Source organism: Symphalangus syndactylus, chromosome 3 (genome assembly GCF_028878055.3).
Source record: "Symphalangus syndactylus isolate Jambi chromosome 3, NHGRI_mSymSyn1-v2.1_pri, whole genome shotgun sequence".
Taxonomy (NCBI): Eukaryota; Metazoa; Chordata; class Mammalia; order Primates; family Hylobatidae; genus Symphalangus; species Symphalangus syndactylus.
The window spans coordinates 119,314,214-119,368,621 of record NC_072425.2 but is presented as its reverse complement, the minus strand read 5'-3'; the positions used below and the strand labels follow the sequence as shown (position 1 = coordinate 119,368,621).

General features: G+C 39.8%; 1 protein-coding gene, 1 non-coding gene and 1 pseudogene across 8 annotated transcripts; all 3 read right to left on the bottom strand.

Annotated features, from left to right (window-relative positions):
* Positions 1 to 5,439: 5,439 nt before the first annotated feature.
* Positions 5,440 to 25,939, bottom strand: BIRC3 (baculoviral IAP repeat containing 3). 7 transcript variants are annotated; one of them, XM_063636456.1, is made up of 10 exons: positions 25,756 to 25,939; positions 23,400 to 23,447; positions 18,059 to 21,571; positions 17,855 to 17,954; positions 14,683 to 14,761; positions 13,857 to 13,905; positions 11,618 to 11,860; positions 6,965 to 7,219; positions 6,380 to 6,421; positions 5,440 to 6,272 (listed from the first exon to the last, which is right to left on the bottom strand). In XM_063636456.1, the coding sequence occupies exons 3-10, from the start codon at positions 18,906 to 18,908 to the stop codon at positions 6,079 to 6,081; spliced, it is 1,812 nt and encodes a 603-aa protein (XP_063492526.1). In that variant the 5' UTR covers positions 18,909 to 21,571; positions 23,400 to 23,447; positions 25,756 to 25,939; the 3' UTR covers positions 5,440 to 6,078. The 7 variants fall into 7 exon arrangements, with proteins under 7 accessions (XP_063492526.1, XP_063492527.1, XP_055128867.1 ...); XM_063636457.1 differs by having other exon boundaries at positions 23,400 to 23,529; positions 25,756 to 25,870; XM_055272892.2 differs by having other exon boundaries at positions 23,400 to 23,485; positions 25,756 to 25,856.
* A 3,573-nt stretch (positions 25,940 to 29,512) lies between these two features.
* On the bottom strand, positions 29,513 to 29,619 carry LOC129479923 (U6 spliceosomal RNA). The gene has a single exon (XR_008656850.1). It is a non-coding gene; the product is annotated as a U6 spliceosomal RNA (small nuclear RNA).
* A 17,727-nt stretch (positions 29,620 to 47,346) lies between these two features.
* On the bottom strand, positions 47,347 to 48,107 carry LOC129479558 (small ribosomal subunit protein eS6-like; annotated as a pseudogene).
* Positions 48,108 to 54,408: the final 6,301 nt, after the last annotated feature.

The window sequence follows — 54,408 nt, the reverse complement described above, 5'->3', positions numbered from 1 at the left end:
CATAAAACCCTTCATTAGGGTTTTGGACCTAGAGAGGATCCAATAGCTCCCTTGATTTAATCAAAATAAACTTTTGTATATGAGCACTCAGCCAAGGTAATTGCTAAAAAGATTTTTATAGATAATATTGAGACTCTTAAAATCCATGACAGCTTTAAAATGTTGGCGTCTATATCAAAAGTCAGGTTTTAAAAATTTACAGAAATATTATTTAAAGGCTTAATTAGTAAACCTTAATAATTTAATGTAAATTAGAATTTCAGCAACTCTAGTTTCAAAAATCAATGAATTAAAAGTTAGGAAAATAAAGGTGTTAAAGATGGCCTGAGTATATTGGGCACATATTGTTTGCTTCTTCATGTCAGGCTGGGACCATTAGCTCAAAACTTACCTTATCTAAGCTCAAAATTTTATCCATGTAATCGCTTAAATATAGCTCAGATGGGCCGAGTGCGGTGGCTTACGCCTGTAATCACAGCACTTTGGGAGGCCAAGGCAGGCAGATCGCCTGAGGTCAGGAGTTTGAGACCAGCCTGGCCAACATGGTGAAACCCCATCTCTACTAAAAATTACAAAATTATCTGGGCATGGTGATGCATGCCTGTAGTCCCAGCTACCTGGGAGGCTGAGGCAGGAGAATCTCTTCAACCCAGGAGGTGGAGGTTGCAGTGGGACATTGCACTGCAGCCTGGGATACAGAGCAAGACTCTATCTCAAAAAAAAAAAAAAAAGTATATATATGTATACACACACACACACACACACAGGCACACACATATATAGCTTAGATGGCCATGTTTTTAGCCATTTAGAGTCTGCCTGCTAGCCAAAGATAAAACTGTACCTGGCATCTGTTAACCAAAGATAAGACAAAGCATAGGGCTATAAAAGACCCCAAACCTCTGCTGCCCTTCCAAGTTTTCTGACTCAGAGACTCCCCATCTTGCAGCTGTACAACATCGCCTAGACAGATAAACCCCATTTCTGCTTCTCCCCTACCCCAGGAGTAGTTCCCTTGCCTTCTTCCCCTTCTGCAGGGTGCCCATACACCTCTGCCTCTGGAAGGTCTCCAGCTGTGAGGGATGTCCTCCTTACATGTAGTCTGTCAAGCACCACCCAAATAAAGCTTGTTGCATGCTACTGCCACCTTGTGGTCACATCTCTTCTTTGATCAGCCCCAAAATCCTTGAACTCAGAAAAACCTTATGTTTAGGGGGAAATAGTCACAAGAAATCATACTGACAAACACAAGGCAGAGAGGACCTTGTTCTTCCTATACATATTTCCTGTCAAGGAAGGAAAAAAGAATTCTAAGATCCCAAAAGCCGATGGAAGTCCAGGAAAAGCCTTTCCTACGGATTTCCAGAAGGCAATCATGCAAGGGACTAAGCACACAGAGGCACAGAGATGTTGAATAATTGCCCAAGCTTACTCTGCTGTGATTGGAATCCAAAGACTGAACTTCCAATTCCTGTGCTACTGCCTCTCCTAAGTTACAGTGTCTCAAATCAGATAATGAATATAGACGCTTAGTACATTTGAGTTCCATAAATGTCAAGCTGGGCGCAGTGGCTCACGCCTGTAATCCCAGCACTTTGGGAGGCTGAGGTGGGTGGATCACTTGAAGCCAGGATTTCAAGACCAGCCTGGCCAACGTGACGAAACCCCGTCTCTACTAAAAATACAAAAACCAGGTGTGGTGATGCACACCTGTAATCCCAGCTACTTGGGAGGCTGAGGCATGAGAATTACTTGAGCCTGGGAGGCAGATGTTGCAGTGAGCTGAGATCACACCATGCACTCCAGCCTGGGCAACAGAGTTAGACTCCATCTCAAAAACAAAAACAAAATACCAAAAATAAATAAATGTCAGTTAATTGTTGTTATTAAGATTCTAATGCCTATATCTGTACCTTATGCTCTTTCCAGAGTTGAAGTGCCATGCCTCCTCATCCGAAATCAGTTCCAATTCCCATCTCCTACATGAATCCTTTTAAACTAGGGTGATCTTTCCTCTCTAAAGATTCCTTTTGATATCTAAAGGCAGAATTTGGCCCATGATCTACTTTATCAATGATTCTGCCTTAGTACTTTATCAGCAGTGGTATTTAAAGAGGAAGAAGTCTCTCACATTCCATGTTCACTCACAGGAAGCCATTCATTCATTCATGCATTTACTGAATAAGGGTGTATTCTGTCAGGCCCTGTGCTCAGTGCTACACATACAATGGTGAACAGAACACATGATTATTGTCCTCATGGAAAATTTGACAACAGACTATGGCATTAAAAACTGTAAATATAAATTGTGTTAAGTGTTGTGAAGAAAAAGAACAAAGGGTCTACTAAAGAGACTATCAAAGGGATATAATCTAGATGGGAGAAGTCAGAGAAAGACAGTTTGAGAAAGTAACATGGAGGCGGACACCTGAAGAATGAGTAGGAATTTGCCAGGGAAAGAATGAATGAAAGAAGATTCCAGTCAAAGACCCTGAAGCAAAAGAGAGTTTGACATATTTAGAAACTGATGAAAACCAAGGTGGCTGAGAGACAGTGAGCAATGGGTAGAGTGGCAGAAAATAAAGTTGAAGACTATCAAGGGCCATGTTGACCTTAGGAGGAGCAACTTGAAAAAATACCTGTTATTTGCACAGTACAAACTCTGCAAATGAGACCTTGCCTAAATCTTGACTCAAGATTTAGAAGTGGGCATGGTTTTTTGGTTTTGTTCTGTTTTTTGGGTTTTTTTTTCTCATCTTCTTTTTTTATATACTTCAAGTTTTAGAGTACATGTGCACAATGTGCAGGTTTGTTACATATGTATACATGTGCCATGTTTGTTTTTTGAGATGGAGTTTCACCCTTGTTGCCCAGGCTGGAGTGCAATGGCGTGATCTCAGCTCACCATAACGTCCGCCTCCTGGGTTCAAGCAATTCTCCTGCCTCAGCCTCCCCAGTAGCGGGGATTACAGGCATGTGCCACCATGCCCAGCTAATTTTTTGTATTTTTAGTAGAGACGGGGTTTCTCCATGTTGGTCAGGCTGTCTTGAACTCCCGACCTCAGGTGATCTGCCCACCTTGGCCTCCCAAAGTTCTGGGATTACAGGCGTGAGTCACCACATCTGGCCAGGAGTGGGTGTAGTTTTTAAGAGACTGAGTAATACTGACCCACTGATCCTTTTTGTTTCAACGGTACTTGTATTGCTTTTAAAATAGTGAATCTCTTAAGCATCACATCTGTTTTGCCTGAAATTTTCTTTCTTTTTAATTATTTATTAAGACACGGTCTTACTATGTTGCCCAGACTGGTCTCGAGCTCCTAGACTCAAACGATCCACCTGCCTTGGCCTCCCAAAGTGCTGGGATTACAGGTGTGAACCACTGCATCTGGTCTTGAATTTTCTTAGTAACATACATAGTGTCTACTATGATGTGCAAGACAACAAAAGGAGGTGGCATCTTCACCAATAGGAGCTGAATATGGTTAAATTACATTGCCTGTGACCACAAAGGAACTTAATGGCTAATGGCCTCAAGTGATATAAGGAAATTAAGAGAAAGGTTAGATGGAAGCTATAATGAGCATGGCTGAAGTATGAAATTAAGCCTGCTGCAAAGTCCTGTATGATCACACTTAATATATTGAGGTTTAAACCCAATGACTGAAGACCAGGTTGGCTGGTAGGTGGGGTTGGAGGCAATCAAGTGGATCAATGCATGTCAAGCACCTGAAAACATCTGACATTTGGTGAGCAAATAGAGCTACCATTATTATCTATGGTGATTTATTTTTTCCAAAACAAAATGTCAGAATAACACTTAGGGAAATAACATATTTGAATAAATGGGTTGGTTATAATAGCTATTTATTACCAAAATGAGAATTAAAAGTTTTACAGTGAGATGACAAAGTTCAAATATTATCTGTAGTATACAAGAACTAGATACAAAAAAAACACACGTTGTAAAAAGGGTGCCTACTATTTAAACATCCTATACCTGAGTTACAAATCACCTAAGCACAATTACAAATAATTCAGCCTAGCACCCATGCAGGACACTAGCTAGCATGTGGGTAGCCAGCAGAGCCTCTAAGCAGAGGCAAAATCAATTGCATCTCAAGGAAATAGTCCCCCAGCATCAGAATGTGGAGATGGATTCTTTCCTCCCCTCACTTGGTCCCTAATTGTTCTCTTTACAACTCTAGCAGATGTTGGGGCTCAGAAAACCCAAAGTGAAGGCCTCAGAAGCAAAGTTTTTCTCTGATGTTATCCTGTCCTCCTGTCTTAGCCTCATTCTCCCTGAAGGCAAGCCATAGAAATTAGAATTCCTCTTCCCCAAGGTAGGTCATAGAAACCGGAACCACCTTTCCACAATGCCAGACTTACATCTTAAAGATAGTACTCTAACCTTTCCTCACCTAACTATGTAAGAGCTGGCCATAAATAAATTCTCTGACCTACCTTGTTTGATAGCAGGTTATAAGATCCCCATTCCCATACAGGCCCTGCCCTATATCCAGGCGGAAGGAATGCTGCACAGAGACCAAGAAGAATCTGAACAGAGAGGCCTTGCTGGGTCCCCAACCTGTGTCTATTCCCATTAGATCATATCCTTCTTTCCAATCACTATTCTTCAGGGCTGTCCATTCATTATTAAACCTAAGCGTAAAAATGCACAGTTTCCCCTGTAATTTTGGATCTTCATTATGAAGGCTCTCCGGTCATGTAAATCTGTGATTAAATAAATTTGTTAAGTTTTTCTCTTGTTAACCTGTCTTTTGTTATAGGATTGTCAGCTGTGACCCTTATGAAGGGGTCTTTCCCTTCTGCCCTTACAGAGCCATCTGCCTCTATACAGACATCTAGAACTGGTTTAGATGACTAGCCTTTGCCTGTCTTCCCCTGAGTATTCCCTATTACAGTCTTACTTCTGCTCTTAAAGACCTAATACCTCTATAAGAAACAAAGGAGAGAGTTATGACTTGGACGTGTTGAGTACCAATAACATAATGCAGAGGGGGACATTTTGTTGCACTGACAATATGAAACAGATTTATTTACCAGAACAACCTGTTGGTCCCAAGCGTTGCTAACCAGTGTACTTTCTAAGTTTCAGAATTAATACCAAAGAGATAAGAATAAAACTCAGACCTTCTTCCAATAGGTGGGTCTGGCATGAGACTTCTTGAATGAATCAATAGACAAATGAATAAACAAACTTACTAAAGGGACTGTTTGATTCTTGTCTCAGGCATTCCATAAAATCCTATAGATTTTATGATGTGTTGACCCCGTGTTCTACAAGTGTCAATGAAGAAGCATCTTATGGGAAGGAGTATAAACTGTAGTTCAATATTTGAGGGGCTTTAAGGAGGTATGGAAAGAGTCTGGGAGTGACTAAAGTATCCAATGTCATCGAAATAAAGCAATGAAGAATAAGAATAATTTTTGTTGCTTTATTAAATTTTTTCTCACAGAATTCTTTATAAAAACACCATGTCCCTAAAATGTCATTCAACATATATGCACACCTTCGATGTATAGGACACTGATCAAAAAAGACAGAGAAATATGTCCCTGGTGTTTTGTTTTTGTTCTGTTTGTTTTTAAAGGCAGGGTCTCAGTATGCTGCCCAGGATGGATTCAAACTCCTGGGCTCAAGTAATCCTCCTGCCTCAGCCTGGGACTACAGGCACATACAACCACACCTGGCTTCATGTTCCCGGTATTAATACAATGCCAAAATATTTAAAATTCTGAAAGGTAAACTCAAATATCTTAAGTTTTACTTCAGTTACAATTTCAATAATGCTGAAATTTTGATTGAATATTGTGTTTGTAGTGCTGTCTCTTTTTTGTTCATAAGAACAAAAGCCTATCATTCTCTTAGTTTCTAAAAAATATATGTTCATATGGTTTAGATACATATAGTCATATAAATATATTACACAAAACAATGTTTTTTTGAGTTGTAAATAAATAAAAATTTTAAGGAAACCAAATCAAGATAAAAGTTAAAGTTATAATACATTTAATAAATTAATTCTAAAGTTTAGACAATGTTTTCGTTCTTCTTCACGAAAGAAATGTACGAACTGTACCCTTGATTGTGCTCCTACAAATAGGACACTTTCTTAAAGAAGGAGCACAATCTTTGCATACTACTAGATGACCACAAGGAATAAACACTATGGACACTTCTTTGTCCATACACACTTTACATGTTCTTTCTTCTTGTAGTCTCCGCAATTGTTCTTCCACTGGTAGATCTAGAAAGAGAAAAGAATTTTTAATAAAAGGCAATTTGCTTCTTCAATGAAAAACTAAGATAATAAAGACAATGTTTTCTATTGATTTAAAATATTAATACTATTACCTGAAACATCTTCTGTGGGAATATATTTTATGTCCTGTTGCACTAAGGGAGAAAAAGAAAAAGCATTACTATGACAAGTAAGGTTAATATTTAGCTACAGAATATATTTTAAAAATGAACACTTTAGACTTTAGCCAAATACTCATGTCAAGGCAACAGAAGTCTTTAATCTTTTTGTGTAATTAATATCTATAAATTAGATTCGTTTTTTTTTTTTTTGAGACAGAGTCTGTCACCCAGGCTGGAATGCAGTGGCACAATCACAGCTCATGGCAGCCTCTACCTCTCAGGCTTAAGCCATCCTCCCACCTCACCCTCTTGAGTAGCTGGGATTACCAGGCATATACCATCACAAATAATTTTTTAAAAAAATTTTTGTAGTGATGGGGTCTTGCCATGTTGTCCAGTCTGGTTTCAAACTCCTGGGCTCAAGCAATCCACCTGCCTCAGCCTCCCAAGGTGTTAGGATTACAGGCATGAGTCACCACATTCAGCCTGAATTATTTTCAATAATCATAAGTTATTAATAAGAGCGTATTTTCAATTGACTTAGACAATTTAAAAAAATAATTTTCTACCACTCACCAAATAAATGCTCATATAACACAGCGTCAGCTTCTTGCAGAGAGTTTCTGAATACAGTGGCTGCAATATTTCCTTTTACTAAAATCGTATCAATCAATTCTCTTGCTTGTAAAGATGTCTGTGTCTTCTGTTTAATAACATCATGTTCTTGTTCATTAATAATTCTGGCAGTTAGTAGACTATCCAGGATTGGAATTACACAAGTCAAATGTTGAAAAAGTGCCTTTCTATTCTTCCGGATTAGTAATAAATCATCTTTATAAAAAAGAAAACAAGCATAAACATATTCAAACTCTGCTCACAAATTTCCTTCCAGTCCTATATATATAACAGAATAAAAACTATCTTTAATTCGTAATCATTAAGGCATTGATGTTGATTGCTAGGTTTAGGGGTGTCTCATCTCCTGTGCTTAATAATAATGTTGTTATAATTATAATGCAGGGTGCAGTGGCACATGCCTGTAGCACCAGCTACTCAGGAGGCTGAGGCAGGAGGATCCCTTGAGCCCTGGAGTCAGAGACGAGACTGGGCAACATAGCAATACCCTGTCTCAAAAAAATATAATAATAATAATAATAATAATAATAATAATAATGCTACTTATAGTAAGGACTAACATTTAGTGAGCACTCTGTTAAGAACTTTACATGCATTGATTCATTTCATCTTCACAACAGCTCTTTGAGGTAGGTCGTAATAGCCTCATTTAACAAATGAGAAAATGAAGCCACAGTGAGGCAAGTAAGTTGCCAAAGGACACCACAACTGGCAAAAATCAAACTGAGGTAGTCTGGTGTCATATACTGTGCTTTCAATCATTTGGCAATACTGCTAAGCCTTTAACCAAATGAAACTTAGAACCCATTAAAATTGATGTTTCAATTCAATCTAGTCAAATTGGGGAAAGACAAAATCAAGAGAATTAAAACAATTTTTTCTTAAAGTATCATTCTTCCATAAAATTTCTTTTATTATTTATTTATTCATTTTTAAAATGGAGTCTTGCTCTGTCACCCAGGCTGGAGTGCAGTGGTGCGATCTCAGCTCACTGCAACCTCTGCCTCCCAGGTTCAAGCTATTTTTGTGCCTGAGCCTCCTGAGTGGTTGGGATTACAGGCATGTGCCACTACACCCAGCTAATTTTTTGTAGTTTTAGTAGAGATGAGGTTTCACCATGTTGGCCAGCCTGGTCTTGAACTCCTGGCCTCAAGTGATCTGCCCACCCCAGTCTCCAAAAGTGCTGGGATTACAGGTGTGAGCCATTATGTCTGGCCATAAAATTTCTTTAAAATTCCATTTTAAGTTGAAATTTTAATTATTTCCAGAAATTAGACATATTGCCATTACCTAAATATTTTATAGTAAGCAGGGAAAGGCAGTAACAGCATTTTGAATAATAAACCCTATTTTTCAACGACTACCTTCTTGTCCTACAAGATATCATCTAATTCTCCTTCAAGACCTAGATTTTGTATCCATTGGTAAAACATTTTATATTTTAAAACTGCAATTTTTTTTATCTCTTTGAAATATAACTTATGAATCTAAGTTCATTAATTTTCATATAGCTTACCATAATCCATAAAGCTGTTTCTAAAAAATAACTAATGATAGAGGCTGAGCTATCTGAAGAATTGTTTTGGGAGAGAGGATTGTTAGATTTTAGATACACTGACTTTGTCAAGTGATAGGACTCATAAAAAGAACCATTTAAGAAAGAATAAAAAATGGAAAAAAGAAAACATCAAAAATCAAAAACAACAACCAGAAAATAAAGATGGTGCTTAGTCAAAAAGACAAGGCTAAAGACATATTTTGAAAATAATTGAAGCTCTGAGAATAAATGAGATAAAGGGTCAGGAGCTAGAATAGTGTCTGGCACAAAGTTAATGCTCCAGAAATATCTGTTGAACAAATGAACAACCAAGCCGTAGTTCTATAATTTAAAGACTAGGAATGAAAAGTAATAGTGAGAGGGGTAGAAGACATAAAACTTAATATATTTTGTTAAATTATCTATATTAGCAAAGTAGGGATATATTAGAAAATAAAAATACAAACTTGGTGTTGAAGTATACTAGTTTTTCAATCTAAGATTTACTTTTGTAATTATACGTAACCTAATATAATGCATTCTCTGAAATTCTTAAGATTTCTAAAATTTAATTGCTAGTAACTGAGAAAAAGTCTCATTTCAAAGTTGTAGACTATATTCTGGTTTGTAAGTTCAGAAGACTTGAGTATACCTTTGAAGCATATTATTATTTTTCTTTTTGCTTTTATTTATTTATTTATTTTTTTAGACAGAGTCTCACTCTGTCACCCAGGCTGGAGTGCAGTGGCATATGACCATAGCTCATTGCAGCCTCAACCTCCCTGGGCTCAAGTGGTCCTCCCACCTCAGCCTCCTAAGTAGCTGGGACTACAGACACATGCCACCACACCCTGCTAATTTTTATATTTTTTTATATAGACAGGGTTTTGCTATGTTGCCCAGACTGGTCTCGAACTCCTGGGCTTAAGCAATCTGCCTGCTTCAGCCTCCCAAAGTGCTGTGATTACAGGTGTGAGCCACCACACTCAGCCATATTATTATTTTATTCTGGGAAAAAAAATATCTTAAATTGCCTCTTTATTTATATCCCTACTGTTCTTGGGAAACTATAACATAATCATTAACCTAAATGTGTTTTCATTCACTCACTCAGAACACAGACTACATGCAGGCACCATACTATGTAGCAGAGATACATATAATGGTGAGGCAGAAACGCTAAGGGCTCTTTTTGACAACGTAAATTATTATATATTGTTGACTTGAAGTCATTTCTGGAGACTTTTCTGATCGTCTTTGAAAGAAATATAAATATTTTATAAGTGGATAGTTTTAGATTTTATGGAGCCTCTCAACGGTTGTGGAGATAAGTGTTCTCTTCTTTGAGCAATTGTTGGCTGATGACAAATGGCTACCACTAAGAAGGCTACAGGAAGGACATACTCGCCTAATCTTCACAGAGAAAAGAGAACTTGATGAGCAGAGAAAAGAGAACTTGAAGCTGGGCAAAGGTTAACTGTGACTGTATTGCTGCTACACTAGTGGTTTATAGACTGAGTAATTCACACTTTGGTGAATGTATGATGCTATATCACTATGGTCTGATAGGTTTGTCTGGGTTGGGTCAGAAAACAAATCCATCCTCATGGGCAGGGTTGGATTTTTCCCTAAATGAAGTGGACAATCTGACTGTCAATCATCCTGTGAAGAAATAGATCCCAGATGGCCTTGGACAAGGATAAGGAGAAATCTTTGTTCTCCTTCTGAGCTTTATGAATATTTTGGGGCCTGAGTTTTGATAAAGGAAAACATTACTGGGACATTCCTAGTGACTTGTGTAAACTTGCCAAAGCTACACAGAGATGAACCAGAAGCTAGGCAGAGAGATTTATGAGGATGAGCCTGGGGGCACTAAGAGAGGCCACATCTAGTTGCAGCTGTAAATCGACATTTGTGATATAATTCCCTTCTGTTTTCCTTAAGTCTCCAGTAAGAGATTGTTAAAAGTTGCAGTCTGTTTTCAGCTGTGTTGAAGGGACTTATAGGTCTGGTCCATGCTTGGGAAAGGAGAGATCAGCATTTCTTTTTGTCTAGGACAGAATGATGATAGCAGTCAAAACAGCCAGATGAGAATGGATGTGCCCAGAAGAGTTTTTGTGAAGGGCAATAGAGAGCATAGTAGTGGATAAGGTTAGTATGGAAGGACATGAGCAACTTATCCTAAGAAATTGTGAAACAGTATCCTAGGACTTGCCTAAATAATCGACAGATGCTCTGAAAGACTCAGTTCTTGTGTGGACAGGTAGGGGACTTAATAGTAATTTGTGGATTAATGTATAGTCACAGGCTAAGACATGCTTTTATGCTACTGTTAAAATTAATAACTGTCCAGCCGGGCACGGTGGCTCATGCCTGTAATCCCAGCACTTCGGGAGGCCGAGGCGGGCTGATCACTTGAGGTCAGGAGTTCGAGACCAGTGTGGCCAACATGGAGAAATCTCTTCTCTACTAAAAATACAAAAATCAGCCTGGCATGGTGGCAGGTGCCTGTAGTCCCAGCTAAGGGAAGGAGGCACGAGAATTGCTTGAACCCAGGAGGCAGAAGTTGCAGTGAGTTGAGATCATGCCACTGCCCTCCAGCGTGGGTGACAGAGTAAGACTCTGTCTCAAAAAAAAAAAAAATTAATAATTGTCGCTGATCCCACCCTGATTTACTCCAAAGGGGAGTGAGCAACTAGCCTGGGATTAAAAATGTGCCATGATGCAACAAGGATTCCATTTTTAAAGCGTTAAGAAAAAAAAACATGCCATGAATGCATAATTGGACACAACGTCAGCTATCCACAGAAAAAAATATGAGTTAAGGAAAAACAGGAAAAATACTTTTGTACATCATATATTTTTGACTTGTGAGCAACTCAAATATATTTGAATATGAATAAATTTTTCAGTATTTGAATTCAGAATACTAAACATGAAAAAAATCCGACTGGATTGAGTATATTTTCAGATATACTAGATGAGTATATTTTCCATAACGTATAGACTGATATCAAATGCTTATGAAAATGGACTGTATTAATAAATCTACATACTTGATTCTTTTTCCTCAGTTGCTCTTTCTCTCTCCTCTTCCCTTATTTCATCTTCTGCATTGAGTAAATCTAACACAAGATCATTGACGAGTCTATAATTCTCTCCGGTTGCTAGGATTTTTCTCTGAACTGTCTGTTTTACCAGGCTTCTACTAAAGCCCATTTCTACGGCAGCATTAACCACAGGAGTATTCATCATGATTGCATCTTCTGAATGGTCTTCTCCAGGTTCAAAACGAATAACTATATGGAACAAAGAATTTAACACATATCAGGATAGCCTGTATATTTCTTAAAAATCGAAATTTGAAATGAAATAAAAAATTGAAAGTTTTTATAATATTAAAAATGTAAAACCAACAAAATGTATAGGCATTATTTTATATGAACATTGTTAAACTTAAAATGATATACACATTCAGTCATCAAAATAACAACTTGGAATATTGTACTTAGATGCAAAATACACATTACCTGTCATAACTGGATATACATATGTGAGCAGGAGAAGGAAACAGAATGGCAGGGATTACCTCCCAGTAGAATTGAGATTATTTTTCCCTATGTTGAATGAACAAATGAGCTTTCAATCAAGAATAATTCACATATTTTTCAGAGAGGCTATTGTTATACAATATTGCTTCCTTGGAGTTCATTCTCAACAGTGCAATCAGAGTGACTTTTTAAAAACACAAATATGATGTGTCACACTTCTTAAATTCCATCAACAATTCCATTGCTCTTAGGATAAAATCCAAAATATAAGTGTCTTACAAAGTCTCATACAATCTGAACCCTGTTCACCTCTTCAGCCTCATCTCTTGCCACTGAATCATTCACATTCTGCACTCTAGCCCAGAAGTCACAAACTGATGGCTCTATTGCTGACCACTCATACAGCTGGCCTGCTTCCCTCATTTATCTCTTAGCAACTCCTACTTCTGGCCATATAGAAATTTGTTCAGTTCTTCAAAGGTGCCTATTCTCCTTTGTCACTTCGGTCTTTCACATGCTGTTCCCTCTGCCTGGAATCCTCTTTTCTTCCATTTGTCACTCGGTTAACTCCTCCTCTTCCCTTGGATTTCCTGCTAAGACAAATACTTCCTTGGGAAAGCCTTTTCTGACCCTCCAAGTCTGGGTTAATTGTCCTATATGCACTCTCATATTACACTTTACTTTTGCTGCCATATCCCTTTCTCCTGTCTGTGTATTTGTCTGTTTCCCATAGATACATGAGACCAGGAGTTATGTTTATCCTGTTCTCTATTCTTTTTTTTTCTTTTTTATTATTTTACAATGTGCAGGTTTGTTACGTATGTATACATGTGCCATGTTGGTGTGCTGCACACATTAACTCATCATTTACATTAGGTGTATCTCCTAATGCTATCCCTCCCCACTCTCCCCACCCCACAACAGGCCCTGGTGTGTGATGTTCCCCTTCCTGTGTCCAAGTGTTCTCATTGTTCAATTTCCACCTATGAGTGAGAACATGCGGTGCTTGGTTTTCTGTCCTTGCGATAGTTTGCTCAGAATGATGGTTTTCAGCTTCATCCATGTCCCTATAAAGGACAGGAACTCATCCTTTTCTATGGCTGCATAGTATTCCATGGTGTATATGTGCCACATTTTCTTAATCTAGTCTATCATTGATGGACATTTGGGTTGGTTCTATCCGGTTCTCTGTGCTTTCCTCAGAACAGGCGATATACAATATACAATAAATATATACTGAATTGAATTGAACGTGAGATAATGGAGTAGAGGAGCTTGTACAAATATTAGCTCTATTGCATTTTAGGTGTAAGGTGATGTACAAGTCATTTAACCTTTCTGAGCCTCAGGGTCCCTATTTAAAAACGCGACTAACATGTTCTATCCTTTCCCTTTCACAGAAAGAATATGTGAGCAATCTAATATCCTAGTACATCTGTTCCCACACTGGCCCAAGAACAAGGGTTAGGCTGGATGTATGCAGTTTGTTAAAACTATACATGCCTGAGCCCCACCTTTAGATACTCAGATTTAATTCAGTAGGTCTGAAGTAGAAACTGGAAATCTGTCATATTTTTTAAAGTTCTCTAGGCAACTCTGATATGCATTGAAGTTTGGAAATATCAACACAGTATATTTGAAAATGCATTCATTGTAAATTATAAATCAATATAAAGGTACATCACTATTATCAACTTTCAAATGACTCTATTTACATGCATTCATTATTATCCATTGTACTTACTTGATGACTCTGCATTTTCATCTCCTGGGCTGTCTGATGTGGATAGCAGCTGCAGAAAAAAAAAAAATATATATATATATATATATAAAAATTAAAATATAAATCTTATCTTACCCATTGCAATGAAAATGACCCAACAGACATATTTTATTCAATTTGTTGCAAACTACTTGCTTACTGGCAAAATAATTTTTTAACCAAAAACAATATTTCATTTATATTTGATAGTTATTCCCTAGGCTATAAAATAATAGAGTTTCAGTGTGTGTATATAATAACAAATAAAACCCATTTTCATTAAGGCAGGAAAAGGACTATACCTTTTCAATAATCCATGTGACAATCAATTTTCCTTTCATCCACAGGTCTTACCTACCCTGGGTCATCCTTTGGGATAAGTTGGACCCTATAACAGTTTCACTGCTCATGGCTAGGATGGGTTTGACCATCAAACTATTACTTAAATTATTTGCTTTCCCAAGAGGGTTAGAAAAAGCAATAAAATTCTCTTTCTCAGATCTTTTGAAGGAAAATTTATATAGTAAAACTGTTAAATACTACTATCCTAGTCATTTTTTCTCAAACAGTTTGATTTATTGCAACTTGATTGAAAGACATCACAAGTGTCATTATCAGGAGACTACCATTTATGGATCTATTTTTCTCCAAAGAATAATACTTTCTAAAATCATGTCAGGTTTGATAAGAAAAAGAAAATGTATTTCTAAAACAACTCTTGTCTTTTCACTAAAATAGCACTCTCTGTAATTATCAGAAAGCAATTTCTCTGATGGCAACCAATATTTAAAAAAAGAACTTTCCCTACCTGTTCAAGTAGATGAGGGTAACTGGCTTGAACTTGACGGATGAACTCCTGTCCTTTAATTCTTATCAAGTACTCACACCTAAAATGTAAAGAAAATAATTTTTGAGGGTTTATTTATACAGGTGAAATGAAAATGTAATAACATAAATTTCTCATCTCTAGGTGTTTATTCCATTTCAAATCTGGTTGTTTGCACCAAATCACAGAATCATTTAAGACCATTTATTCTAAACTTAATGTTAGAAGAATAAATATATCCTAGCCCACTGGGAACTGATTCTATTGCATTGCTTTCAAAAAAAAATTTTTTTTCTAAAACTCACCCATAAGTATCCTATGATAGGATTCAAATTTTTTGTGTGAATTTTTAATTGTTTTGTAAGATGCTTCTCATGACAGTTAACATTTTTCATACAGGTTGAATGTTTTACAAAATTAATATTTTTATATTTGCCAAGATACATTATGCTTCTGCTAATTTTTTTTTTTTAGACAGAGTCTTGCTCTGTCACCCAGGCTGGAGTGCAGTGGGATGATCTCAGTTCACTGTAACCTCCGCCTCCTAGGTTCAAGTGGTTCTGGTGCCTCAGCCTCCTGAGTAGCTGAGCTTGCAGGTGCCTGCCACTATGCCCGGCTAATTTTTGCATTTTTAGTGGAGATGGGGCTTTACCATGTTGCCATACTGGTCTCGAACTCCTGACCTCAAGTGATCCTCCTGCCTCAGCCTCCCAAAGTGCTGGGATTACAGGCATGAGCCACTGCACCCGACCACTTCAGCTAATTTTGAAAAGCACTAAAGGTTTATCTTAATTTGGGCAGGACTAATTCAGCCATTTGTAGACTGGATATTTCAAGTGAGTATAAACATACATATAATCAATTTACTCTTAATATATTGTGAAGTATAAATATTTCAAATGAGTATAAACATACATATAACCAATTTACTATTCATTTAACATATAGGGAATGGTCAGAGATATTGCAGTGAAAGGCAGGTTGATATAAGCAAGAGGAAGGCGATTACTAGTAATTCTATGAAGGCTCAAGTGAACAAGGGTCAAGAGCCTCTCAGTCTACTGAGGTCAAGTAAGGCCATCTCTCCTCAGAGCTCTTAGCTACTCTCTTCAACTCTTCTAAGATTCCTAAAAACACACTGATGTTGGCCGGGCATGGTAGCACCTCAAACTCTTGAGGTCAGGAGTTTGAGACCAGCCTGGACAACATGGTGAAACTCCATCTCTACTAAAAATACAAAAATTAGCTGGGCATGCTAGCGTGCACCTGTAGTCCCAGCTACTAGCGAGGCTGAGGCATGAGAATTGCCTGAACCCAAGAGGCGGAGGTTGCAGTGAGCTGAGATCACACCACTGCACTCCAACCTGGGCAACAGAGCCAGGCTCCATCTCAAAAAGAAAAAAAGAAAAAAAAGCAATCAAAATAAGTTAAGATGCCACATTTATTAATCAATATTAACCCATTTCCCATTTAGAAAAAAAACAGTGCAGCTTGTTGCCAGTGCAGTATTCTCAGGGCAAATGGGAAATGGGTTGAATAATAGCAAAAGTTTTGACCATGAAAAAATGTAATTGTAGGCCACATGATTTCGATGAAAAAGGAAAATGTAAAAAAATGTCTTTTTGAAGCTGATATTTTAGTTAGTACATTAAGTTTCTTACCCACAAGATAAAAACCCACACTGGCAAGCTGATCAGGATTAACTAGAACACTAGGTGGCCGTTAAACAATCAAAAGGGTAACACATCACATTAAAATGCTGCATGGCAATTAAAACAGATGAGATGAGTCTATACTTACCCTGACCACCCAATTTAATATTGTAACCTGCCTGGCATTTCTAAACTCCTCTTCGTTCTTTTTATTGATTGTACTTATTTTCCAACATGCTATAGAACTTTTTTTTTTTTTGAGATGGAGTCTTGCTCTGTCGCCCAGGCTGGAGTGCAGTGGCGCTATCTCGGCTCACTGCAAGCTCCGCCTCCCGGGTTCACGCCATTCTCCTGCCTCAGCCTCTCTGAGTAGCTGGGACTACAGGCGCCCGCCACCACGCCCGGCTAATTTTTTGTATTTTTAGTAGAGATGGGGTTTCACCGTGGTCTTGATCTCCTGACCTCGTGATCCGCCCGCCTCAGCCTCCCAAAGTGCTGGGATTACAAGCGTGAGCCACCGCGCCCGGCTTCTCATGCTATAGAACTTATTCAAGTTTTTTTTTTTTTTTTTTTTTGAGACAGAGTCTCGCTCTGTCACCCAGGCTGGAGTTCAGTGGCGCAATCTCGGCTCACTGCAAGTTCCGCCTCCCGGGTTCACGCCATTCTCCTGCCTCAGCCTCTCTGAGTAGCTGGGACTACAGGCACCCGCCACCACGCCCGGCTAATTTTTTATATTTTTTAGTAGAGACGGGGTTTCACCGTGGTCTCGATCTCCTGACCTCCTGATTCGCCCGCCTCGGCCTCCCAAAGTGCTGGGATTACAAGCGTGAGCCACCGCGCCCGGCCTTATTCAAGTTTTTATTAGTTGTCTGTTCTCTCCTGCTGTAATACAAACTTAGGAGACCAGGGGTCTTTGTTTTGTTCAACTGATTTTATGCACCCAGAACAATGCCTGGCAATAGGTAATCAATTATTATTGAATACTGAATGAATGGAAATATATCCAAGACATATATTGACTGAAAAAACTTCAGAACTAAATATAATATTTAATTTCTGTAAAATTGTGTACATTTATTTCTATATGTATATGTATTTATTTCTACATGTATATGTATTATATACATTTATTTCTATATGTCTGGAGGGATGTTCACTAAAATGGTAACCATGCTCATCCTTAGGTGGTAAGATTTCTGGACATTTTAATTTTCCTTCTCTGTGCTTTTCTACAATGTGTGACTTTGTTTTTATAATGAGCATGTATTATTTAAATATATATATTTCTTTAAAAATTAAACAAAAATCCCCAAATCTATTTCTTCGTTGTATTAAGTCCATCAAAACTTTTGAAGTAAGTATTTTGCTGAGTAATCCATCCTAAACTTATTCACAAATACATATTTGGAACAGAGTAAAGTAACAACTGATTTCAGGTAAACACATATAAGCAATCTCATGATAATCACAAGAATTTGCAAAGAGAATTTCAAAACAATTACCTTGGAAACCACTTGGCATGTTCCACCCATGGATCATCTCCAGATTCCCAACACCTGAGTCCACCATCACAGCAAAAGCATTTGACATCATCACTGTTACCTAAAATTAATTGTAGACCAAAACTTATGAATACACAGAATTTGCCCACTAAAATGTATAAAATAAAATATATTTTTTTTTAATTAGCAGATTCAGTTTCTTACCGACATAATAAAAACCCGCACTTGCAAGCTGCTCAGGATTAACTAGAACACTAGAGGGCCAGTTAAAGAATGTTTTAAAGCGGGCTGCATGTGTCTGCATGCTCAGATTAGAAACTGTGTATCTTGAAGTGTCTTGAAGCTGATTTTCTATAAATGGGCATTTGGGAAAATGTCTCAGGTGTTCTGACATAGCATTATCCTTCGGTTCCCAATTGCTCAATTTTCCACCACAGGCAAAGCAAGCCACTCTGTCTCCAGGTCCTATGTAGTAAAAGCCTGCTTTTGCCAGATCTGTTGGCGACAGAAAAGTCAATGGCCACATCTGAAAAGTAAGTAATCTGGCATTTTCGTTATTCATTGCACAGTTGTAGGAACTTCTCATCAAGGCAGAAAAATCTTGATTTGCTCTGGAGTTTATGGGATTTGATGGAAAGCTTGAATAAGAGCCACCGAAATATCCACTGTTTTCTGTACCCGGAAATACTGAGTGTGTGGAATTTGTTACTGAAGAAGGAAAAGGCTGAGAGGTAGCTTCCAAGTTGTTAACTGAATTTAGACTCTGAACGAATCTGCAGCTAGGATACAACTTTTTATGCTTTTCAATAGGACTGTCTCCTCTTTTCCAGTTATCCAGCATCAGGCCACAACAGAAGCATTTGACCTTGTCATTCACACCAGTGTAATAGAAACCAGCACGAGCGAGACTCCTTTCTGAGACGGGAACCCCAGCAGGAAAAGTGGAATACGTAGACATTCGGTACAGTTCACATGACAAGTCGTATTTCAGTTCAAACGTGTTGGCGCTTTTCATCAAATTTGATAAGAATATGCTATTTTCTACTATGTTCATAATGAAATGAATGGGGAAGAAAAGGGACTAGCCTTTCTCTGGGGAGGTAGTTTTGTGCATGGCTTTGCTTTTATTAGTTTTAATACTAGGCTGAAAAGCCAAAATGAAAAATTTTTTATCATTTTTATTTCTATGCATTTAGAGTTTCAACATGGAGATTCTAAATCCTATACTGATACATTTTAAGGAAGAAATACACAATTGCACCTTTGTATAATCTTTATACATACAATGTAAACATGATGCTACAGAGTAAGCTGTGTTGAAAATTAAAACCCTTCACAGAAGAGTAATGTGTATTAAGCCATCAGGATGCCATTTAATGGCAGGCATCTCCACAGGTAGGTCAACTTCTCTAGGCTACTAGAATGTTTCAGTTGCATTCAATCAACCTGAAGATGTAATGTGTGACTCATGAAGCTTCTTTTCATGGTGGAAAGCTCTGCTCTCAAGTGTTTCACAGCAAAAATATTCAGAATATGTTTATTTTGCTTTTTGGAAATTGTGAAATTTAGTGGCCAGGAAAAAAAAAGCGCAAGACCTATCTCAAAGGTGGAAAAGAATACATTACCATATTTCACTGATTCTAAGATGGCTATTTTAAAACTTCTGTTATCAAGAAGTATTTTATAATTAATGGCATATCATATTTTAGTTAGCAGCACTTTTATTTCTTAGAGGTATATAAAATAATGGTACGGTTTACAATTGAAGACATTTTGAATTCAGTGAAATATGATATATCCCCAATTTTTCTCCAATTAGTCATTTTTTTCTTTCTACAATCCTTCTAATAAGGAGAACAAAACAATCTAAAAGTTTTCTCCAAATAAAGAGCTTTACTAATAACAGGACTGGCTAACACATCTTAAAACCTGGTTTCGATATTAATTAAATAATAGTTATTTCCCATAGATCATCAGGAATATGATTGCTTAAGCATAATGATACTATTAGATCTTACACAATTAAATATTCTATTTAAAATAAATCATCAAAGATTAACATGTTTGTTCATTTGGTCCTTTGGACTCAGCTTCATGCTGTTGAAGCAACTCAATGTTGACTTTTTTTATTCTAATAGTATACTTGGCTAGAACATGGAAATGTCCTCTGTAATTACGGTAGACAACAGGTGCTGCAAACAGAGACTCTGCCCAAACTACCAATAACAAAACTGAACTTCATTGCTATATTCAGTTTACTTCTGGAAAAACAGAATCATGATATATATTTCATTCCCTTGGTTAAAAATGTTCTTAAGATAATTTAGATATGGCTGTAAACTAAGACCTTTCAAAGATTTTAAATTTTTTGTCCCCCTCAAAGAACTAACATTGTAGAATTATTCAACTTATCGCCTACTGAAAACATTTTTGAACTTTTGTTTTTCTAAATGTTTCTGAAGCCAACATCAAATCTACTCTGATAGTGGATTTATTTTTTAAAACAGTCAAAAGTTACCAAATGCCATCTATAGGTTAAGATGGATAATCAAATTACATCAATGTAGTTTTGGTCAGAAATCATTTCAGGGATAGCATACTTTGAACCAGAATTTATCGTGACAAAAATATATAATAAATTTACCATTTCAACAGCGGACACCTTGTCCAAATTCAGAATGTCTCAATTATGACTTACTAGCCATTAGTAAAGAAGTTCTGAGTCAATAATACTAGCAATGACCAATAAGCAAGTCATTGTGGCTTTTTTTTTTTTTTTAACCAGTGATTTGCAACCATGGTTTCCTGGATCTCACAGATGTTGGGCTTTTCGACTGCAGACTTCAATGCTTTGTTTCCAGGTGGCAGGAGAAACGTCACATCTCATTACCAATAATTATTTCCCTCAAAAGTAAGTAATTGTATCTAACGTCAATATTCCTTTCCCTGGCCAAAAATTTTACACATTGTTAAAAAAATCTTCTTTGTATTCATCACTATCTTTATATTAATTTTCTAAGTTTCTTCATTTCCTAAAATGTAACCTTCAACCATCATTCTTATCCTCATTATTCTCAGAGATAACAGCCCATTTAAACAAACTTTTGGACTTTTAAAATATCAATGGCCTTGTAAAAAACTGGATAATTTCTTGACCAATCATCACATTTATCTTTTTACTTCCTCTAAATTTGTTGCACCTATCAAAAAGCTTTGTTCTTGATTTTTCTTTGTCACTGTAGAAGTATTTTAATGTGTCAAAGCTTTCATCTGCATGTTTCTTTAATTTGCAGTGGATTGATTATTAGCTCTTTGTTCGAAATAACTCATTTTAAAATCTTTCCCAAACACAGGTACTGTTTCTATTCTATATAATGGGAGAATACGCCAGTAGGAGATTGCCTGGCCAACTCTGAAAAAAATGCTTTAACAATATGCCCCAGCTAGAATCACTTCTCCTTTACTTCCACAAATCAAATTCAGAATCTAACTCATTAGAGTTATACCTTATATAACTTGATCATGTTTATAAAATTAACATTCTTTGGATAGTAAAACACCAGTTAATACTTAATTTGTTTACCCATGCACAAAACTACCTCCCGAGATTAGACTAAGTCCCTTTAAGGATTTTAGGTCTCCATTTTGGGATGTTTTGATTTACAGAAGAAACTGAAAAAAAACGTCTAGAAGAAGTCGTTTTTCTCCTTTGTAAACCTGTTCAAAAACAAACAAACAAAAAGACAGTTTTAAAAGTCAAACAATTCATGGATGGAACACAATGACTTTTTAAAAAAACATTTTCTCCAAAATAGAGCACTAGTAATTACTGATTGTTTACCATGTATCAGGTGCTTTACTGGGCACTGTAGAGGCCAAAAAGAGATAAAAAACAGAGGTCTCTGCCTGATGCAGTGGCTCACGCCTGTAATCCCAGCACTTTGGGAGGCCAAGGCAAGTGGATCACTTGAGGTCAGGAGTTCGAAACCAGCCTGGCCAACATGGTGAAACCCCATCTCTACTAAAAATACAAAAATTAGCTGGGTGTGGTGATGCGCGCCTGTAATCCCAGCTACTCAGGAGGCTGAGGCAGGAGAATCGTTTGAGCCTGGGAGGTGGAGGTTGCAGTGGGCCGAAATAGCGCCACCGCACTGCAACCTGGGTGACACAGCAAGACTCCGTCTCAAAAATAAAATAAAATAAAACCCAGAGGTTTCAAACTGGAAGACATATTATGTTTGGCTTACATAGAATTGCATTATAGTACTTTACTAATTTCTTATTTTTATTTTGAAATTTATTTATACTTAGAGAAAACTTACAAAAATAATAGTTTCTGCATACTCTGCACTTAGCTTCCCCAAAGCTAACATCTTACTTAATTACACTGCAATTAAAGAAACCAGAAAATTCACATTGCACCATGCTGTGGATTAATCTGCATGCCTCATCTGAATTTAATCCGGTTTCCAAATCCATTTTTTTCTTGGACCACAGTATTTTAAAATCTTACCATTAATTGCCAACATGTTGAAATGTAAGAGACTTCCCATCACATTCTAGATTCCAAGCTTCTCTTGAAAAATCAAAAGATCTAGCAACACTGGGCCTATAGTCCTGCAGGGCAGCAATCAGCTAGAGCTGAGTAGCAGCTGTGCCCTTTAGAGAGGGAACGTGTTCTCTTTGATTCCCTGACACTGGGACTGACTGTTCTGGTAGTCTCCGCTAACAATAACAGTCTAGCAATAACAGACTGTTGCTATTTGTCATTGAACTGGCACTACTGTTTTTCTTACAGCAGAATTATGAGGAAAGTGAAATCAGTGTAACACATGTGTCTATCAACAGTAACAAAAATGAAAAGTAGAGGAAAAGGACATGTTTCGAGAAAAATAGGAGAACTTTTGTCTTTGTGGAAAGGAAGGATATTCCTTCATATCAAATATGTAAACAGAGTATGCTTTCATTTAAAAGAGACACCCCACAAGGCCTCATGCCACCGCTCACTCCTGTAATCCCAGCACTTTGGGAGGCCGAGGTAGATGGATTACTTGAGCCTAGGTGTTTGAGACCAGCCTCAAACTGGGTGACTTGGCAAAACACCATCTCTACAAAAAAACTCAAAAATTAGCCAGACATGTTGGCACATGCCTGTGGTCCCAGCTACTTGGGAGGCTGAGGCAGGAGGTTCACTTGAGCCCATGAGGCAGAGCTTGCAGTGTGAGACTGCATCACTGCACTCCAAACTGGGTGACAGAGCAAGACCCTGTCTCAAAAAAAAAAAAAAAAAAAGAGAGAGAGAGACACTCAGATTTTTTCGCATTTATATCACCTCCATTTCAGTTTGCAAACCCCTTACACAAATCTTATCCTAAAGAAGCTTTAGGTCATGCGTGGTGGCTCACGCCTGTAATCCCAGCACTTTGGGAGGCCAAAGAAAGCAGATGACTTGAGATCAGGAGTTCGAGATCAGGCTGGCCAACATGGTGAAACCCTGTCTCTACTAAAAACACACAAAAAAAGCATCAGGCATGGTGGCACGCACCTGTAGTTCCAGCTACTCAGGAGACTGAAGCAGGAGAATCACATGAACCTGGGAGGTAGAGGTTGCAGTGAGCCAAGATCACGCCACTGCACTCCAGCAAGGGATATATATGTGGAAATTTAGGCAACAACTATACAATAAATATACAAAAATATGCCAAGATGTCAACCCTAGATCACTTCAACCTCTGTCCTAATCATTTCCAACACCTAGATGCAACCCTGCAGACTGGGACCAGCATCACTTAAGACTCCTTCGCCATCCCTTAGCAATTCCTTTTAGACCCGTTCAGCTCCCTAGCCCATCACCCTTCTAAACCTTCAACACCTTCCTCAGATTTCTCCACTGCACTCATATCCAAGCCGTTTTGGCTCACAACCTACTTGCTGCCTCAGTTAAAGACTTGCCCCCTTATGGGATCCTACACTCTCCTACTGCCTCAGAAATCTTGTTCTTAATCCCATCCCCTCACTGCTTCAACTCTCATTCCTCTCACTCTCGAGTGGCCCTTTTCCTTTCACATAAATGTGCTTAAATCTATCTCAACTTTCAAATGAAAGAAATTTTTATAATTCTCTTTCGGCCGGGTGTGGTGGCTCATGCCTGTAATCCCAGCACTTCAGGAGGCTGAGGCGAGTGGATCACGAGGTCAGGAGATCAAGACCATCCTGGCTAACATGGTGAAACCCCATCTCTACTAAAAAAAAAAAAAAATTAGCCGGGCATGGTGGCAGGCACTTGTAGTCCCAGCTACTCAGGAGGCTGAGGCAGGAGAATCGCTTGAACCCAGGAGGTGGAGGTTGCAGTAAGCCGAGACTGCGCCACTGCACTCCAGCCTGGGTGACAGAGTGAGACTCCGTCTCAAAAAAAAAAAAAAAAAATCCTCTTTCAACCCCACTTTCCACTCTAGCAACTACTCTGTATCGCCACTTCCCTTCACAGCCAAGCAAACTGGAGATGTGTGTATGGTTAATGTCTCCATTTTCCCTCTCCCATTTACTCATTAAGTCAGCATCACTTAAAACTGCTTTCGGTACCAATAACACCAATGGCTTTTTGCTAAAACCAATGGAAATGTTTGCATCTGACACTGGGACACACTTCCTCTTAGAAATGTCCCATTCCCTGGGCTTCTCTGATACCAAGCTGTTGGGATTTGTCTTTCATTTCTAGTGGTTCCTTCTCAGATTGGCTCAGTCCCCAGCCTCTCCTCTTCTGACTCTTTCGTTTAACCTACCAAGAAGGCAACCTCCCCAGTCCCAGGGCTGTTGGGCATCCCTACCCTTTGGGCATGCAGCACATCCATTTCTCTGACGCTGGAGAGCAAGTGTACTTTTTCTTTCTGCCTCCGCCTAGACAGTAAGCTCTTTTAGAATGGCAACTATTAATATGTATCGTCTCTGTACCTGCCCTCCCACTCATAGCATCTGCAGAGCTTGGCATATAGGGTAGACACGAAGACTTCCCGTTGAAGAAGTAAATGTTAGCAAACGTGACTGAGCCCCGAGTGACCACAGTACTTCTATCGATTTTACATTAATGACCACAGAGTCAGCTCAGTGATTGATTAGTATCAGGCTTTGGAGTCAGACATCTGGGGTGCCCAATACCAAACAGTCTGGTAACCAGAAGCATGACCTTGCACAAGTAAATCTCCAAGAGCCTCAGTTTCCTCATTGTCAAATGGAGATAATTATGGTACCTGCTTCTTAAGATTATGATAATTAAACATGAAAAATACATGTAAAGTCTTCAGAGAGAAACCTAGCATATAGCAGGCAGCAGTACTTAATGTTAGCAATAAATAATAGTAAATAAAGTCAATATTTAATATTATTGTTACGTTAGCATCAGGTACATGCCTTCGACAATGTATTGATCAGAGTAGGAGCACCACTAGGTTTCCATGCTGATCACCAGGAAGACAACCAAAAACTGCAGTCTTCCTACCACCGCTTGGAAACATGCCTCCATTTGCTCATTAAACATTTTACTTCCTTCCTGTGCCAGAGCTCTGCGTTAGGCTCTGTCCTGAAATTTATTTGGCACCTGCAAAGGCCCAGTGAAAACTCTTGGCAACCGAATCAAAATGCCACAGCTTCACAATTCCACTGGCTCACTCCAAACGTAAAATAGAAATTGAGCACCTGGAACCTATCTAGAGCCTGCCTTTGGTCCCTGGTGTTTGATAACTGCGCCCCACCCACTGACTCTTAACCTCTGCAGCGCCCCGGGCTCTAGCCCTAAGCTCCCCTCGGCCAGCCGCTGGCACACCTCTTACCCCAGGGGAGTGGCGCGCGCGCGCGCACACACACACACACACACACACACACGCACACCAGCCTTCCTTGCCCACCTGCTGCACAGAGGCCGACGACGCATGCACCAGCAAGGACAAGCACAGTCTTTTCAAGCGACACCTGTCGCCCGGCCTGTTCCGTGCCAGAGGGCGCGAGTCTCACGCTGTCTTTTAAATGCGTCACCCAAATCCCCACCCCTATCCGTACCAGGCGTTCCGCACTCCTCCCAGTGGTTTGCATGTGCACTGGTGCTTTCCTTTTAGGACTTAGGGGAACTCCAGCGGTAATAACCACACACACTTCCTCTTAATCAGTGGCCTGGCAAACCCACTCGGGGATTTCCATGACCCAAAAGCATGACTCTTAACCGTGGCATATCTGCTTGGCATTTACTGAAAGACATTTGCTTCACTGCTCGTGGGTCAGAGGAAATCTTGATAACAACCCATATAGAGAGGACGATCATTGCTCAGCCTGCCTGGAAAAGGTCAATATGCCCTGTTCTGCACCCTCCATCCGCCATACACTTTACACGTAAAAAAGGTTAGGTTTTTCAATCTTCTGCTATAGCTGCAGAAGTCCAGCATTTAAAAAAAAGATCGAAACTTTGTGAAATCTATTTATTTTTACTTTTTGTTCTGATCAAGAAAGTAAGAGGTGAAAGGAAATGTAGGGGTATGTGAAAAAAAAATCATGCAGTTCTCCTTTGCAGTTTATTTTTACCATTTTAAAGATTGAAATTGCTTTATTAATTTTCTGTATTGAAATCCTTTTTGTTTGGTTTGGTGAGTTTTTTTTTTTTTTAATAAGTAGGGTGGAGTTGGCTACCTAAAAAAATCCCTCCTTTATAGCCTTTGATCTCACAGGGCAGGTTTCTGAGTTGCAGTGCCATTCTCGTGGAAACCTGACATCTTTGAGTCTAACTGCACTGCCATATTTTCCTCAACGTTCTCTAAGTCGTAAATTTAAGCAACTTTATCTGAGAGCCATCCATACCAGGGTAACAGATGGATTTAGAGAGCTCATCTGATTTTCTATCTTCCAGTAGATCAAAGACAATTAGCAACCAGAGGTAGAGCCCATAAAGATTATTTGGGACTTCATCATTCTGTGGAAACAGCATCCAGTGCATTCTGCACACAATTGGACTGAGCTGAGGCATCTTCTGATTTAGGTGGACTTGGCTGTCCATAGCAGCTGAAGTTCCAGCTGGAATTATTTCAGAAAGACTAAGTGTATTTATCATATGGAGATTTTAATCCACATTTGAGTCTGCTTCAATCAAGACTTTCTAAGCCATTTTCAACTCACTCCTGAGATTATTGAAAATAATCTGTGGGCCTTACACATTTTTGATTATGTACTCACCAGAAGAATTTCGAAAAGCTCTGCATTCCCTTGCCCATTTTTAACTTAACATTAAAACATAAAGCTCTTGTACATGTCAAGAATCTACAAAATGTAAACATAGATATTTTCGGAAAAAATTGATAGATCACTCTTTTAAATGTATTTGATGGATCCTAATACCATAGTAATTTGACATACATGATCATCCATGAAGCAATTATCAGGTCATCTTTAATAACTGAAAATATTTTATCATTGCCTTTTGTCATTGAACATTCCAATTCCCCTACAGAATGTTAATACATGTTTATACTGAACATCTTTTATGATTTCTCTGTCACATATCTCTGAAACAAATACATATTATAACTTGAAATCTATTTTTTTCTCTGGGATCATAAGGATCTAAATGTTAAAAAAAAAAAAATTCCTCTTTGACCAGGCATGGTGGCTCATGCCTATAATACCAGCACTTTGGGAGGTGAAGGTGGGTGGATCATCTGAGGTCAGGAGTTCGAGACCAGCCTGGCCAACATGGTGAAATCTCATCTCTCCTAAAAATACAAAAATGAGCCAGGTGTGCTGGTGCACGCCTGTAGTCCCAGCTACTTGGGAGGCTGAGGCACAAGAATCACTTGAACCTGGGAGGCAGAGGTTGCAATGAGTCAAGATAGTGCCACTGCACTCCAGCCTGGAACAGAGCGAGACCCTATCTCAAAAAAAAAAAAAAAAAAAATCCTCTTTGATTACATTATCATCAATCTTGTTTTCATTACTTTTAAAGCATAATTGGTCAAGATAATATAAAAATATTGTAAATGTTAATAACTGTATTACAAATACAATTTAAGGGGGTGGCAGCTTGTATTTTAAGCAAGTTTTTCAAGTGTGCAGTCATGAATATTACCTATAGCTATAACATGTTAGGGTTCAGCACAGATTCTGTTCCTTTTTTTTGTTTCTACAGATATAAGTGTTGTAAACCCTATTTCACAGAAATAAGTAGATAAGTAGATAGGCCCAGAAGAAACATTATTATGGCAATTTTTTCACAATTTAAAAAATATATTTTATATTCCAAAAATCATTTAGTGATCTCTAATCGAAATATGCAATTATTTATCAGTAGACAACTCAATTTTGTTGAAATTGGTGGTTTAGAAACCATTGAACTTTTGGTACCCAGATAGAGTTGACAGAGTTAGCAAATTAAAACAGAGAACAACCAGTTAAATTTTGATTTAATATAAACAATGAATGCATTTCTAGTATAAGAATGTATTGTGCAATATTTGGTACCTAGCTATACTAATAAATTATTCATTAGTTATCTGAAATTTAGATTCAATTTGGTGTTCTGTATTTTACCTGGCAACCCTATACCCAGATATTAGAGTCACTCATTTTCTCGACACTAATACCGATCGATTATTTCAAATCATCCAGGAGGTTTCTACACCCAGAGAAATACACCATTTTAAAACTCATGATAGGTGAGAGGTGAGCCTGTCTTTTAAGAGAAGACAGAGAACCATTGTGAAAAGGGAGATGAGAAGACAAAACAACCCTGGCAACCTTCACAGTTCTTGCTTTCAAGCAGATCAGTTTTAGGAGAAGCTACATATGGAAGTTGAGGGTCAGACTATTAATTCCTTAAAACTATATGAGCTCCCCCCTCCTTGTTGGTAAGTCTTTGTAAACACCCAGGGGCACACTTACCCCAGTTTAAAGACTATGGCTGGCCAGGCACATTGGCTCACACCTGTAATCCCAGCACTTTGGGAGGCCGAGGTGTGTGGATCACCAGAGGTCAGGAGTTCGAGACCAGCCTGGTCAACGTGGCAAAACCCCATCTCTACTAAAAATACAAAGATTAGCGGGGTGGGGTGGCGGATGCCTGTAATCCCAGCTACTCAGGAGGCTGAGGCAGGAGAATTGCTTGAACCCGGGAAGGCAGACGTTACAGTGAGCTGAGATCTCACTACTGCACTCCAGCCTGGGAGACAGAGCAAGAATCCATTGCCAAAAAATAAAAATAAATAAAAACCATGGCTTAAGAAATCCCTGAATTGACTGAGTCCCACGTTTTTCAAATTGGTCATGAGAGCTAGGGTCAGGCCTACTAGGTTGGAAGCAAATTAACATGTCTCCTTTGCAACATTTTGCACAATTTAAAAAAAAATGGTTTCCCTAGATAAATGTGTATGGGCAAGCACTGTATGTATTTGTTTTTTTTTTTTTTTTTTTTTTTTTATTGTTCACTGCATTATTCTAGTACTAGTAGAGTGTCTGCTCAAAGGTGCTCAGTAAACCTTTGTTTACTGACTAACAAAAATGGAGCCAATCTATCCAAACTATCCACTTGGGCTTTCTCTATTCTAAACCTGCATCCACATCTTTAATGGTGTAACGTACCTTGCATTTTCTTTCTAACTCTTTGTATATCTCACATACTTTGTAACAAAAACTCCTCTTTTCCTTTCAGAATCCAGCTGTTATCCTTGCCAGGGACCATGCTAATCTTCTTGGTATGGTTCCAATTTTAGTATATGTGCTGCCAAAGCAAGCACAGCCTAAATATATTTTCTTCCAAATACTCTTTTATTTTCTTCCAAGCCAGTGAACTCCAAGCTCCAAATACTCTTTTCACGACAGAAATACATAAGGAAACCTTTGAGGAAAGTGACAAGGTAGACACATACTGTATAGCCATTACTATTTTCAGTTTTCTAGGTTGGTTTGTTTGTTTGTGGTTTTGTTTTTTTGTTTTGTTTTTTCATTTTTATTTTTTTGAGACACAGCCTTGTTCTATCACCCAGGCTGAAATGCAGCGGCACAATCTCAGCTCACTGTAACTTCAACCTACTGGGCTCAATAGATCCTCCCACCTCAGCCTCCTGAGTAGCTGTGACTACAGTCATGGGCTACCATGCTTGGCTAATTTTTGTATTTTTCATAGAGACAGAGCCTTGCAATGTTGCCCCGGCTGGTCTTAAACTCTTGGGCTCAAGTAATCTATCTGCCTTGACCTCCCAAAGTGCTGGTATTACAGACATGAGCCACCACACTTGGCCTCTCGGTTTTCCAGTTTTTTTCTACTGTCAGTGTATGAGCAAGGTATGAATGACAGAGTTTTTCACCCCATTCCTGGCTTGGAACTCTGACAATTCCTGAGAGTGGTATGCTCTCAATATCCTATTATTAAATAATCAATTTAAAAGTATTTTTCCCTTGGGGGGAATTATTATTAAAAATATTTTTTCTCTGGAGGGAATTTCACATAATGTTGTAACAACTTTAGTTGTAGCCTAATGCTTTTTCACTGTAAGTTTTTAGATTTTTATGTATAAAGAAACCCAGGAATCTAGAACTGAAAGTGAAAGTGAAATCTTACAGGGAACATGCTGTTCTAATTCCAAAGCAAATCTGAGAATCCTTGTAAATGTTGACAATTTCCTGGTCTGTTGATAACTTTATAACATCTTGCAAATAAAATACAATTAGACCAGCCTTGAGTAAGTGCTAATGAAGATCAAATTTACAAAGAAACCTCCTCTAATGTAAAGATTTAGTCAAGATGATGAAGTTTACCCCTCATAAATCGTGGCTTACTTTATTTTATACTGATAGTATTCTAATAAAATATAATTGATATCATGTAAAGTACACAGATATTAAAAGTGTATAGCTTTATGATTTTGACAAATGAACATACTCAGTTAACTATCAACCAGATCAAGATCCAGAACACCTTCCATTACCTCAGAAAATTCTTTCATGCCCTTTTCCAGTCAGTACCAAGCTATAATGCCCCCACCACCCTTCCCCCCCACAATCACTATTATGATTTATCACCCTAGATCTCATTTGTTTGTCCTTGAACTTCATACAAATGAAATCATATGATGTATACTCATACTGGCTTCCTTCACTCAACATATTTCTTAGTTTCATCAATATTGTAATATGTATCAGTAATTTGTTCTTTTTATTGCATAGTAGTATTCCACTGTATAAATATACCACAGTTTCTTTTTTTTTTTTGAGACGGAGTTTTGCTCTTGTTGCCCAGGCTGAAGTGCAGTGGCAAGATCTCGGCTCACTGCAACTTCCACCTCCCGGGTTCAAGCGATTCTCCTGCCTCAGCCTCTTGAGTAGCTGGGATTACAGGTGCACACCACCACGCCCAGCTAATTTTTTGTATTTTTAATAGAGACGGGGTTTCATCATGTTGGCCAGGTTAGTCTCGAACTCCTGACCCCAGGTGATCCACCCGCCTTGGCCTCCCAAAGTGCAGGGATTACAGGCATGAGCCACCGCGCCTGGCCTACTATAGTTTCTTTTTCTATTTTCCTGCTATTGTACATTTGTGTTGTTACCTGGTTCAATCCCTTGTGAAAATAACCTATAAACTTTTTTTTTTGAGACAAAGTCTCACTTTTTTGCCCAAGGTAGAGTGCAGTGGTGCCGTCTCAGCTCACTGCATCCTCCACCTCCCAGGTTCAAGTGATTCTCGTGCCTCAGCCTCCTGGGTAGCTGGGACTACAGGCTCCTGCCACCACACCCAGCTAATTTTTTGTACTTTTAGTAGAGATGTGGTTTCACCATGTTGCCCAGGCTGGTCTTAAAGTCCTGAGCTCAGGGACCTCCTGCCTTGGCCTCCCAAAGTGATAGGATTACGGGCATGAGCCACCATGCCCAGCCCAGAGCCTATAAACATTTTAGATTTTTTTTTCTTTAATAATATAAATGAGGTCTCACTATGTTGTCCAGGCTGGTCTCAAACTTCGGAGCTCAAGCTCAAGTGATCCGCCCACCTCAGCCTCCCAAAGTACTAGGATTACAGGTGTGAGCCATTGTGCCCAGCCCATTTTAGTTTTTCTTTTGGTGAACCCATGAATTCTTCCTGTTGGCTAAATACCTGGATATGGAATTGCATTGGGTAGGTGTATGTTTTATTTTTATTAGAAACTGCCAAAAGTTTTACAAAGTCTTTGCACGATGTTACACTCCCACCAGCAGTGTATAAGAGTTCTAGTTGCTACACATCTTTCCCAAGGCTTAGTATTGTGAGCCTTTTTAAGTTTAGCTCTTCTCTTGGGTATGTGGTGGCATCCCATTATGCTTTTAATTTTTCTATCCCTGTTGATTAATGATGTTGACTATATTTTCATATGCTTCTCGACACTTTAGATATCATCTTTTGTGAGGTGCCTGTTCAAATCTTCCTCCAATTTTTAAATTGAATTGATTGACTTAAGAGAATTCCTTATATACCCTGGGTTGAGTCCTGTCATTGACATGTGCACTGTGAACAGTTTCTCCCCATTTGTAGCTTGTCTTTACCCTTTATTAATAGTTTCTTTTGATAAGTAGAATATTTTAATTCTATGAAGTCCAACTTGTAATATTTTTATGTTCAGTGCGTTTTATATCCTGTTTAAGAAACCTTTGCCTATCCCAAGATTATGAAGATTTTCTTCTGTATTTTCTTTTAGAAGCCTTGTGATATTCACCTTTCTATTTAGGACTATTGAAATGTAAAAAGGGCCGGTCGCGGTGGTTCATGCCTGTAATCCCAGCACTTTGGGAGGCCAAGGCAGGCGGATCTCGAGGTCAGGAGTTCGAGACCAGCCTGGCCAATATGGTGAAACCCCGTCTCTACTAAAAATACAAAAATTAGCCAGACGTGGTTGCATGCGCCTGTAGTCCCAGCTGCTCGGGAGGCTGAGGCAGAATTGCTTGAACCCGGGAGGTGGAGGTTGCAGTGAGCTGAGATCACCCCACTGCACTCCAGCCTGGGTGACAGAGCAAGATTCCGTCTCAAAAATAAATAAATAAATAAATAAATAAATAAATAAATAAATAAATAAATAAATAAATAAAATGGAAAAAGTTCCCTTGTCCCCCTCGCCGGGCTTGCGACAGAAGGAATGGCTCACTTCTTCAGTGCCCCGCTGCTGAAGCCTCTAGGGGGAGCATGCAGACGGGCAGGCTGTGGGGCTTCGACCCCACGGCAGTGTCTAAAGGTGAATGTTTACAGCTGAAGGCCCAGTGGGCGTGTGTTACAGGGTGCTCTTTTAGTTTAGCCATCCGTAGGTGGTTTACGTTAGCTCAATTAGACCCCTGCCTTATCGCAAAGACAGAGGGCTTTCTGTATCTCAGGGTTCTTGCCTTGGTGTATCAGAAGAATAGGATTACACGTGGGTTTGGAGAATGAGTGCAAGGGTTTACTGAACGGAAGTAGCTCTCAGCAGATGGGGGAGCCAGAAGAGAAACGGTTTTCCCGTGGAGTCGGCCCGCTCGGCGGACTTGGGCTCTCCTCTGACTGTCCCAGACAACTGTGTTGTTCAGCGGTCAATGGCCTGCCAGCCTGCTAGTGTGCTCCTACGCCAGTGCGTTCCTCTTGACGTCCGGCCGCCTGTGTGTCTGCCTGCTAGGGTCTTGGGCAAACATTGGAAAACAACACAAGATCATTCAAGTCAGTGTCTTCTACTTCTTTCCACAATTCCGTAAACTGGCACCGATCCATAGCATTTGCATGTATATGTCGCACAACTTTCATAACTGTATCCACTATACTTTCCATGAGCCTGATTCAGAACACGGAGCACAGATGTTTTCTGTATGTATGATGAAAGAAAGAGACACATCAATCTCTTGTTTTAAAATTTCCTAAATTCATATCTAGCTGAAACTCTTCTTTGACAATATTAAAGGTTCAAATATTTCTATACCATGAGTTTGACCTTTTAGTTTACAAGTTGGCAACATTTCATAAATTTGGAAGTTCTTTGAGATGAAACATATCCAAGATATTAATTGGGCGTGACTTATCTAAAGGTAAAGGAAGGCACTTGCAATTTTTCAAAATTTTAATCAATTGTCTTTGATATTCTTAAAAAGGGCTTGTAGGCTATGGGCAATTGTTTGGTGGCATAATTTAAAATATTTTACTTTTTGTAAATATCATTTTTACTGTTTTCCTAATAATTTTCTAATGAAATTTCCATAACTATAATAATAATGTATTTTACCATGTCACCATGGTTTTCTTTTGTATGCCAGAATCCAAGCCATTTAATCACTGCCCAAAGTTACAAGCCCAGATCCTGTTAAGCATAATTTTAAAAAAATTGGGGGGGCTGGGCATGGTGGCTCATGCCTGTAATCCCAGCACTTCGGGAGGCCAAGGCGGATGGATCACCTGAGATCAGGAGATGGAGACCATCCTGGCCAACATGGTAGAAACCCCGTCTCTACTAGAAATACAAAAATTAGCCGGGCATGGTGGCGTACGCCTGTAATCCCAGCTACTCAGGAGGCTGAGGCAGGAGAACTGCTTGAACCCAGAAGGTGGAGGTTACAGTGAGCCGAGATAGCCCCACTGCACTCAAGCCTGGGCAACAGAGTGAGACTCCATCTCAGGAGAAAAAAAAAAAAATTGAAACAAGGGTATGTGAAGCGAAGTTGCACCAAACCAGCAACTGCAGTTGCCACTGTTCTAGCTTCAGTTTTGCGATGTTTCCCTTGGCCAAAAACACACTAAGTCATTTTCAAGTTTGAGGCATTTAGCAAATAACAACAAAGCATAGCCACCAGAAACATACACCTGATTGCGATGACAAATACAATAATGCTGTGTTAGCTAGTGGAGCTAATTTCTGTATCACTGTGTGGACATAACAGCAACATAAATTAGAAGATAGTGGAACCTGCCCCCCTGTTGGTAGAATCTCACTCCAAATGAATGGAGAGATAAATAATCATCCCAGCTGGTAATACTGAATTGTTTCAAAACCAACTCAATTTATGCCAAGTAAAAGCACTGTGAACCCATTAAAATATGGCAGTATTGAAAAAATAAAGTACATTTGAAACCTTCAAAAATATTGTGTTAGAGATTTATTTCAGATTTCAGGTGGCTAAATCTATTCTTTTCAATTATTTTTTGACTGTTGAGAGGAAACATCAAATTTGCTATGTAGTGTCTGAAAATATCTCTAATATTGTCTACTTTAATATCTTTTAAAAGTTTGTATACAACAGGCAAACAGCTTTTTTGTTTCGCTCTGCCACAATAAAGTGCAATTCCCATTCATTGCAAAATTCAAGACATATCTTCTTCCAGTCTTTTTTTTTCTTTACTGTTCTGGTTGTAGTACTGATAGGCTCTGCATCACTATTTGATTCTACATCACTAGTATGTCTTAGCTTTAAACTTAAATTTTTTCCCATACTTGCTTTTAAAATTAGAACAAAATATAATTCTGTTATAATAATAAGCATTTTTATTTAATTACCAATTACAAGGTATATAGGTATCAATTTAACTTGTGCAACCTGCATAAAACATTCAAATAATCATGTTACAATGTTACATGGGTGCATAGGAAAAATCGCTTAAATAATTTTGTGGACACCAACTAGACTGGTAAGTGTTTACATGACACGACACACGTGTGCACAATGCACAGAACGATGTCACAATGACATTTTACATGATGCAACAGTAAAAGTGAAATGTAGCCCTATCAAACCAATGGAGTTGTATTAATGCAAAAATATCTTCCATTGGTTCAATTTTAATTTAAATATAGATTAAACTGAAATTAAAAATTTATTTTCTCAGTGGTGCTAGCCACATTTCAAGTGCTCAAACACCCATATTTAACACAACAGCTTTGTACCATACATGACTGGTCCTGGCTTGCTTTTGAATCCTGACTTTTATCTTCTCACTGTTTGCTGTGCATTGACTCTTGACCCTTCTGGTGGACGTTAGCTCAGACTCGTTGACCCTCACTGTTCTCAGTTAAATCAGACTATCGTGTTTGGTTTCAGCTTTTTTGGTTCCTTCCTCTAGCAGCAGCTACTTGGTTAGTGCTTGTCCTAGACCAGCATGACTCCTCTGCAAGGTTGGGGGAGTAGGATGGGGCAAACATTAGTAAGAAGGAAACAGAGGTCAAGATTAAGGAGGAGGCTATTACAAAGCAAATGGCAGTTCTAAATAATTCTTTCTTGTCTTGGACAAAGACTTTCGAAAACATTGCAGAAGATATTACTTAAGCACAGACGTAATTATTTTTGAAAATCTGATTTTGAAAATCAGATTTCAAATTATTTTTGAAATCTGAGGACTTTGTATCCTCAGAACAGAAAATAGTGCCTGCCACTTAGTAGATGCTTAATACATATTTAATGAAAATAGTGGAAGAACTGAAAATGAGCCAATATTCTAATTTTTAAAAAGGAGAAGAAAGAAGATTCTGCAGACAATTTAGACTGAATGCATTTAATAACTATCTTAAGCAAGATCCTAGTATGAATTTGTCAGAGTGCCATGTGAACTTTTAGATAATGAAGTAGTGATTGCCAGGTGATAACTTGCATTCATATGAAACAATTTGGGCCTGACACACCCACTTCCTGTTTTGATAAGCCGATGAGACTGGTGGTAAGGCTGCAGATGTTTGAATTTCATTAAAACACTTGGCAAGTCTCTCACAATATTTTTGTGGTAAAATAGACACAAACAGGTTGAATGATAGTATCACATTGCATCTGATGTTCAATCCAACTTGATATTTGTTAAACAGATTCTTTTCTCCCTGCGGAAGATTTGGACAATGTCTCTGGAGAGATGATGCCTCAGGGCCTGATATCAAATCTCTCCTTAATATTTAATGAATATGATTAAGAGTAGATTGGCTGAAGACACTGGGCATCATTTTTATAGGTAGCAGAAATCTGGGCTTAATAGCCAGTAAATTGGATAATAGTCTCAGAATTCAAGCAGATCCCAACAGTTGAGATTTGTGATTTAAATGCATCTCATCAGGACATCAAATAGCTCAAGAATAGAATTGCAGAGATGTGATTCATAGTATAATTTGTGTTTACCTGAAGTCATACCAGCTTGGGTTGGGGCAGGGTACACGGAGTACAGAGTACATACAGTTCCATTACTGGCCATCTACCTCTTCCCACTTCCTCCGCTCACTCCTCCTCCCCGCTTTCCCCAGGGCACACTGAGTGGCTCTCAGTCAACAGTTTGAGTTGGATTTGAAACAATTGTTTCAGCATTCAAACAATTCAGTGTTATACCAGCTGGGATGATTACTAATTTCACCATTCATTTGGGGTGGGACTCAGCCAACAGGGGGCAGGTTCCATTCTCTTCTAACTTCTGTGGCTGTTTATGTCCACACAGTGATACAGAAATTAGCGCCAGTAGCTAATACAGCATTACAATGTTTGTCATGGCAATCGGGTGTATGTTTCTGGTCTCATCTGCTGCTAGCGCTGATCTGGCATTGCTGCCTTGTAGCCTCTGCCCTGCCAGTGTGTGCAGGTTGTTGCTGTTGCTGCCACTTCTACCTGGGCAAGCTCCAGCAGATCCTCAGTCCCACTGCCACTTTATCACACTTAAGTTGTAAGAAGGAAGTGCTTAACTGATCCCACCACAGTTAAGAAGTGCTCAGTTTCCACTATGCAGTGCAGAATGGTGATCTTCAAAGGTAAAAACTGATTTTTTGCTGAAGAAGCATTTCTACTCTAGAGGACAGAAATGGAAGTTGGAATTTGCAGCTGTCTGGCTGCTTTTCTAGTCCCCCTACATTGCCCCGAATATTGATAGTGGAGTGCCCTGGGGTTTTTCTCATTGCCATTTATACTCATCATCTGAAGAAAATTATAAGCTGGATGCTTATAAATTTATATCTGTAGTCCATATTTCTACACTGAGATTTATTTATTTTCCTTCTTAGTATTTGCTGGTACAGTATATCTAGGTGTATTTCAGTGTAACCATCTGGCATCATAGTTATCTTTTATTCGTCTAGAATTTGTACCCACTAGAAGATACATCTGATAAGAGCAAGGACTTTGTATCCTCAGAACATAAAATAGTGCCTAGTAGACACTTAATACATATTTAATGAAAAGTTTAGTTCAATGTGAAGAACTTCCTAACCACAGAAGTATTCAAAAATGGAAAGAACTTTCCCCCAATGGCATTGAGTTTCCTATAACTGAATGTTACTTGCCAGGGATATTGAGCAGTACATGCAACTACTAACCAGAAGCAGGGAGGGAATTAAAAGAGATTCTATATTTTATTTTCATGAAATGTGACTATTATAGGATTAAAGGTAAAAATGTAGTTGAATTTTTCATAAGCATAACTGATTCTCCATCCTCCAATTCTTTTTCTTCCCCATATGTGCTCTTTCTCCCCAACACACACACACACACACACATTTTTATATAACTTGGATGCTGCTGCTTGGAGACCATCCTGCCCCTTGAGATCTTGGTTGCCTTGGGGTCAAGTTGCATGACCTGGAATGCCCAAGATTTCTATGAATTACTGAAAATTTATGTGGTCCATAATCCCCTGCGCCTCAAGAATCTTCATCTATGCCATTGCTGACCAACCAGCATCAACATAGATGTGAAATTCAGCCTTTGCATAATTTTCCACCAGCCAAAGTATGTAGATTCTACAGAATCTTGGGGTCAACCATATCACTTACTGCTCACAATAACTTGCACATTTCTAGGAAGTCCTTTGTAGACTCTCTTCCTCCAGTGCTCCATACAACTTCTTTCTTCTCCCTCTTCCCCCCCTCCCTTCTCACCTCCTCTACTGTCCCCTTTTGTCCCCCCTCCTCCTCTTTTATCCTCTTATCTTTTCCTCCCCTTCCCTTACCTCAACTCTCTCCTTTTCTCATCTTTAAATCACATTGATGAACACTAACTTTTTTTTCTGCTGTAAAGCACTGTCCCAATCTACACCCAGGCTTTGGTATCTACCATTTATCTGACACTTACCTATCAAATGCCTCTGTTCCAAACAAAGATTATTCTTTACCCACAAACAACTGTGGTGCAAAGTATCAGTATGATTTTTTAATTGCCGTTTGTTACATCAATAACACATTTTGACTTCAGTACATATATGTCAGTCTTTACTCTTGTTTAATTGTTACTATTTAGCCTGAATTAACACTAAGAAACCTAATACCGGAATTAATCCATATATGGTGATGTGGTTTAGATGTTTGTTGCCTCCAATCTCATGTTGAAATGTAATCCCCAATGTTGGAGGTGGAACCTAATGGGAGGTATTGGATCATGGGACAGATCCTTCATGAATGGCTTAGCACCATCTACTTCATAATGAATAGGTTCTCACTCTGTCAGTCACCTGAGATCTATGACTGTTTAAACAACCATCTGAGATCTGGTTGTTTAAAAGAGCATGGAACTTCCTCCCGGTCTCTCTGGCTCCTCTTCTCTCCATGTGACATGCTGGCTTCCATCACCTTCTGCCATGATTGTAAGCTTCTTGAGGCCTCATCAGAAGCAGATGCCAGTGCCATGCTTCTGGTAAAGCCTGCAGGACTGTGAGCCAATTAAACCTTTTTTTCTTTATAAATTACCCAGCCTTGGGTATTTCTATATAGCAATGCAAGAATGGACTAACACAGAAAATTGGTACTGAGGAGGAAGGCATTGCTATAAAGATACCTGAAAATGTGAAATTGGCTTTGCAACTGAGTAACAAATAGAGGCTGAAAGAGTTTGGAGGAGTCAGAAGAAGACAGGAAGATGAGGGAAAGTTTGAATGGTTGTGACCAAAATGCTGATAGAAATATGGAAAGTGAGAGCAAGGCTGACAAGATCTCAGATGGAAATGAGGAAGTTATTGGGAACTGGAGCAAAGGCCACCCTTGTTACACCCTAGCAAAAAAAACTTGGCTGTATTGTGTCCATGCTCGAGGAAATTGCGGATGTTTGAACTTAAGAATGACAACTTAAGGTATCTGACAGAAGAAATTTCTAAGCAGCAAATTATTCAAGATGTAGCGTGGCTGCTTCTAACAGCCTATATCAGATGTGGGAGCAAAGAAACGACTTAAATATAAGTTGAAACATATTTAAAAGGGAAGCAGAGCATAAAAGTTTGGAAAATTTTCAGTCTGGCTCTGTGGTAGAGAAAGAATCCAAGCAGGCTGTGGACCAACCACTTGCTAAAGAGACTGGCATAACTAAAAGGGAGCCAGGTGCTAATATCCATGACAATGGGAAGAAGGCCTTAAAGACATTTCAGAAATCTTTGAGGCAGCCCCTCTCATTATAGATCAGAGGCCTAGGAGGCAAGAATTATTTCAGGGGCCAGGCACAGGGCATTGCTGCCCTGCTGAGCCTTAGGACACTACTCGCTGCATCCTGGCCACTCCAGCTCCACCCATGGCTCACAGGGCCATAGGTACAACTCAAGCTGCCACTTCGGAAAGCACAAACCACTGTAAGCCTTGGCAGCTTCCACATGGTGTTAAGGCTGCAGGTGTACAAAATGCAAGAGTAAAGGAGGCTTGGCAACTCCCACCTAGATTCCAGAGGATATATGGGAAAGCCTAGGTGCCCAGGCAGAAGTCTGCAGCAGGGACAGAGTCCCTACAGAGAAACTCTACTAGGGCAGTACTGAGAGGAAATGTGAGGTTTGAGACCCTATAGAGTCTCCAGCAGGACACTGCCTAGTGGAGCCATAGGAAGACGGCCACTACCCTCCAGACCTGAGAATGGTAAAGCCACCAGCAGCTTGCAAGCTCAGCATGAAAAAGCCACAGGAACTTAACTCCAGCGCATTAGAGCAGCCACAAATTGCATTCTGTAAAGCCATAAGGGCAAAGCTGCCCAAGGCTTTGGGAACCCACATCTTGCACCAGTATGCCCAGGATACAGGACGTGGAGGCAGGGGAAATTATTTGGCAATTTAAAGTTTAATGCCTACCCTGCTGGGTTTCAGACTTGCATGGGGCCAATTGCCTCTTTCTTTCAGCTGATTTCTCCCTTTTGGAATAGAATGTCTACCCAATGCCTGTACTACCATTGTATCTTGGGTGTAAATAACTTGTTTTGATTTCACAGGCTTGTAGGTAAAAGGAACTCAACTTGAGACTCAGATGTGACTTTGAACTTTTGATTGAATTAATGCTGGAATGAGGTAAGGCTTTGGGGGACTGTTGGAAGGGAGGACTGTATTTTATAATGTGAGAAGGACATGAGATTTGAGGGGCCAGAAGGGGAACAATATGGTTTGGGTGTTTGACTCCTCCTAATCTCATGTTGAAATGTAATCCTCAATCTTGGAGGTGAGGCTAAGTGGGAGATATTGGATCATGGGGGCAGATCTTTCATGAATGGCTCAGCACCATCACCTTCATGATGAGTGGGTTCTCACTCTGTTAGTTCACCTGAGATCTGGTTATTTTAAAAAGGGCATGGCATTTCCTCCCTCTCTCTCTTGCTCCTCTTCTTTCCATGTGACATGCAGGATCCCAACTGCCTTCCAACACAATTGTAACCTTCCTGAGGCCTCACCAGAAGCAGATGCCAGCACTATGCTTCCTTAAAGCCTGCTGAACCATGAGACAATTAAATCTCTTTTTATTATAAGTCACCCAGCCTCAGGCATTTCTTTACAGCAATGCAAGAATAGACTAATGCATATGTTAAGTGAATTCTTATTTAGAATATTTATTAAAATTAGACATTAAAACCATCGATTGAGACTTGTTTTCCAAGATGGCTGAACAGGAACGGCTCCGGTCTGCAGCTCCCAGCATGATCGATGCAGAAATGGGTGATTTCTGCATTTCCAACTGAGGTACCTGGTTCATCTAATTGGGACTGGTTGGACAGTGGGTGCAGCCCACAGAGGGTGAGCCAAAGCAGGGCGAGGCATCGCCTCACCTGGGAAGTGCAAGGGGTCAGGGGATTTCCTTTTCCCAGCCAAGGGAAGCCCGGACAGACTGTACCTGGAAAAACAGGACACTCCCACCCAAATACTGCACTTTTCCCAAGGTCTTAGCAACTGGCAGACAAGGAGATTCTCTCCTGTGCCTGGCTCAGTGGATCTTACGCCCACAGAGCCTTGCTCACTGCTAGCACAGCAGACTGAGATCAAACTGCGAGGTGGCAACCTGGCTGGAGGAGGGGCATCTGCCATTGCTGAGGCTTGAGTAGGTAAACAAAGTGGCAGAGAAGCTCGAACTGGGTGGAGCTCACCGCAGATCAGCAAGGTCTACTGCCTCTATAGACTCCATATCTGTGGGCAGGGCATAGCTGAACAAAAGGCAGCAGACAGCTTCTGCAGACTTAAACGTCCCTGTCTGACAGTTCTACAGAGAGCAGTGATTCTCCCAGCACAGCATTTGAGCTCTGAGAACACATAGACTACTTCCTCAAGTGGGTCCCTGTGTAGCCTAACTGGGAGACACCTCCCAGTAGGGGCCGATAGACACCTCATATAGGTGGGTGCCCCTCTGGGCCGAAGCTTCCAGAGGAAGGATCAGGCAGCAACATTTGCTGTTCTGCAATATTTGCTGTTCTGCAGCCTCTGCTGGTGATACCCAGGCAAACAGGGTGTGGAGTGGACCTCCAGCAAACTACAACAGACCTGCTGCTGAGGGACCTGACTATTAAAAGGAAAACTAACAAACAGAAAGGAATAGCACCAACATCAACAAAAAGGACATCTACACCAAAACCCCATTGTAGATCACCAACATCAAAGACCAAAGGTAAAGGGAAATGGAAATGGAAATGCAAATGGAAAACAAAAAAAAAGCAGGGGTTGCAATCCTAGTCTCTGATACAACAGACTTTAAACCAACAAAGATCAGAAGATCCAAAGAAGGCCATTACATAATGGTAAAGGGATCAATTCAACAAGAAGAGCTAACTATCCTAAATATATATGCACCCAATACAGGAGCACCCAGATGCATAAAGCAAGTCCTTAGAGACCTATAAAGAGACTTACACCCCCCACACAATAATAATGGGACACTTTAACACACCACTGTCAACATTAGAAAGCTCCATGAGACAGAAAGTTAACAAGGATATCCAGGAATTGAACTCAGCTCTGCACCAAGCGGACGTAATAGACATCTACAGGACTCTCCACCCCAAATCAACGGAATATACATTCTTCTCAGCACCACATCACACTTATTGAAAACTGACCACCTAGTTGGAAGTAAAGCACTCCTCAGCAAATGTAAAAGAACAGAAATTATAACAAACTGTCTCTCAGACCACAGTGCAATCAAACTAGAACTCAGGATTAAGAAACTCACTCAAAACCACTCAACTACATGGAAACTGAACAACCTGCTCCTGAATGACTACTGGGTACATAACAAAATGAAGGCAGAAATAAAGATGTTCTTTGACACCAATGAGAACAAAGACACAACATACCAGAATCTCTGGGACACATTTAAAGCAGTGTGTAGAGGGAAATTTATAGCACTAAATGCCCACAAGAGAAAGCAGGAAAGATCTAAAATTGACACCCTAACATCACAGTTAAAAGAACTAGAGAAGCAAGAGCAAACACAGTCAAAAGCTAGCAGAAGGCAAGAAATAACTAAGATCAGAGCAGAACTGAAGGAGATAGACACACAAAAAAAACCTTCAAAAAAATCAATGAATCCAGGAGCTGGTTTTTTGTAAAGATCAGCAAAATTGATAGACCACTAGCAAGACTAATAAAGAAGAAAAGAGAGAAGAATCAAATAGACGCAATAAAAAATGATAAAGGGGATATCACCACTGATCCCACAGAAATATAAACTACCGTCAGAGAATACTATAAACACCTCTGCACAAATAAACTGGAAAATCTAGAAGAAGTAGATAATACATCCTTCCAAGACTAAACCAGGAAGAATTGGAATTCCTGAATAAACCAATATGAGGCTCTGAAATTGAGGTAATCATTAATAGCCTACCAACCAAAAAAAGTCCAGGACCAGATGGATTCACAGCCGAATTCTACCAGAGGTACAAAGAGGAGCTGGTAGCACTCCTTCTGAAACTATTCCAATCAATAGAAAAAGAGGGAATCCTCCCTAACTCATTTTATGAGGCCAGCATTATCCTGATACCAAAGCCTGGCAGAGACACAACAAAAAAAGAATTTTAGACCAATATCCCTGATGAAGATCGATGCAAAAATCCTCAATAAAATACTGGCAAACTGAATCCAGCAGCACATCAAAAAGCTTATGCACCATGATCAAGATGGCTTCATCCCTGGGATTCAAGGCTGGTTCAACATATGCAAATCAATAAACGTAATCCAGCATATAAACAGAACCAACGACAAAAACCACATGATTATCTGAATAGATGCAGAAAAGGCCTTCGACAAAATTCAACAGCCCTTCATGCTAAACACTCTTAATAAATTAGGTATTGATGGAACGTATCTCAAAATAATAAGAGCTATTTATGACACACCCACAGCCAATATCATACTGAATGGGCAAAAACTGGAAGCATTCCCTTTGAAAACTGGCGCGAGACAGGGATGCACTCTCTCATCACTCCTATTCAACATAGTGTTGGAAGTTCTGGCCAGGGCAATCAGGCAAGAGACAGAAATAAAGGATATTCAGTTAGGAAAAGAGGAAGTCAAATTGTCCCTGTCTGCAGATAACATGACTGTATATTTTGAAAACCCCATCGTCTCAGCCCAAAATCTCCTTAAGCTGATAAGCAACTTCAGCAAAGTCTCAGGATACAAAATCAATGTACAAAAATCACAGGCATTCCTACACACCAATAACAGACAAACAGAGAGCCAAATCATGAGTGAACTCCCGTTCACAATTGCTTCAAAGAGAATAAAATACCTAGGAATCCAACTTACAAGGGATGTGAAGGACCTCTTCAAGGAGAACTACAAACCACTGCTCAACGAAATAAAAGAAGACACAAACAAATGGAAGAACATTCCATGCTCATGGACAGGAAGAATCAATATCATGAAAATGGCCATACTGCCCAAGGTAATTTATAGATTCAATGCCATCCCCATCAAGCTACCAATGACTTTCTTCACAGAATTGGAAAAAACTACTTTAACGTTCATATGGAACCAAAAAAGAGCCCGCATTGCCAAGACAATCCTAAGCCAAAAGAACAAAGCTGGAGGCCTCATGCTACCTGACTTCAAGCTATACTATAAGTCTACAGTAACCAAAACAGCATGGTACTGGTACCAAAACAGAGATATAGACCAATGGAACAGAACAGAGCCCTCAGAAATAATACTACACATCTGCAACCATCTGATCTTTGACAAACCTGACAAAAACAAGAAATAGGGAAAGGATTCCCTATTTAATAAATGATGCTGGGAAAACTGGTTAGCCATATGTAGAAAGCTGAAACTGGATCCCTTCCTTACACCTTATACAGAAATTAATTCAAGATGGATTAAAGACTTACATGTTAGACATAAAACCATAAAAACCATAGAAGAAAACCTAGGCAATACCATTCAGGACATAGGCATGGGCAAAGACTTCATGACTAAAACACCAAAAGCAATGGCAACAAAAGCCAAAATAGACAAATGGGATCTAACTAAACTAAAGAGCTTCTGCACAGCAAAAGAGACCATCAGAGTGAACAGGCAACCTGCAGAATGGGAGAAAATTTTTGCAATCTACTCATGTGACAAAGGGCTAATATCCAGAATCTACAAAGAACTCAAACAAATTTACAAGAAAAAAACAAACAACCCCATGAAAAAGTGGGCAAACGATATGAACAGACACTTCTCAAAAGAAGACATTTATGCAGCCAACAGACACATAAAAAAATGCTCACCATCACTGGTCATCAGAGAAATGCAAATCAAAACCACAATGAGATACCATATCATGCCAATTAAAATGGCAATCATTAAAAAGTCAGGAAACAACAGATGCTGGAGAGATGTGGAGAAATAGGAATGCTTTTACACTGTTGGTGGGAGTGTAAATTAGTTCAACCATTATGGAAGACAGTGTGGTGATTCCTCAAGGATCTAGAACTAGAATACCATTTGACCCAGCGATCCCATTACTAGGTATATACTGAAAGGATTACAAATCATGCTACTATAAAGACACATGTACATGTATGTTTAAATTGCGGCACTATTCACAATAGCAAAGACTTGGAACCATCCTAAATGCCCATCAATGATAGACTGGATTAAGGGAATGTGGCACATATACACCATGGAGTACTATGCAGCCATAAAAAGGGATGAGTTTATGTCCTTTGCAGGGACATGGATGAAGCTGGAAACCATCATTCTCAGCAAACTATCACAAAGACAGAAAACCAAACACCACATGTTCTCACTCATAGATGGGAACTGAACAATGAGAACACTTGGACACAGGGCAGGGAGCATCACACACTGGGGCCTGTCGGGGGACGGGGGGCTGGGGGAGGAATAGCATTAGGAGAAATACCTAATGTAAATGACGAGTTGATGGGTGCAGCAAACCAACATGGGACACATATACCTACAATAAAGTATAATAAAAAGTATAATAATAATTTTTTAAAAAGCATCTGACTATTTTAACTTTTGGGGTAAATGGGAATTAAGTGACTTACTATTCTTTTTTTTTTTTTTTTTTTTTTTTTTTTTTTGGCAGAGTCTCGCTTTATTGCCAGGCTGGAGTGCAATGACGTGATCTCACTCACTGCAACCTCCGCCTCCCAGGTTCAAGCAATTCTCCTGCCTCAGCTTCCCAAGTAGCTGGAATTACATTCGCACGCCACCACGCCTGGCTACTTTTTGTATTTTTAGTAGAGATGGGGTTTCGCCATGTTGGCCAGGCTGGTCTTGAACTCCTGAACTCAGGTGATCCATCCGCCTTGGCCTCCCAAAGTGCTGGGGTTACAGGTGTGAGCCACCGTGCCTGGCCACTATTCTTATAGATAGGAATGAATTTAATTCCCTCCTCCTCTGTGAGAGCTATCTTTTTGAAAAAAGTAGTTTATTGTCTTTACTGGTTATAAAATTAACACATACACAATCATAAAATTAGAAAATATGGGCAATTAGGATAATGAGTATGATAGCTAATAGTTTTTTAGTATGTACGATGTGTTCAGTGCTCTTCTAAATGCTTTACATATGTAAATATGTTGAATTCCTCATATTAGCCATGAGGTAGGAAATATTATTGCCACCATTTTGCTGATGATGAAACTGAGAGGTACAGAGGGGCTAAGTTTTTTTCTCAAGGTCACACAATCAGATAATAAAGATCACAAATAATCACACTGTCTAGAGACAATCATCACTTCAGTGAATATGTTCCATGCTTTTCTTTATCATATCTTTATTTAAATGAGATATTAAATGACAATTTCGTAACCTGCATTTTTTTAGTCTGTCTTATTTATTTGTTATGCAAACAATCTTATTTTTGACTAGATTCAGACTTGGAAGTAGAAGCTCGCAGAGACGACAGTCTGTGTCTCTTGGCAATCTGTTCTTGATACTTCTCTTTAGCCTCCTTCATTCTCTTGGCCAAAAGTTTAGCATATTCTGCAGCCACTTCCTTATTTTCCTTAATTCTCTGTTTCTTCAGAGCAATATGCCACCGTTCGTGCCGCAGGACACGTGGAGTAACAAGATATTGAATCTTGGGTGCTTTGGTCCTATATTTCTTACCTTCTTTGTTTAAAGGCTTTCTTACAACACACTGGTGGACATCATCATCTTCAGAAAGACTGAAAAGTTTGCAGATTCTGCTAGCTCTTTTGGGCCCAATTCGACAAGGCACCATAGTATCAGTCAGTCCAGGAATATCTGTCTCTCCTTTTTTTACAATAACCAAGTTGAGAATGTTCAGATTGGCATCCACAGTGCAACCACGTGCAGCTTTTCACTTTCTTTTTCCAGTTCTCCTTGGTCTGTAACAGGAATGCCTTTTATTCAGTAGCAGGTGGACATGGCCATGGGTCAAGACACCCTGATTCATAGGGAAACCTTGTTTGTCATTCCCACAGCTGATTCAGACCACATAACCCTTCCATTCTTTACCCAGAGCATCAGCAGCAACTTCTGTGGCCATACACTTCTCATAAAAAGTATGAAGTTTGTGTTCATTGTCCACTTCAATGAGTTTCTGGCAGCCAGTGGCCGGGAAGGAGATGTTCAGCTTCATCTTGAAGCAGCTGATCGCTTTCGAGCCACCATGAAAAAGAGCTGTAGCCTGCATTTTTAACTTCATAATATTGCATCAGCCGGACATGGTAGCACATGCCTATAGTCTCGGCTACTCAGGAGGCTGAGGCATGAGGACTGCTTGAGCCCAGGAGTTTAAGGCTGTAGTGAGCTATGACCACACCACTGTGCTCCAGCCTGGGCAACACAGCAAGATCACATCTCTATTTAAAATAATAACAACAATAATATTGCATGGATAGCTTTCCATGGCAATAAACACAATCTTCACTATCATTTTTATGGCCACAGTGTTCCACTATATGAAGTTATGTAATATAGCCATTATATAGTACTTTAAACAATGTTGAGATGAACATCTTATCCATTCATTTTTTGTCACCTGTCTGATATTTTATCTTGGTACAAATTTCGAGAAGCATTGTCACTAAATCCAAGAGAACGTATCAGTTTATTTTGCATACTTGAATCTAGACATAATTGTATTTTTTATGCATTATTTTTATCACTTTTCTAGACCGAATATTAATAACAAAATGGATAATTAGGTGCCTTCCCATTAGAGAGGAAACAGATTGCTATATGTTATTTTTTCAAATCAAACTACTATCAGTAAATTTGGCAAAAATAAACAGATGAATATATTTCCCCATGAGCTCACTGGGCTTCTTCTCATAGCTTGTCACACTGGAAACATTTAATGGTGTTGTTAGCATCTTCTAGTGGTGAGAAAGCAAAATCTGACAGTGACGGCTTGGTTTGTATGGGTTGTTTTAAAGTAAAAAATCCAAACAGGAACAGAAAACCAAACACCGCATGTTCTCACTCATAAGTGGGAGCTGAAAAATGAGAACACATGGACACAGGGAGGGGAACGTCATACCCGGGGCCTGTCGGGGGGTGGGGGTCAAGGGGAGGGAGAGCATTAGGACAAATACCTAAGGCATGTGGGGCTTAAAACCTAGATGACAGGTGCAGCAAACCACCATGGCACATGTATACCTATGTAACAAACCTGTACATTCTGCATATGTATCCTGGAACTTGAAGTAAAATTTAAAAAAATAAAATTAAAAAAAGAATGGAAAAAAAAACGCAAACATAATCTATAGCTGCATGGTACTTTTACTTTTAACTTTTCTTTCGTTTTGTTAATATGACTGCAAAGACTAGGAAAGTCCAAAAAATAAACCAGATATTTTGATGTTAATATGAGCATAATTTCATCTTAAGTATGAAACCATATATTGTAGTTCAGCTCTAAAAGGTCAAGATATTTCAGGGAATGTTAGGTTTTTTTTTAAAAAAGGTCAACTTTTCCCACCGTCTCAGACTTGTAAACACCTACATAAACTGTAATTGTCTTTGTGGTTAATTACTTTTTTGTGTTTTTTTTGGAGACAGAGTCTCACTCTGTCACCCAGGCTGGGGTGCAGTGGCCAATCTCGGCTCACTGCAACATCCACTTCCCTGCAACCTCCGCCTCCCGGGTTCAAGAAATTCTCCTGCCTCAGCCTCCCAAGTAGCTGGGATTACAGGTGCCCACCGTGCCCGGCAAATGTTTGTGTTTTTAGTAGAGACGGGGTTTCGCCATGTTGGCCACTGGTCTCAAACTCCTGACCTCAGGTGATCCACCCACCTTGGACTTCCAAAGTGCTGGGATTACAGGCGTGAGACACTGTGTCCTCCCAAAGTGCTGGGATTACAGGCATGAGCCACCGCGCCAGGCCTGTGGTTAATTACTTTATAGTTAACCTCCAGCTCAGCATAATACTACTGACTCATATTTACATAGAAATGCTAACAGGATAGTATTGTGCTAAATCACATTCATCTGGCAACAAGAATAGAAGATGTGACGTTGTACATTTAGTAACAAAAGAAAATGCGGCCCTATTAAGACTAGAAAGTACTGGAGAAGAATTATCCTCCTGTTTTTTCCAATTGCATTCCCTGCACTGAACAGTACAGCGGATCTTTGTCCTCATCTTATGGTGAGAAAATGTAAAACGCCACTATGAAGATTATCTGTTTGACACGATTCAGAACTGTGAACATCATTAATTTGGCTCTTCCCTTATAAGACAAGTCTTCCTAAGTTTTTCTCAGTTTCTAAGGACATTAAGAATGTCCTAAGAGTGTTTCATAGTTCTGAGACTTAGACCTAAGACTATAATAGAGTTACGACCAAGAGTACAAGATCAGTTGTAACTCCTCCTAGCTGTGTCCTTCTGTTTCCAGAATATTCCTCCCCACCAGAAGCTCGGGTAGCCTCACTCACTGCTGTTGGCACCACACCTTCTGTAAGAATAACAAGGTGGTGTGCTGAGGAGGCAGTGAGATATCACAGGACACATGAGAAATTCATCCAAGTTGGGCTCAAAAGAAGCCCTTCCTGGCCGGGCGCAGTGGCTCACACCTGTAATCCCAGCATTTTGGGAGGCCGAGGCAGCTGGATTACCTGAGGTCAGGAGTTTAAGACCAGCCTGGCCAACATGACGAAACCCTGTCTCTACTCAAAATACAAAAATTAGCCAGGTGTGGTGGGCACCTGTAATCCCAGCCACTTGTGAGGCTGAGGCAGGAGAATCGCTTGAACCCAGGAGACGGAGGTTACAGTGAGCCGAGATCATGCCACTGCGCTCTAGCTTGGGCGACAGAGCAAGACTCCATCTCAAATTAAATTAAATTAAATTTTTTAAAAAAGTGCTTCCTAGCAGAGAAGATGGTAGCAGCATTTACCGGAGAAAATTGGACACTCTGCCCCTTCCTTTCTGAAAGCAGCTTTTTAGAGGGTGGACAGTTGTTGCTGCACAGAGGTTGCTCATCCTCATCACTCCTGCTGTGTACCTTTCTCTGTGTTCCAGAACTCTTCACTCAACAGTCTTTACCAGAGGCCCTATTCTGGGGGCTGGGGATGCCATGAACAAGACAGGCAGGTCAGGCCTGTCCTCGGTAGGCAGACATTGTAGTTGGGGAGACAGTGCACAAGTGAATAGTGGATATGCTCCAAAAGAAAAGACAGTGGGATAGGAAGGAGACAGCACTGATGATTCTAGAGAGATGCTCAGGAAAGCCCATCTGGGCTTTCTGTAAACCAGGAAGACATCTGTAAACCAGGAAGATTTCATATTTGAGCTGAGATCCGAAAAAAGTGAGCCATGTGGGAAGGTCTAGGGGCAGAGAGAACAGCAAGTGCGGGGCCCCGGAGGGGACTGAGCCTAGTGCTTGTGAGGAACAGGAGGACTGCCAGGGTAGTCAGGGGGAGTACAGGAGGCGGGTGGGCAGGTGGGCAACAAAGGCCATCGAAATAATGAGGTGTTCTCCATGGCAAAGCAAATATTATAAGGCAGTCTCTGAAAAAATGCTGATGGCCAAAAATTTGGATAATCAGTAATAAAATAAATGATAAATGCCACACTGTAACTAAACTGCAACGAAATTTCCCTCTAAATGCATCTGGAATTTAGCTTCCCCAAACCAAGGCATTTTCTGGAAAATGTTATTAATTCACTCAAGTATGTTTTGAGCCCATAGAATATGCTTAGCACCTACCAATGGATGAAAATATAGTGTGTGGAGTTCATAGTACAGCAAGAAGGAAGCACAACAAAGTTCAAATAAATCTGGATTTGTGAATCATGGTGGGTGTCATGGAGAAAGATATCAGGGGGATGGGAGCAAAGAGAATAGGAGAGGTTGGGAGGAACATGCCTTGAACAGGTTACCAGCCTCCTGTCTGGGGAAGTTGCGTCTGGGGAAGTTGCACCTGAGCTGAGACCTGAGTGAACATGAGAGTTGCGCTGGGAAGACAAGCTTCTAGCAGTCGAGGCCTGCACTGAGCTAGCGGCTGGAGTGGAGTCAATGAGGAGAGAGAAGCAGTAGGAGAGGAGGGAGCTGGGCTTTTCAGCCTCGGCACTGCTGATATTTTGGGCTGGATGGTTATTTGTCGAGGGTTGTCCTGTGCATTGTAGGATGTTAAGCAGCATCCCTGGCCTGTACCGCTAGATGCCAGTAACACCTTCCTCTGCTCCACCCCAAGCTGTGACTACCAAAAAAGGCCCCAGACATTGCCAAATGTCCCCTGGGGGGCAAGAGATGCACTGGGATAGAGGCTCAGGCAAGGCCAGGTCAAGCAGAGCCTTGAAAGCCATGATAAGGCACTTTATTCTGAGTCCAATGGTGTTATAGAGGAATGTTATGCTCCCCAAAATTCATATGTTGAAGGCCTAACCACCACGTGATGGTATTAGGAGGTGGGGCCTTTGGGAGGTGATTAGGTCTTGAGGGTAGAGCCCTCATGAATGGGAATTAGTGGCCTTATAAGAAAATAAAGGAGAGAGTTTGCTTCCTCTCTCCCTGCTTTCTGCCATGTGAGGATACAATCAGATAGACATCTGTAAACCAAGAAGCTGGCCCTCACCAAGTTCCAGACCCGCCAGCGCCTCCATCTTGGACTTCTCGGCCTGGAAATCTGTGAGAAACAGGTGTTTGTTGTTTAAGCCACTGAGTCTATGGCAATTTGTTAGAGCAACCTGACATGACTAAGACAAATGGAAAGCCATGGAAAATTCCAAGTAGGGGAAATATGTGATTCCAATTACACCATAGGTAATTGAACCATGTATTATTATCTTTGAAAGTCCTCTTTCAAGAGTATTGAACCATCGTGGTCACTACTATTTTGACTAGAACCTGCCAGTTCCAGTTTACCCTCAGCTTGTGTCTCCTTGCATCCAAATCTTGTGTTAGGTTCACTCCCTGGAGTAACTTCTGCTGGTTGAGACAACCACCACCACTGACGTTGTTTTAAGCAGGCAACTGGGGAAGAGTATAGACTGAAACACACTTTGCCTATCTGAAACGTGGGGATCTTATCCATCTCAAAGAGCTGTTGCAAGAATAAATGAAAAAAGTGCCTGGCACGGCATCTGGACATACTAGCACTCTATAAGTCTCAGAAGGAAGTAGAACAAAATACTGTGGCAGACACAGAGGTGTGCCCCTCAGATCTCCTTTCAAGAAAAAATTTTGCTGCTCAACTGCCAAGAATGCAGTGAGCTGACAGCCTCTGCTATTACTACCTCCAGAATCTGCCACTTTTTAGCTAAGGTCATGTTCTTCCTGGAGGGGCACCAGGGCCTGGATATTTCTGCAAAATGCAGGACTCCTCTAACAGGCAATATTGCTCCAGAGCTCTCTGTTGGGTGGGTGGAGACTCAGATCTGCAACATTGTCTGAGCTTTTCCACTCAATACCACTTCTCCAGTCTCTTTCATTTTTCATAGGCATTACTTCCCACTAAGCCTCTTGCACTAACTCTGTCTCAGATCTGCTTCCCGGAGGACCCAGCTGATGCATCTCTCTATTTACTTTGCCCCCTGCCTACAACTTTCTTCTTTTTCTGTGCTTCAGATTGCAGAGTTTTCAGGAAACTCTTACAAGCTTCCTCCTCTGTGTTCCCACAAAATTTTGTTTATACCTTTATTATAGAGAAGGAGAAAGGAACAGTACTTATTGAACACCTGTTGTAGGCCAAGAGCTGTACTGAGGAAATTTTATGTTTATATATCCACATTCACTCTGAGTTTTCATACTAGCCTTGGAGGTAGAGTTTAGCATTCTTATATTGTAGATAAAAACTCAGAGCTGCAGTGGTCTGTATTGCAGAATAATATTTCATTTCAGTCTGATAAAGGACCCTGCTATTTATTTTCATTATACTACTAAGCATTTAATGTACTTGATTGTACTTTATCTGATCACATGTCTACTTTTGGGGAGTAGAAATGCCTTATTTTTATAAACAATGCCTTATTTTTATAAGCAATTGCCGGGCTCTGCCATCTTAACAGGCTCTGTTCTTGAGCGGGTCTGGGTGCATCGTAGATTGAGATAATATCATCTAAGGGGGGAGGGCACTTTGACAGAACAATGACAGAACCCGGTTCTATGTAATATACATGTAGTAAATGCTTACTGAATGAGTGAATGAATTATGGCTAGATTGGACTTGGACTTACTCTTCTTTATGTGAAAAGGTGCATTTTGAATAATTGCTAAAATGCATGATAATGAGACTACCACAGGCCCGGATATAGCAGAGCTGCCCAGTTGCTGTTAAATGCTGGGATTAGATAAAATTAAAACCACCGGATTCTATGGAGGCAGTAATGGGATTTGCAGCTAGAATGTTTCAGATTTTAAAAACCTGTCACTTATGATGAGGAAAACAAGGCCAGGTCAGCTGGGCCTGAGGCCAAATGGAGAAGGAGGTCAGGTTTAGGGATGA

Excerpts from the sequence above, each read along its gene's own strand:
- BIRC3 (XM_063636456.1), bottom strand. The coding sequence starts at position 18,908 with ATGAACATAGTAGAAAATAGCATATTCTTATCAAATTTGATGAAAAGC. Across the intron at positions 13,906-14,682 it reads ACCCTCATCTACTTGAACAG|CTGCTATCCACATCAGACAG; the intron begins GTAGGGAAAGTT and ends TTTTTTCTGCAG. Across the intron at positions 6,422-6,964 it reads GTTATATGAGCATTTATTTG|TGCAACAGGACATAAAATAT; the intron begins GTGAGTGGTAGA and ends TTTCTCCCTTAG.